The sequence below is a fragment of the Schistosoma mansoni genome, chromosome 3 (assembly GCF_000237925.1).
Source record: "Schistosoma mansoni strain Puerto Rico chromosome 3, complete genome".
Classification (NCBI taxonomy): Eukaryota; Metazoa; Platyhelminthes; class Trematoda; order Strigeidida; family Schistosomatidae; genus Schistosoma; species Schistosoma mansoni.
The window spans coordinates 20,567,828-20,634,904 of record NC_031497.1 but is presented as its reverse complement, the minus strand read 5'-3'; the positions used below and the strand labels follow the sequence as shown (position 1 = coordinate 20,634,904).

Sequence of the window (67,077 nt, the reverse complement as noted above, 5' to 3'; positions counted from 1 at the left end):
TATACATAGTACTCTGTTAGTACAGCAGATAATTTTCCATTCCTGTCGTTAGTTTTTAACTGTACACAATGAACATGATGTCGACTTCGCACGTTCACGATTGATGCCCCGACATTGCAATTCAACCAACTAATATGTTTTACTATCATGGTGCGTTCAGGAATGCAATACTGTTCTATCCTCAATTGACTCATGATCTTAACTACAAACTAACTAAATTGAGCATTGGGTAGAATGTTAATAAGAAATATATTTTTGTGATATACTAATAAGTAGGAAATCACTTCTTCAAAGTAAATAAATAAATAACTGAAATAAAATGGACACAAATTTTGATGGTACATAAGAAACACAGCAGAGGATTCTACTTCGTTTATAGACAGTTCATTAGTAAATTTCTTTCATGTAACACTGAGTAAACCAGATTTGAATTCACAGGAACTACGCTAAATACTACAACATAATGTAAGAATATAAATCTAAGTGAAACTATAATTTATGAACGAACCAATCAGATTTATGATAGCAGGTCCTGGCTAAATGCCATTTCAGCATTATAACTGATGTCAGTTCGTGATGACAACATTAAATCTAATTTCTAACCCTAACGTTCAACCGTAAATCCGAATCCTAATTCCTCGCACTAATTTATAACATTTAACCCTAGTAAGTAGGTAAGCATTTTCAAGGCTATTTTAGTGTTTCCCAAAGGTCGTCTATAAATTATAGTCTGGCTTAAATCCTTTTTTATTATATAACACCCAACAGCGATAATGATGTTAATAATATAGACATAAAAAAGCAAATGTAGACAAACTATTGTTGGAAAAAACTCAACGTTCAGTAAGCTTATTAGAAAATGAAGTGAAAGAGTAAAGCACCGGGCATCAAGTTTTAAATAAAATTACGTTTACTAGTAGACAAAAAGTTACTACACCTTACGAAATGTAAATTTGAGGTCGATAATGATTTATAATCCATCAATAAGAAACCGTGACCTTGACGGTTAACCATGTTGACAGTGCGACAATCATCAGCAATCACTTTGAACGATGGCGTAGTTATATTGAAAATTGATTTATTATAGGAATATGAACCGTTGTGTTTTCAGTAAGTGGTCTAAAGACATCATATTTTTCCCAATATTAGAAGTTATTCAGTCTGATTTTGTATTAAGTTATAGATGGGTACTACTGACGAGTGTGAAGTTATTATGATTTCGTAATATTACTCCAAACGACGTTAGTCCTCAGTAGAAACTATCTTAAAATCCATAATTTGTATTATGCTATATTTAGGACCCATTCACTTATGAAACTAAGAATGCTATATGAAATTTGTGGGAATTACAGTAAGATGACCTGATTTTTGAGTTGGAAGATAATTGAATAAATAATGTTAGTTCAATAATGTGACATAATACGAAAGGAAGTAATAAAAAAGCACGGTATACCTTACGTCAGAGAGGAGAATAATAAAAAATCAGATTAAATGTAACCATTCAAACTGTTAAAATGAGTGTCACAGACTTGAAATATATAGCAGGTTTTAGTTCCTTCGAGATTGTACGTACGACTTACTGATAAGTACCAACCTATATAAAATGTAGCTTATAGTAAGACTTCCTTTTGGTTGGTTTCAATAACCTTACGTGAAACATAGTGAACCTTGATATCGAGTAACTATGTCTAGTTCTGACGTTGCACTTTGATTGATAGAATTCAGTCAACACGAAAGACTAGAAAATTTGTCACTGGTTATTATTTAACTATCAGTTAACAAAACAACACTACCAGAAAGAGGTAGAAGACTGAATTGTAACTACAAAAAAAGTTAACCCAAAGGCAAATTAACATGTGAAACTCATTTATAAACATAAATTATATTCATCTAATCTTTGAATGCCTTAATTCTGATCTTATTAAGTAGTATATACATGAATATGTTCTAAATAAATAGATGTACATTTATTTATTTATTTAAACACAAGGCAGTGGAGCACCGTAAGGAGATGCAGTCTCATGGTAGACAGTGACCAACGATTGATTCATACGTCATTTGTTCCATCAGGATACTGGAGCCCATGTGCACCATTGGTTTGTAATCAGGGTTTTCCAACTACCGTAGGTTGACTCGCCGTGTCCACCAACCCGGTTAAAGCGTCGGATATTCGCTTTTCGTCCTCTCAATTTCGTAAACACAACCCGTGGTGCGAGAAGGCAGTGAGTAGGGCTTCCTTGACAGAGGCTATATACGCGTGGCCATGTGATAGCATTTGGAGAGAGAGAGCGGACTTTCCCCACTTTCGGCCGTACCAGGGCATTTGTGGGGGAAGACATACATTGGTTATATATGTTTTAACAGTCTGTTATATTATTAATTACATCCACGGGAAAATAATTGTCTGTCATGAGAAATATATAATTTATTTATATTTCCTATTACATATTTTTTAAAATGATTTTTCCCCATCAACATCACAAATACCACTGTTATTATTATTATTACGGTGTTCACAAGGGAAAAGGATCATTATTCCCATCATCATAATCATCATTAACGTGTACACAAAGAAAGAAACACTAATGACTTGAAAAAAAAATAAAAAAATAAAATGAAATTGGAAAAAAGAAAAAAAACTAATCAAGTATACAATTAATTAGTCCCGCTTCATTAATTATCTTAATAAATATAATAGAAGGAATATTTTTTTACTAATTACTAGCTTGTAATTTATATTGTCCTCAGTAATAATAATAAATACTACTATTATAAGTAATATATAGATGAAAGCACAACTGTCAACAGTCAATGAATAAGGGGGGGGGAAGGGGTTGTCCAGTGCTTCCAGGTTTTCCATAATGGTCAACCTTCAATAGACTTATGATTTCAACGATATATATAAGTCAACGAATAAGTCGATATAAACAAAATCACAAGGTTGAAAGTTAATCAACAAAATAAAGAAAAGTGTAAGCAGAATCATTACCAGAAGTAAAAACAAAAGCAAGCAAGATAAGAATGAGAAAAGAGAAAGAGAGGAAGGAAAGAATAATCAAATGTTATCTTATAAAGAGAAAACAGCCAAAAAAGGGATGGAAAAGTCAGAAAAAAAACACAACCTGTTATATATTATTTTAATGACATAAGAGTCAAATTTTGTCGAATATATAACCATCTCATGAGAATTAACTCTAAGAATTTCAAATTGCTTGTTGTGTGTGTGTGTGTATTTTGTTTTAAGAAATACAAATTTTTTGTTATTATTTTCATAAAATGTGGTTAGTTGGTTTATGCTTTCTGATAATTGAAAATTAATTTTTTTTTCTACAGAAAAACAATCATAATCAAATGTAAAATAGAACTAAACAGAATGTTAATGTGGGTGATAGTAATCAGACTTAATAGATTATTGGGTTACTGGGTTCGAGTCCCAGAGTGAATATCAACTCTCTGAGATGCAGGTACATCCAGCTGACGAGTCTCAAATGGGATGAAACGCACGTCAAACTGGATTCCACTGCTAGCCACTATCCACCCTTGCTCTTAATAGATTAGGTTTACTGATTTCTGTCTATATTACTGGTTAATCAGAAACACGTTTGATATTTGAGACCTTTAGCGAAAAAAACTATATATGCCAAGGGAAATCTAAGAAATAAAAGTTTAGATTTCATATGTAGTAATTGATCACTCAGTAGTAATGAATATCATACTATCTAGTCTTAAGTAATGCAGGAATTTAGTGACAGATTGAATAGCTCAGAGGTTACATTTCACAACGCACTTCAGCTTCATTAACATTGCAATGTTGTCTGCAGCAAATGCTAACTAGCACAAAAGTCATATGCAGTACTTATTGAAGGTAACATATAATGAGTTTTTTTGTGATCAGCATTAGTTTTATTTATCTTCAGTACGGTGGATATAAGAAGTAGTTTAACATGCAAGAAGATAATGTTTTCTACTAATAATTATCTGCTTTGTTCTGCAAAAAAATGGACAATACGACATCGGTACATCATAATAATACTGTTTTATACAGGGTAACTTATTGTTTTGGACTACAAATTTTCAAATGGATATTTTCGAATCATGTGATATGACAGTATAAAGTAAAATACGTTCAAGATTGTTTATAATTAATGTCTGGAGGAACGTGACGTTTAACCTACAACAATTTTCAGACAGACTGAAGAGTTTTAGTGAATCGAAAGCACGACGTTGGCAGAACACATTGACTAATTCAAATGGACGATTGAAGGCTATGTATATGTATTGTGTTAGTACTTTAAAACTTCTCTCAATAAATATATATATAAATATACCTCGCTCTTACTTATTGTCAATGGTGAATTTTCATACGTTCTTTTTTTATGATTTATGTACAGCATTTTATTAAAGTTGAAGAGTTTTAATGAAATGGAACTTTTGTCGACTTTTTAACAAACAATGTAATCATCAGAAGGGGGTTTTGTGGAGATTTTAGTAATTTTATATAGTTGCGATCATGAGTCAATTGAAGCTAAACCACAATAGGACGAAACGGCCGTTAAGCAGTGCTTCCAGGTTTTCGATGGTGGTCTAGCTTCAATTGACTCATGATCTCAACTATATAAGACAATGTAATCATTATATCATCTTAATAAATACAACGTTTAGGATATTTCTAAAGTTTATTCGACTTATTCCTTGACTGTCGTGAATCGGTAACATAGTGGGGTAACATTTTATTTTTAAAAGAACAAGTATTAGTTTTAAATTTCAGTATAGAAAAAAACAACACTATGATACAGTTGTATGTTTAGGTGATGGGTTTCAAACAGAATCAAATTCATTTTCTATGCTCCACTACTATCCAAAATTTTCTTTCTGCGATTATTTAACAGCTAAGGATTAGTTTTATTAACATTGTACTAAGTGACTGAAAATGCCTTTTAATTCCAAATGAACTGGTGAACATGAGTAGCGATTTAAAAAAAAAACATTAAGGCATGTATAGGTTAGCATGGATTTCATCTTATCAGCTAATAATATACATCATTGTTATATCCCGTGGAAAATTATGAATGGTAACTCCGAGGACTATTTATGGACAAATATGATACGTATATTTCCTATTGTATAATTGTTAAGTAACTAAACTATTCATATTCATGTTCCTCTTATTATAAGCTTTATTTTGACTTATAGACTATTACTATACGATTCACCATTCCTGAGTTATACCCAGTTCATTAATTACTGTTCCCCCTACTCACAGCTACATTTGGCCAAATCTTGTACAAATGTTATTTTCTATTTTATGGTACGACGTGGTCAGTTTGTTTGTTATATAAAGCTAGTATGTTTGAGAATAATGATTTATATTGCAGAGGTTGTTATTGGTGTCTGGACTTAACTGGCTAGGCTAGGCAGAAATCAGGACTGATAAGTACTCTACACTGCTCAATACGATTTTCGTGTATCATTGGGCGATCAATAAATTCATTCCTCTCTAATAAGCGGTCTTATAACGTCATAAATTTATCAAACAGGGCACTCACGCACTCAATCCATATAACAATCATGTGATTGAAATCTTTTTATTAAAATGTTGATTATTATTGATATTATCAGAAGGGGTTTTGTGGAGATTTAGTATTTCCATAGTTGAAGCAGTGACCAGTGGAGTTCAAACCACGTCTGTTGTGAGATATCAACTCACTGAAGACAATCGGTGAACGGCTGCTCAATTTCGTGGATTGGTTGAAGTTAGACATTAACACCTTTGGATGCCGGCCGGCTCGGTGGTCTATCGGTTAAGTGCTCTGGCGCGAGACTGATAGGTCTTAGGTTCGAATCTGGCGAGGCGAGGTCATGGATGTGCACTGTTGAGGAGTCCCATAATAGGATGAGTTGGCCGTCAAGCAGTGCGTTGAGGTTTTCCATGGTGGTCTAGCTTCAACTGACTCATGCTTTCAACTATGGATTATTATTGAGACTACAAATTATTGTATAAATGAATTCCCATGTGTATTATTTATTTCCCCTAGTTAGTTAATTACTTAATTAATTCAATTAAATATATATAATTGGTTGATTTGTTGTTTGACTGAATTCAAAATATAATTTATTCGAAAAGAATATGACAGCTGTTTGTCCTAATCTTTGTATTTTTCTATACAGATGACCTTGATACATGTTCAACTGTTAATACGATTACTTCTTTTTTGTGTGTGCTTTAATCACTAAGACTTTAAGTATCTAAAGAAACAATACAGAAACAATATTCATATATTTACATAAGTCAGTTGTTAGGTAATTTGACAATTAGTAAATAAAGAATCTTAGAGGAGATATTACTACCTACAAATGCATTCAATACATATATAGATAAGATGTATAATTTTAACCTTAGTGTATTTATCTCATCCTTTTGTTTATATTGTTTGATATCATTTAATTACAAAATAATGAGATAACAAGATGTACTTAGAATAGAAAGAGACAACCTATCTATGAGCTTACATACATAAAATGCTAAAAACAATCTATCTCCTCCCCTAATGGTTTCGTATATTTTCATAATTAACTACTATCGTTTATAGACAGACTATGACTGAAATATAAGATTTTTGTACTTTGATTGTAAGTTAATTGTATTGATAGTTAATAATCAAGTTAATAATGTCATTATACATAATATATCTGGTAGCTAAGGTGATTAAATTGTGTTTGTTCTGCTTCATATACATAGATGTCCTAGGACAAATGATAGATACCATTCATTACCTATCAACATGGTATTTTGTTTTGTAGATAATGAAATGACCTAATCGTTGGACAGAAAATTATTTGAATTTTTTGAACAATGCAATATGAATACTTGGAAATATTACGTACTGAAGGTTTAACAGATGTGTGTGTGTGAATTATTCATTAAGTGAATTAATATTTCGGACTTTTCTCAAATATATAAGATACATCCCATTGATAAGTAACCTTAAAAACCTCATCTTTTACATATTAACAGACTAGGTTTCGCCGTTTATGACACAAATGTATCCGTGTATACTAACTGAAGGCATACTTCTGATCCAAACTATCCTACCAGTCAGATAAATGTTACATAAATACTGTAGATTAAACGACGGAGGTGTTTCAAACAACTAAAAATTCTCAGTAACTGGTGAGCATTTCATATCGTGCCAAAAATATAGTACCGAACGAAGCGATTATTATTACTACATATCTTTTTAACGTGAGTAGTACAGCCAGTTGGTGTTCTTTATTTTATTTATTTACAAAGTTAAGTTCTATTTATTGATGAACTATGTAAACACTCAAAAATCCTTTAGATATGTGAGTTATTAAGTCCCGAATATTTTTGAATAACCATGTTGGTAATGTAGATTTTAAGAGGAACATTTCTACTGAAATAACTAGAAAACTAAACATAGGTTTCAGACAATCGTTTTTCATTTGTATCACAACTTTTATTTGTTTCGGATAATTGTGTCGGCCAACTACGCTGGTGACGTAAGTAACAGGAAGATTGTTTTGCACTTTTTGTCAGCGATTAGACAGTTAAAATAAGCTGAGGAACAGAAGTTTAAATATGGTATAATGTTAGATGAACAAATAGTCGTGCAAATTAGGAGATAATTACTATTATTATTATTATTATTATTATTATTAGCTTTATTCAATATTATATTTTTGGTACAATATAGAATTCTCAGCACAGTATTTTAACAAGTTTCCTCATCATGACTGAAACTAAGTTGATATAATTTTCAAGTAATCTGAATTATCTTTCTAGATTCATAACTAGCCGATGAAACTACCTTTATTCTGAACAAAATGGGTTTACTCTTAATTTAGCTACCAGTTGTGACCATGTAATTCTTTATTTTTATTATATTTATTAGTAGATATTTTCTGTTTTGTATAACAAACTGTTTTTGTTTTAATGAATAAATATGCATCGGTTGTAATTATGTTTACTACCATACCTTGTATCTTCTTTCTCTTGTTGTAATTTCAGCTCATTTTTTAACACCTAACTCAACTTGACGAAGTGTGGTAAATCGAGCAGTTGTTCAGAATCAAATCATTACTTTCACGATAATATTTGGCGTATCAAGTGAATACAATAAGAAAACGGAAGTATAGTTGAAGCAGTTTAAAGTAAAACTTTCAACTTTCAAAGATAATCGAAGTTAATAATTTCCATTTGTTGTCCACCATCAAACGTTTTATATATACAAGAATAAAACATAATCATCTAGATGATCATAGATCTTCTGTAAACGAATCCCTGTGTATTAGCATTTACATAAACCTCTGAAACTCGAAATCTAAAATGTTGTGCTATCATTTATTGACTACAACTAGAAAAATATTAAAAAAACAGGGAGCATCGGGATCTAACTTCAGTTTGATTTAGTTTGTAGTATTTCCTATGTTCGCCAACAACCCCTCCTGGACACTGCATCTGGTATCATTGAGGTCTGATAGTAACCATGATATTATTAGGCCACTAAAAAACTTAAGCCAACTAGCGGTATAGGTCAGCCGTCATCCAATGTCATCTAAGAGTTGATGACCTGGTTAACTTCGTGAATCACTTGACAATATAGTTTAAAAAAACCCAATTTCAGTGCTTATTATTAGTAAAACACTATTATTTTTTAGTTCGGTACTTTGTGGATAACTATTCACAGCTTATTTTTGCTGAACTAAGGTAAAAAATTGCTATCCAATTGAAAGTCTCAACAAATAACTTAAGCTAGGTGATACTGCAAACTTAACTACTTCATATTTAATCAGTAGTCTGAATTTAATTAAGATGTTTTCATGGAATAATGGAATAAATCTTTTAGTTCTTATACAAATGTCAGTTGACGTCATTATTCCCACTCTGCCAATAAAGGTTAAGTCAGTATAATCAATGGAGTGAATTGATGAATGCTAAAATTTCATATGTATCTAGTAATATATGTCGGACATTTTCAGGAGCTACAAATTACTTTAGGATGAGAGTAGTTCCTCACAGATAATGTTTTAAGCACTAGTATGATTGATATTTAGACCAACAAAGCAGTTATCGACACATTTCAGGTGAGCGATTGTCTGAAGACGAGTCAGGGAAAAGCGTTAGAGGTTTCTGGTCGGTGAACAAGGTGAATTCTCAGCCTTCAACAGTGTGAAAATTCCTGAGAAGCACAGTATATAGCTAGAATTTCCCTTCTGAAAATGTTATACCTCACTTCAATGTTCCCCAACCGTCTGGAGAAGAATATCAAGGGTTCCAAAGTATCTTTTATCTTTAATTGTAAGATTCCCCCTACTGACAAGTTGGATACATCTTTAGGCGATACTAATGAGTGTTTTGTTGCCGGGGTGTGTAAACATAGTCGCCTTTTTGATTCTCTTTTTCACAGCGGAAAATGCTTTCTTTGCATTTTCTTCCAAGTTGGTGATACTCGCGTTTTTACGAAGCTGGTCTGTTAGGAGTCTCGCGAGAGGCATCCAATTCACTGTGAATCGTCGGTAAAAACATGTCAGTCCGTCAAACGTGTGCAATTGTTCGACTGTAGTCGGTGCTGGGTAATCCAGAATAGCCTCTACTTTATCTTGCAGAGGGCGAATGTCTTAAGCGTCAATAGTATGTCTGATAAAATCGAGACGGATTTGATTGGACATTTCTGAATGTTTGCAGTAATTCCGTGTTTTTCTAATCGTTTGAAGGTAAGTTAGAGATGCTGGAGATAGAATTCTCTGTCCTGACTTGTTATCAGATATTCTTCCACATATGTGTTCAAAAAATCAATATCTCCGAATAGGTCATCAATCGATCAGTGGGAAGTTCAATCAGGATTTCTTCAGTTAAAAGGTATACTCAAAAGTTCGTAAAGTCTGGAGGGAGTAATAATGACATTTTTAAGAGTGTCGTCCTCAGCCACAGGTATTCGGTTAAACGCCTTAATAAAATTGATTTTCGAAGAGTAAATGATATTTTTCGGGGTAGCTATCGGGCCGTGGATGTGTTGTATTGTGTAACGATTGGGAGTGGTTTTCATATTAAGTCGCTGATAATCACCGGTTGACTCTCGATCAGTTCTATCCTTTTTAGAGACTGTATTCCGAGGAAATGCCTACGGACTGTTTGATGATCAGATAATTTCTAAATTCATTATACGATAGAATTCGTTGTTGACCATTCTTAGCTTCTCAGGAGATAGTTCATCCACTTTCAAGAACACAGTTCGTTCAGCAGTCATGATGTGGCGTGTAACATTATTAGTTGCACACAGTAATTGCAGTCATGTGTTGTACAATCCAGGATACTGGCGAACATTCGTTGAAGTACTGACTGGTTCTGCGTTTAATCGTGATCGGGGATGACATGCAACCTACAGACTGACAATTTAGTACTTATGTCTACTAACATTCGTTTGCCTAGGTTGGAAAATAGGTCACGGAGTTGTAACACAAATAAAAATTCAGTTGATGGGTTTGCATAAACACACGTTAAGGTGAGTGTACCTTTTACTCTAAGTAGCTTTCAGTTTTCAGTTTGCTGCCAGCTAATTGAAGACCAGATCTTGTAAACGCACATCGGTATTCATGGGAACTTTGACAACGTATGCTTCAGTGCCGACGAGATACAGAATCTCGTCACAACATCAATGATAAATAAGAGGCGGTTATATCCACCGGCTACGGTTTCTGCCAACGCGTATCAGTGAGGAAGGGTTTCTTGAAGGGATTTTGTACTGAAAGGTTTTATGTCTTTCGAATTGTAGGGTTTTCTGAGACTTTAGGGAGATTTATCATAAGTGTTGTGGTACAAACAACAATTAAGGTTATCTGTTTCTAGTGGTGCGGAGACAACTTTTTTGCGTAATGAGCTTCTTTGGGGGAGTTTCGGATCTTAGATCATGCTAGATGTTAAGAAAACGGATAATAGTATTACAGAGACCTGTAATTTTGCTTTGTGTTCATTGAAGCTTTTCTATGATACAATAATCCTTGGGTTCTATCGATCTCCATAATCTGATTGTCTGATTCATAGAGTTATTTCGGAATGAAACGAGAAGCGCTTAGATAGAAAAAGGTGCCTAAAAAGACCATTAAAAGTTTGTTGACCAGTGACCTGTCTTATGTTTAGTACCATTTTTGTTGCCGTGACGTGTTACGTTTCAATATTTTGGAATAGTTGGTCTATCGGTTAGGTCTATACGATTAAGGATGACCCTTTTCAAAGCATTGCAAGGTTCAGAAATTGTACTAGTAAACATACTAGATGTCACATACCTGTTGAATCCTCGCGGTAGTGCCTTTACTGCTAAGAACTGCTCATGTAGTTTTGTCACCCCGTATTCACGGGGTTAGATTCTTTATAGCAGAACCAGGCTTGTCCATTATCAGGCCATGATATTGGTCAGCTTAGGTGTATTCTGGCACAATAAAATCATTATTTATAGATATACCGAAAAATCCGAGAATATTATGATGTGTGAAAATATACTATAATATGCGGTGAGAACCAAGCTCACAGTTTCTCGTTTGGTGTACAAGATCACGTCAGGCTCACCACTCAAGATATCACGGAAACAGCGCTCGACAGTGTTATTGTTCATAAAATCCCGATAGTCGAGGATCCTAAGGCCAGCCATTTTAAAACTAAGGAGTGAAAGAGTTTGAAGGTATATTTGAAAGATGGTCACTTTGTTAACATGTATATGAACTAAGCTGAGGGAGGAGTAGTTTGGCGTGACCAACAGTGATATGGTGCACATGTTTGACTACGTGTGTTCAGCTGGGGTGTGTTTAGTAAAACCGATGAGGCTGTGATCTACGTCGAAAACGTATGGAATTATTTGGTTTGAGAGGTTGTTTGCTTCTACAGTCCATATAATTCAACACACTGTCCTCACGCCGGATGTACTGTACAGACACAAGTAGTAGCTAAAAATAAAACAGAAACAAAGGACGCAGAGTCCACTATCTGTGTGTTTTATAACTATGGAGTACAACGAATTCGCTTCTCGGACCATATTATTGGCTAGACGAAAGCTTTTTCTGTTCCGTCCAAAACTATTTGAACCATCTGAACTAAGAACCTTGCCGAAGTTTTGAATATTTAGACACGTGAAAGGTTTGAAATAGACAGCAAGCAGTCTTGGGGGTTTGTGTATAACTTGTCATTTTCGGAATCAAGGCTATTGCTTGCAGTGTTTTATCCGTATAATCGAGTGCTGTGCATGCGAAAAATAAATGACATATCTTTCTTATTAATACATTATATCCTGAAAAAAGGAAACACAGTAGTACTCCAAGTTATATATAGTTCTTCCTATGTACGTCATGTCTCACAAAGTGATTCGTCAATCGAAAAGTCACATATTACATACCCCTACTGACGGCGTCAGGGTACGTATATGGTGTCTACAAACAACACAATTGTGCTGTTATTGTGGGACATTACACTCTATACCCTTACTATCTTTCAGAAGGCAGTGTTTTTTCAGATATTAACGAATTTTCACAGTTTCTATCTCGACCTCGGATTACCTATACATGACTGCCGTCTTTCAGTATATATGCGTCATCGGTATTTCTCTGTTTGCTAAGTGACGGACCCGCCGAAATCAGTCTATCTTTAGCGGTTTCTTAATTTAGTTTTAAAGTGACTTAAGTCTTTTCTCCCCCTGTCATTAGTATTGATTTAGCGGCAGTGACTTCAATTAATGAAAAAACGTTTCCCCTGTATCCCTAATTTTAGAGAGGAAAACGTTTTCGTTACTAATTAGCTCTCGTTCCCACTGAAGTTGCCAACCTAAGAGACGTCTGTCTCAAAATACTTCATTTGGCCCGGGGTCGTCTCAAAAATGGCTGGAAATAGGGCTCTCAGTGTTACAATGTCAAGGTATAAGTAATACCAAAATAAAATTCAGCAATCACCTCTTATAGTGATGGCGATACGTTGGGGATTCTGACTTTCCTCAACACATGTTCTAGAAGTATATGGATATTATTGTCAACTTGAAATCATGTAGCTAATTCTGTTACGTGTTCTCTTGTATGGTAAGGCCAGCGCTTTACTCTTCTAAGGATTTGAAAATTTGACTGTCGTGGATTGTTGTACCTCAGTACAGCAAACTACAACCTTTAGATCCAGTCTTCAGTCTTCAGTAATAAGGATAGTAGGTTGATGAACCTGTGTTAATCCTGACAGATTTCCTTCCAGTGAAGGTCCAGCTTCTTTTTGAAAATGTTCACTGATGGTGCTGATACCACTTGTTCTGGTAAAGCGTTCCAGTCATTGACCACTCGATGAGAAAAACGGGACCCCACCTTTAATTTATTAGATCGCGGTTTCAGAACCTTCTTGCTATGACCCCGGAGATTATTAGTGCTGGAGGGAGCAAAAAGGTAAGACATATTAACACCCAGATCATAATTAAAGATACGAAATGCCAGTATAAGGTCACCTCGCGTCCTACGATAAGATAAGGGGAAAAGATTTAGACGTTTTAAACGCTCATCGTAAGGGAGTTTAGAAAGACCCTTTACTAATTTTGTCCCTACACGCTGGACACGCTCAAGCGATTTAGTATCCTTTATCAGACAAGGGCTAGCTGCTTGGATACAGTATTCTAAGTGTGGCCTTACATAGGTGGGATATAAAATTCGAAAAATATCCTCGTCAAAGCATTTAAATGCTCTGCGAAGCGACCATAGCGCGCGATAGCCTTTGGAAGCAACCGCACTGCAGTGCGTTGTAGTTTTTAAGTCGTGACTTATAATTACTCCTAAGTCTTTATGCGCATGAACGCGTGGCAGAGATGTACCATTAATGGTATAGTGGTAACTAATATCGTGCCCGATGTGCATGAACACGCTCTTCCTAGAATTAACTTCCAGGCCCCAATCATGAGCCCACCTAACTAATTCGTCTAAATCTGCTTGTAGATAACAACGATCAGTCTCATTTCTTATTGTTCTCCAGATTTTAACATCATCCGCAAACAATAACGTCGACGACTTAAGTAATAAAGGTAGTTCATTAATATACAGAAGGAAAAGTAAAGGGCCCAAGATGGTGCCTTGGGGTACACCACTTTTGACCGGTTTCCATTCGGATAGAGTTCCATTGACTCTCACTCTCTGTCTGCGGTCACATAAGAAGCTTCCTATCCATTCCTGTATAGCACCTGTTATACCAAAGCTCGAGAGCTTTTGCATAAGACCTAAGTGTGAAACCTTATCAAACGCTTTGCTAAAATCTATAAATATCACGTCGACAGACTGGCCGTTGTCTAGTGCAGCTGTCCAATCCTCTCTCGCAATGAGTAAGTTAGTCAAGCATGAATGCTTGTTACGAAACCCATGTTGCTCGGGAGTTAACAGATTGTACGAATCAATGTGGCTCAGTAGCTTAGCCCGAATTAATTTTTCAAGTAACTTAACTACTATACTGGTCAGGCTAACAGGCCGGTAGTTAGATACTATCCGTCTCTGACCATCCTTAAATATAGGACTAACTATGGCGTCTTTCCAGTCTCCAGGTAGTTGAGCCTGTGAAAGGGACATGTTGAAGAGCATCGTGAGCGGTCTTGAGATAATGTCCGCAAGCGACGACAGCAAACGTGGGTGTAACCCATCGGGGCCCGGTATCTTACAAGGTTTTAGGTTAGTTATCAAAGGAAGAACTATATCCTCTGTCACGTGTAAAGGTCCTATGGCTGGTATCTCATTGTCAACGGGACAAGTAGTTGTAACACTACACGTAGAGTAGACTTCACTGAAATAGTTAGCAAATAACTCCGCTTTCGCCAGATCAGATTCAGCCAATAAAGCTGAATTTTCGCTTAACAGTAATGAGGGGATACCATCACTACGTTTCGTCCGCCTTTTAACGTACGAAAACAGTCGCTTCGGACAGGTACGGCTATCGTATGCCAACTGTCGTTCGTAAGCCGTGCGGGATTTAGCTATGGTCTTTTTACATATATTCCGGATTTTTTTATATTCGCACTTAAATGATGCCTGATCTGTTGACAAGAATAAGTCCCAGAAGTGTTTCCTACGCTTCAACAGCTTCCGGGTTTCCTTATTAATCCATGGAGGGCAATATGATAACTTACGTGCTGACCATGGGATAAACGGTTGAGTTACGGATTCGAACGTAGACTTAAACCTATTCCATGCATCATCAATCGATCCATCAGCATCGACCGACCAGTCAATTGAGATAGCATAGTCCCTGATTGCCGGAATATTAGCTCTCCAGATATTAGGACGGGGTGGAGCTGATGCAAATTCTATACCATGTATCCGGAACTTAAAGGAAAGTACGACATGGTCACTATTCACCAGTGGGGGAAGATGTTGAATGTCAACGATATCTTCACAGTGGTGTGTGAGGACAAGGTCTATCAATGACGGATTATGTTCCAAGTCTATATGCGTCGGCTTAACGATACATTGTACAAGTGCACATTGAATAATTGATGACAGAAGGACGCTATCGAAACCCCCACATGGAGCTCTGAGCTCTATCCAGTTTATATGGGGTGCATTGAAATCTCCAACGATGAGACAACATTCTGCTTTACTCCAAGAACAGACGTGTTTTAGGATAAAGTCGTCAGCGAGACAACACGGACTACGATATATTCCTCCTATCGTCACTAACCCGTTTCTAGACCTAATTGTACAACATACTACCTCACACGTACCACTTACATGCGCCTCCGATACGATCGAGTTAATGCGGAAGTGGTCCCTAATATATAATATTATGCCTCCTCCCTTGCGACTTCTAACTCTATCACTTCTGACACAGATGTAGCCTGAAATGACTGGAGAACAGTCTATATCTACAGTGAGCCAAGTTTCGGTGATAACAATTATATCCGGATTTAAGTCGTCTACCATCAAACTTAGTTCAGACATCTTATTCCGAAGACTACGAGCATTCGTATAACACACATTTAGGGTGTTTTTGGAGACATGCGTTCTACCCACACAGGTCTCGGAAGCATTGGCTTCCAAGACCTGACTACCCGAAAACCCTTAATCGTAAGGTTCGCTTCACCGTTTAGCCTTCGAGTTTTTAACTCTGTTAGGGCATTCTTCCACTTGATCCGATCCTCAAGTGGCCAGTCAGGTCGAATACGAATGTTTGAGTCACGAGTTTTGCGTGAGTTATTTAGTAATACGTCCCGTTCCTCAAAATTACCGAGTACTAATTTGAGGATCCTTCTCTGTTGGGTTTCGCCTCCAACATACTTACCAAGTCTGATGACTTTCGAGATATGTACCCCTGGGACCTCCTCTGGCAGTATATTTCTGATGAGAGATCCCACTAACTGCAGGTCGTGGGCATGTCTCTTAGTGGGATCAGTGTCTTTCGATTCTGCCAAGTTCCAGATGATTACACTAGGCACCTGTTTAACTGCCTTAAACGTCGTGTTCACGGCCTTTGACCGTGATGTCAGATCCTGCCGGTTAGCTACCGGCTTCTTGCTATTAGCTTTCTTTATGACAGTGTCATGTGGGTCAAGCGAGTTACTCCCAACAACATTTGGTGAAGTTAGACTATTTCCATCCACAACAGTATTAATTATTTCCTTACATTTGGACTTGAGCGGAGTTGCCTGATGCTCAGGACGTGAGTCCAACGATGACTTACCGACTATACGCGCGCTTTCTTTGGATGTTTTTCCGTCTCTTTTGCGTTTCCGCGTAATCCATTTGCCACTATTCTCAGCATCCAGATTGGAACTATTCTGGACGATAGTGGTTCTAGCCGGGTCCTCAGTCGCTGCTAAAGCGACTGGTCCCTCAGTACTTAATGGCATGGCTTTCATTGGTTGTATCGGAGTACAAATTTTTGCTTCATGTTGCGAAATTGGGTGTCTGGTACCTGCCATGGCAGCATTTACGACACTGATACAATCTTCATTATCAGTATCTATGTTGCCTGCACGGCCTACTTCGACCTTTTTAGCTAACGCTAGAAGGCTGATGGCTTCCTGATGAGTAATGTCTTACTTGAGCAACAAAACATACAGAGCCAATGAGAATTTGGTTTCGAGCACCTTTTATAGGCAGCAGGGCTTAAGCGGGTGCACATTTTATGAAACCACTTTTTACAATCGTCACATTGCATCCCTTCTTCCACGGGGAATAAGCAATATGGCTGTCCACACTTGTGTACAGAGCCGACCATCTTAGAATAAAACAAAATGATAGGCAAGGTAGATATGTAGGATAAATCACAACCTTATCAAATAAACAAGCCTCAGTCGACCAAGAATGCTTTGATGCAGTAAATACACAAAAGCAGAATCAAAACACACAAATACAATGTCACGTTAACTGAAATAAATTCAATTAAAGTGTAAACGGTAGTTTTGATACGTAATTTACGATCAAAACAGTGAATTAAACTCAACGTGAAACAATACCACTGTCCTTTTAAATAGCGCGCGTCGTTGCTAAATAAACCTTTAGATCCAGTCTGAGAGACCTGTTTTTGCCTTTTAGTTGCAGACGCTGAAGTCGTGTTTCTATTCTAAGCGTCCTACATATCGAAGGTATCGTTCATCATTTAACAGTTCCTATTCGACAATGTTCTGTGGTCAATTCACTTCTGATGATAGCATTTGAGTTCTTACGACTATATGCAGTACGAATCATCATTTTTATTCATAGGTTGCATCTAGTGATGGAATCCTGACCGTATCGTCGTATTTACTCTTGTCAGCTCGGTGCATTTGCATCAGTGTTGATTTTCACGCTGGTATTCGGACACAGTACCCGTCACTTCAAACGTTAGTGCTTTTTCACTAAGTTACCAAGTCCAGGCAGCCACTATTTACCTCAATTATTATGAAGTTATTGGTAAGGGTTTATGCGTTCCCGTTGTTGATGTTGGTGACTAGCTAAAGCCGGTGACAAAGCAACTCGCTCACGATATCAATGTAGATTAATCAATTCCACTCCTTAATAATAACGGGATAATATTAAACCTTTATAAGGGGTTAAAATTATATGATAGCAAACATCTCGAATCGAAGTGCTACGTGTTCCAAAATTTACTGCTTCTTATCAAGTGTTGTAACTGAGTTATTTCATTTCAATTACAATATAGCCTTTTCTGGTCCTTTGTACTGTCCTTTTCATATGAGCATCACGTATACTTAGACTAACGTTTTCAATCCTTACTCTTGTCATAGGAAGTGAACCAACCAAGCTTTTTGATCACCTCATTTGTACTATAGATTTCTTCAAACCTTGTATCCTAGTAGGCGTCGAAATATCTATATCGACACACAGAAAGTTCATTCGGCTGTTATCGACCAGAGCCAAACAGGTATTGACATGAGTTTACAAAGTTGTCTGTTTGTATGGTGTTCTGACCACTGTATTTTCGTTAGTCGATTAATAAGACCACTTTACCATTATCTTATGTCAAGTTGATTACTTTGTACCTAATCCACTCTACATGACTTCATTTATTTAAACGCATAAACATTGGTGCAAGAGGGCACACAGTTATCGGTGATTTGTATGAGGGTTGTGATACTGCCCGGATGCTTTTACCGAAGCATGTGGTTTCCTTAGACGGCCACACCAGGAGCCTTTGACCTATATGCCTAATCCACAAGGCAGTGGAGCAACGTCAGGAGATGCGGTCCCTTGATAGCTGATGACCAACAATAGATTCATACGTCTTCTGTTCCCTCAGGATCCTGGAGCCCACGTGCACCATTGGTTTAGCATCAAGTTTTTCCAAATCCCCTAGGCAGACACTCCGTGTTTATGTGACTGACTAAGAAGTACAATGGTTGATCATTATGATAACTTCATTGACTGACATAATAATTGCGTTATAACTAACATAGGTCATTCCAAGATTTAATCACATTGTGAATTCGTAAAAATCGCTTCGCATTCATGACAGCGTCTCTATAATCAGAGATTTAAAAATTCCAAGTTGCTTAACTCTGGTGTTTACTGTTGGATTACGTTTTCAGCATATAATCGAAACTAATTTCAGTTACTATCTGAATTCTTCTTTAGAGTTCTACTCTAATTGACCATTGGGTGTAGATAGTTGAAGTCAACTATAACCTCTTGGTGTTGGAAAATGGAAGAAATAACAGAACCCTCATCTATACACATTACTGATGAAGATCAAAAAAGAGCTGGTGATGTTTTTCTAGATTATAACGAATTTACCAAACCCGTATATGAAACACCAAAGTAAGTTCGACAGGACAGTTTCAATTTAACTGTAACCTTTACGATTTTTCATTCATTTGTAGTGGTACTGTTTAATGACCACTTACTTTGGTTTCACTAAGGTTCTTACTGTTTTTTTTTCACTTGAAACTCCTAAGTTCATGATTTGACCCTGAAAAATATACTCAATAATATATATATATATATATATATATATATATCAAGACATCCTATTTTATCTTCCAAATGTCGATCTCACGATAAAAGAATAAGTATCATACAGAACCTTATAGTCACTCTTTAGTCAACAACAATAACAGATTTCTCTAAGAAATGAAAAGCTCCCCCAAAACAATGATTTTGCAAAGAAAAGCTCACAAGGTAATGATGTTTCAGTAAAAGTCCACTTACCATTTACATCTAGTAGTGATAAAGAGAATTCCATTAGATGATCGTCACATTTATTGTCTCTGTCCAGTTCTTGTTTAGTTTGATAAAAATGGCGTATTAAATAGCGTAATTTATTGTTAGTGGAACTGTAAAATTACCATCAATTCCGATTTTGCAACTAAAATTGCATACATTTGTACATTTCCGTTTGTTGTAAGGTTATAAATACAAGAATTACAGTCGTCTAATTCGTTAAACTTTGATTTTTAATGTCACAGTTGAAAAAATTACAATATATATCGGTTTACTTATAACATCTCTCATTGAAGAAGGGTGTGCCTGAGAAGTTCATTAACATCTTAAAGGCCCTGTATACGAACACCTCAGGCAGAGTGAGGGCATACAACCACCTTTCTCCCTTGTTCCATTCGAGCAGTGGCGTTAGGCAGGGTTGCCCGATCTCACCATTCCTCTTCAACTTTGCCATCGACGACATCCTGGAAACAGCTCTGATGGATGTAAGTAATGGCGGTGTGGATATGTTGCCTGGAGAACGACTTCTCGACCTCGAGTATGCGGATGATATTGTCTTACTGTGCGATAATGCCCAAGGCATGCAATCCGCACTTAATCAGTTGGCAATCAGTGTCCGCAGGTACGGCATGTGCTTTGCACCCTCCAAGTGCAAGGTACTCCTACAAGACTGGCAGGATTCTCATCCTGTACTCACCCTAGATGGTGAGCAGATTGAAGTAGTTGAGAAGTTCGTGTATCTAGGTAGCTATATAAGTGCTGGTGGTGGCGTGAGTGATGAGATTGATGCACGTATAATGAAAGCCAAAGCGGCTTATGCCAATCTGGGCCATCTTTGGCGCCTTCGTGATGTTAGTCTGGCTGTAAAAGGTCGGATCTACAACGCGTCGGTGAGAGCAGTTTTGCTCTATGCTTGTGAAACCTGGCCTCTCCGAGTTGAGGATTTTAGACGACTCTCTGTGTTCGATCATCGTTGTCTCCGAAGGATTGCTGACATACAGTGGTAACACCATGTTAGTAATGCAGAGGTTCGACATCGTGTGTTCGGGCGCAGAGACGATAATTCAATTGGTGTCACCATCTTAAAACACCGACTTCGGTGGCTTGGACATGTTTTACGAATGTCGTCCCAGAGACTTCCACGTCCTGCATTATTTGCCGACTCTGGGACTGGTTGGAAAAAGCGGAGAGGAGGTCAGTGTATGACATGGTGTCGTGGCATGAAAGAAAGCTGGAAAGGGCTAACTTCTGTTGGTCCTTCACGACTCCCTGGCTGGGGTCCGAGAGATGGTGCAACACAGTGGCTAGAGACGTTATCAGATATGGCTCAGAATAGAAGCCAGTGGCGATCCTGCTGTAACCTTCTACTTTCTTCATAAAGAGTGGTTCTAACTTTCTTAACTTAAAGAGTCTTCTGGTTGTACATTTCAGTTCGCCTTATCTTTTCATCCCTTCTCTTCCTACTTTCATTATTTTGTGTGGCGCATATGTATCTGGTGCCCTTTTGTACCAATATATATGTGTTTAAATAAATAAATAAAAAAATAACATCTCTCATTTGTCGTCAGACCATGGAGTAACGAGCACTGAGTTTAAGTTTGAAGCTTAAGGCGATATAAGTAGTTCAATCCCACACATTTTAGCCGTTCTACTTTCCTCACTTATGATTTTCTCTTGTCGGTTTTCTTTTCTTTACCTTGTTATAAAATGTGATAAATCAAGTATATAGAGTGGATTGCTAAGCTTCACACTTTTAGTCAAGTGGTAGTCATAGTTTTGTGATTCATTCTTTTATTTTAGAAAGCCACAACCTAAACATACTGGAATTAGAAATGTTATGATTACATCAGCATTGCCTTATGTAAACAATGTACCTCATCTGGGAAACATGATCGGATCGACTTTAAGTGCAAATGTATTCGCTTTGTATTGTGATTTGGCTGGATATAATGTGCTATCTATTTGTGGAACTGACGAATATGGAACTGCGACTGAAGCAAAAGCAGTCTCAGAGAATATGACTCCACGTCAGATCTGTGATAAGTTTCATAAGTTGCATTGCGATATATACAAATGGTTTCAAATTGAATTCGATTATTTTGGACGAACTACTACTGATCAACATACTGAGTAAGTTGTCCAAATGGTTTTTCAAGTGGAGTTAGTTATATTTGAACGGATCCTAATTACAGTTGGACTTTGTTATGGGTTTGGACGAACGAGTTTATTAATTTTTACTGTTGAAAGAATAGCTCTCATTATTATCTTGACGAACTAAAATATTTAGTTCTGACGGACGACCAGTTCTCTACTCCTGTGTCTGCCATATTGGATAATGTTTAAACTTTGATAGACAATACATCAATAAGATTTACACTCTTTGTTATGCCAGTTTAGGCGTAAAATTACTTCATTAGGTTGGTTTTTAAAATACTGCAAAATTTTTGTTCATTGTGTTTACCTTCAATCCCTTCCCAAACTGTCTCCCCAATTTATTATTGTTATTAGCATCAGAACTCCGCCTGTAGCTCCTCCAGGGGCTACTGCCGGTCCCAAGCCCGGGTAAAGGAGGAGGGTTGGGCATGGGGTTAGCGACCCCATCCCGTAGAAAATCAACTCACTAAAAAAACGCTAACCAGAAAAAATCATTCAAACCATTCAAACTCTGCCCTGGGAGTAGAAGGAAAAATGACGTCTCATGATGAAAGCCGAGTTCCTTCGGAAGTCATGAGGCCGATGCACCTTCTTACAACCAGAGCGACAATTTTTATAGGTACATGGAATGTCCGGACAATGTGGGAGACCGGCAGAGTCTTCCAAATTTCTGCGGAAATGAGGAAATACAACCTGGAAGTGCTTGGAATCAGTGAAACACATTGGACGCAGGTTGGACAACAACGACTGTCTTCAGGAGAACTTCTGTTATACTCCGGTCATGAAGAAGAAAATGCCCCACATACACAAGGAGTGGCACTGATGCTGTCTAGAAAAGCACAAAATGCACTTATAGGATGGGAATCTCATGGACCGAGGATCATCAAAGCCTCCTTGAAAACAAAGAGAGAGGGCATTACAATGAACATCATCCAATGCTATGCGCCGACCAACGACTACGATGAAGACGCTAAAAACCAATTCTACGATAGGCTGCAGTCAATCTTCGAGAAGTGCCCAACCAAGGACCTGACCATTCTAATGGGAGATTTCAATGCCAAGGTTGGAAAGGACAACACTGGATACGAAGACGTCATGGGACAACATGGACTGGGAGGAAGGAACGAAAACGGTGAGAGATTTGCAAACCTATGTGCCTTCAATAAACTGGTCATAGGTGGCACCATATTCCCACACAAAAACATACACAAAGCCACTTGGATTTCACCGGATCACACTACACAAAATCAAATCGACCATGTCTGCATCAACAAAAAGTTCAGGAGGACGATGGAGGATGTGAGAACCAGAAGAGGAGCTGATATAGCATCCGATCACCATTTGCTGGTCGCCAAGATGAAACTAAAACTCAAGAAGCACTGGACAATGGCGCGGACAACATCACAAAAGTTTAACACGGCCTTTCTTCGAGATGCTGACAAACTCAACGAATTTAACATAGCCCTCAGCAACAGGTTCGAGGCCTTTCATGACCTACTCAATGGAGAGGGAACCACCATAGAGAGCAGCTGGAAAGGTATCAAGGAGGCAATCGTTTCAACATGTCAGGAGGTTCTGGGCCAAAAGAAGCACCATCACAAGGAATGGATCACTGTTGGTACACTGGATAAAATTGAAGCAAGGAGGAACAAGAAGGTAGCAATCAATATCAGCCGAACAAGAGCGGAAAAAGCCAAGGCACAAGCCGAATACACAGAGGCAAACAAGCAAGTGAAGAGGAGCATCAGGACCGACAAACGTAAATATGTGGAAGATTTAGCGATGACAGCGGAAAAGGCTGCAAGAGAGGGAAACATGAGACAACTGTATGATACAACAAAGAAACTTGCTGGAAATTACCGTCAACCAGAAAGACCAGTGAAAAACAAGGAAGGCAAAGTAATCAACGATATTGAAGAACAACGAAACAGGTGGGTAGAACACTTCAAGGAACTCTTGAATCGACCAGCTCCACTGAACCCACCCAACATCGAAGCAGCACCCACAGACCTCCCAATCGATATTGGCCCACCAACAATTGAAGAGATCAGCATGGCCATTAGACAAATCAAGAGTGGCAAAGCAGCGGGACCAGACAACATCCCGGCAGAGGCACTGAAAGCAAATGTAACAGCAACTGCCAAGATACTCCACATCCTCTTCAGTAAGATTTGGGACGAAGAACATGTACCAACAGACTGGAAAGAAGGACTTCTCATCAAGATACCAAAGAAAGGCGATCTAAGCAAGTGCGACAACTACAGGGGCATCACTCTCCTCTCAATACCAGGAAAAGTCTTCAACAGAGTATTGTTAAACAGGATGAAGGATTCCGTGGACGCTCAACTTCGAGATCAACAAGCTGGATTTCGTAAGGATAGATCGTGCACAGATCAAATCGCAACTCTACGTATCATTGTGGAACAATCAATCGAATGGAATTCATCACTGTACATCAACTTCATCGACTACGAGAAGGCATTTGATAGCGTGGACAGGACGACACTATGGAAGCTTCTTCGACACTACGGCGTGCCTGAGAAGATAGTCAACATCATACGGAACTCCTATGATGGACTAAACTGCCAAATCGTCCACGGAGGACAACTCACCGACTCGTTCGAGGTAAAGACCGGTGTTAGGCAAGGTTGCCTACTCTCACCCTTTCTCTTTCTCCTGGTGATCGACTGGATTATGAAGACGTCAACATCTGGAGGAATGCACGGGATACAGTGGACAGGCAGGATGCAGCTTGACGATTTAGACTTCGCGGATGATCTGGCTCTTCTATCACAAACGCAACAACAAATGCAGGAGAAAACGACCAGTGTAGCAGCAGCCTCAGCAACAGTAGGTCTCAATATAAACAAAGGGAAAAGCAAGACTCTCCGATACAATACAATATGCACCAATCCAATTACACTTGACGGAGAAGCTTTGGAGGATGTGGAAATCTTTACATATCTGGGCAGCATCATTGATGAACCCAGTGGATCAGATGCAGATGTGAGGGCGCGGATCGGCAAAGCAAGAGCAGCATACCTACAACTGAAAAACATCTGGAGCTCAAAACAATTGTCAACCAACACCAAGGTTAGAATTTTCAATACAAATGTCAAGACAGTTCTTCTGTATGGGGCGGAGACGTGGAGAACTACGAAAGCCATTATCCAGAAGATACAAGTGTTTATTAACAGCTGTCTACGCAAGATACTTCGGATCCGATGGCCAGACACTATCAGCAACAAGTTACTGTGGGAGACAACAAACCAGATTCCAGCGGAGGAAGAAATCAGGAAGAAGCGCTGGAAGTGGATTGGGCACACTTTGAGGAAATCACCCAATTGTGTCACAAGACAAGCCCTCGCATGGAATCCTGAAGGTCGAAGGAGAAGAGGAAGACCAAAGAACACATTACGCCGAGAAATAGAGACAGACATGAGAAGAATGAACAAGAACTGGAAAGAACTAGAAAAGAAGGCCCAGGACAGAGTGGGTTGGAGAAAGCTGGTCGGCGGCCTATGCTCCATTGGGAGTAACAGGCGTAAGTAAGTAAGTAAGTATTAGCATCAGCCTTTCCAAACTAATCTTAGTTTTTCCAGCATATAGGGTCAATCTTGATTGTCTAAAATCGCTGAAATTAATTCAACTCTTGCAATGTCAGTGCTTCGAACCTTCTGGCTTTGTACCAATACTGAGAACAGACATCGCTAGCGAAACGCCTCGCCCCCAAATGCCAAAAAGCGAATGTCCGGCGCTTTAACCGGGTTGGTGGATGTGGAGGATCCACCTAGATGAGTTGGAAAACCCTCATTCCAAACCAATGGTGCACATGGGCTCCAGGATCCTGAAGGAACGAATGGCGTATGAACCTATTGTCGGTCACCGGCTACCATGGGACTGCATCTCCTCACGATGCTCCACTGCCTTGTGGACTAGACTTTTAGGTTAAAGGCTCCGGGTGTGGCCCCCTAAGAAAACCACCTGCTTCAGTCTGGGCACCTCAGTAGTATCACAGCCCTCACACAAATCTCATTTGATTTGTGAGGCGCATATTTTTCTGGTGCTTCCTTGTACCAATATTTATGTGTTTAAATAAATAAATAAATAAATAAGCGAAACACCTCGAATTCATTTCTAGGGATGCAGATTGTGCTTTTCAACCCCACACAAGGACCTAAGTGTAAATACACATTTGATCGAAACCTGAGTAATATGGTGGTACGACGTGGTTCACTCTTCATACATTGGGATATTCGTATCGATTTCTTGAGGTCATACAGGAGGGGGTAAACATTGATTTTGGAAACAGAAAATGTACTTTAAGTCTAGTTATCGATTCTCACTTCCAAATTAAATGGCGTTGTAAAAACTGAAAATGATTGGTATACACTGATGCCTGGTTTGTATCTTCTGCTTGCTTACTCATATTGCAATTTAAATGAAGTAGACGGCAAATTCTTACAAAAGGATAGACAATTAAGTGTTCAGTCACTAAGCTAGTCGAACTTTATGTCCAAATAAGTAGATTAGACTAAATGAGAGTGCCATGTTATCAGATGGAATAACTACAGTGGCCAATTTTTCAGGACAATCCATTCTCAATTCTGATAAATAATGTGAAAATATATGCATATTCATGACCACACTATAGTCTTCGTCAACCTAGTGAATAAAAATAGTGGATATTAAATATGTGACCAAAAAACTTGATGTTAAATAAATGAGCCTATGGTTCAGTACTAAAATTACAGTGCTTTGACTACCACTACTAGCTTTACTGTGCTTTTTTCAAGTTTCCACACTCATTATAAGTCACATACAGTTCTCCTTATATTTAATCTCTTCATGTTACTTTAATTTCACCGTAAAATACCTGCAACTAAAGGTATTATGTTTTTTTTCCAGGATAGTTCAAGAAGTATTTAAACGCCTGTGGGATAAGGGTTTTATTACTGAAGATTCTGTTGAACAGTTGTATTGCGAAAAATGCTCCAAGTAAGATTTTTATTCTAGGTTTCCATCTATTATATTTCAAAAAGTAGTTGTTATAGACAATAAATCGAATAATGAACAAATTTAAATAACTCAACTATTGGGTCACGTTTGTAAACCTACTGGTTATTGTCAATAGGAAACTCAAGTTGCCCCCGTACTATGGGTTTGGAACGGAAGAAAGGTGCACCATATTATTGAGTCACTTGAAATAACATCAATATTTCAGATTAACCGACAGAACTCACTCATCTCCAAAAGCTAGACATAGTCTTAGTGATGAACTGTTCTAATTCATTTTTCTCAACTAAAGGTTACCTTGTTTTTATTTTTAAGCTTAAACTGGAATCGTCTTTCGGTTGAGTCATAATAACTTGTTTTAATTGCATCGTTTAACCTTCTTGAAAAAGTGACCTATCAGTACGAATTTACGTTAATACTAATATTTAACTGTTGTCAACATTAAATGTAACTCTGGATAAATTCCAGTAAGCGTTGAATACCGCCGTTTTGTCGACAATGAGGAACCGCCAAAGATGAGAACCAGTTAACCATTTACTTCAGTGTTTTGTGGCTAGCCAGAGTATGGATCGTTAATCTTCCACTAATCTTCAAAATCTCTGTTGGTGACATTGGTTTGAATTTCTAATCTAGTGGATAGAAAAGTTTGTTTATATTTGTGTGACAATCACTTTGAATACGGGGATTTTTTTCAGCATCTGATTCTTATTATCAATCATTCACCCGTCCTATCTAATTCAACTCTCTCTAAACCGATTACTTAGTAATCAGCCAACTATTTTTTGTACTTGTGTCATACTGTGTGTGGGCTACAGATGTGAAGTTTGTGTTTTGTAACTGTACTACTCATAAGTAGTCAGTTTGTTATGATATAATTTGTATGTTGTATTCCATTGTTTTAACTGTTTTCTCATTAGTTCATACATTTTGCATCTGTCTGACCAAAATGGTCATTTTTGAGCTTGTATGTGCTGAGAGTTGACTGTTGTCCCTGAGTTTATCTCATTAAATATGACATTTAATCGAAGTTAATTGATATTTACTATGAAACTTACCTGTAGTCCTTCTAGGGCTACTGCCGGTCTCAAGCCCGCGTAAAGGAGGAGGATTAGACATAGGGTCAACAACCTCATCCCTTAGAAAACAACCTTGCCAAATATAACTTACGGGTAGGAACACTTTAGACCATGTAAAGTCCATCTTGCTAGTTGAAGGATCTTCATTTATTTATTTATTTATTTAATCACATATATATTGGTACAAAGGGCACCGGAAACATATGCGCCACACAAAATAATGAGAATGGGAGGAGAAGGAAGAAGATGCGTATATTTAAAGGAAGGAAAAAAAGAAAAGAAGAAGAGTAATGATGGGGGGAACTGAAATGTACAACCAGAAGAGCACTCTCAGGAAAGTTATAGCCGCTCTTTATGAAGAAAGTAGAAGGTTACAGCAGGATCGCCACTGGCTTCTATTCTGAGCCATATCTGATAACGTCTCTAGCCACTGTGTTGCACCATCTCTCGGACCCCAGCCAGGGAGTCGTGAAGGACCAACAGAAGCTAGCCCTTTCCAGCTTTCTTTCATGCCACGACACCATGTCATACACTGACCTCCTCTCCGCTTTTTCCAACCAGTCCCAGAGTCGGCAAATAATGCAGGACGTGGAAGTCTCTGGGACGACATTCGTAAAACATGTCCAAGCCACCGAAGTCGGTGTTTTAAGATGGTGACACCAATTGAATTATCGTCTCTGCGCCCGAACACACGATGTCGAACCTCTGCATTACTAACATGGTGTTACCACTGTATGTCAGCAATCCTTCGGAGACAACGATGATCGAACACAGAGAGTCGTCTAAAATCCTCAACTCGGAGAGGCCAGGTTTCACAAGCATAGAGCAAAACTGCTCTCACCGACGCGTTGTAGATCCGACCTTTTACAGCCAGACTAACATCACGAAGGCGCCAAAGATGGCCCAGATTGTCATAAGCCGCTCTGGCTTTCATTATACGTGCATCAATCTCATCACTCATGCCACCACCAGCACTTATATAGCTACCTAGATACACGAACTTCTCAACTACTTCAATCTGCTCACCATCTAGGGTGAGTACAGGATGAGAATCCTGCCAGTCTTGTAGGAGTACCTTGCACTTGGAGGGTGCAAAGCACATGCCGTACCTGCGGACACTGATTGCCAACTGATTAAGTGCGGATTGCATGCCTTGGGCATTATCGCACAGTAAGACAATATCATCCGCATACTCGAGGTCGAGAAGTCGTTCTCCAGGCAACATATCCACACCGCCATTACTTACATCCATCAGAGCTGTTTCCAGGATGTCGTCGATGGCAAAGTTGAAGAGGAATGGTGAGATCGGGCAACCCTGCCTAACGCCACTGCTCGAATGGAACAAGGGAGAAAGGTGGTTGTATGCCCTCACTCTGCCTGAGGTGTTCGTATACAGGGCCTTTAAGATGTTAATGAACTTCTCAGGCACACCCTTCTTCAATAGACAATCCGAGAGAACAGTCCTGTCCAACGAATCGAAGGCAACCCTGATATCAAGAAACACTACGATTGTTGGCCTGCGATAAGTATGACGGTGTTCTAACATTTGGCGGAGGGTGATGATGTGATCATTGCATCTCCGACCAGAACGAAAACCAGACTGCTCCTCGCGAGTCAATCGTTCTCGGGTTTTAAACAACCTACGAAGAATGATAGAAGCCAATAGTAAGGAGCCAGAAGAAACCCAGTGCTTGTAAGCGGGACGTTTCGCGAAGCCGCAAGCGGCTTTACTCGCCATTTTCATGGCGTCGTGAAGATGCAACCAATGCTCATCTATACTTTTCGTTGGGATGGTAGCTAGCCTAGAAGCTAGCTCCGCTCGATACTTACTTGCAACAGAAGTTGCAGCCAGTTTACTAACATCGATCCGTTGATGGCGGTCAATCCTTCGGCCACTGAAAAGTAAGGTGAGATTGGCGCAGACCAGGGCATGATCAGACTCCAGATAGGTACTCCAAAAGGAGCGGCAGTCTTGTACATAACCACGCCAGCGGTAGCTGATCGCGATGTGATCAATCTGAGTCCAGGCTTGGGATGCAGAGGGAGGACGCCAGGTGGCACACCGGCGATGACTGTGCCGGAAGTTAGTGCTGGCCAGAAACAGGTTGTGGTCTGTGCACAGTTGCAGCAAACGGTCCCCGTTATCTGTCCTGCGACCAACAAGTCCCCATCGGCCACCTAAACGACTCTCTTCTGTGCCTAGACGCCCAACCTGTGCATTCAAGTCTCCGTCTAGTACTACAATATCTGTCGAACGCGCCTTCTGGAGAAGAACTGTTTACTGATGGTAAAACTCATCCTTGATTGCATCCGGGCTGCAATCTGTCGGGGCATAGGCGGAGATGACAAAAAGACACCGTTTCTCACGCCGGTTTCTTCTCACTTTGATGGAACTTTCTAATCTAACAGCACATAACCGACTGTTAATGGGGATCCAATCGATTAGTGCTGCCTCAGCTCTAGCGCTTGGTGCGACACCAACGCCAGCAAGACCAGACGAAGATGCCACAGAGTCCCCGGATAAGCGCACGTGAAACAAGCTTTTCGAGGCGACAGATGGAGAACGAATTTGTAGTACTTCACTAGAGTCTTGAATATGGGTCTCAGATAGACAACAAACATCAACATTAAGACCTTCCAAAGACATAGCCAGCCCTATCTGTTGCCTGATCTGCATTAGTGTGCGAACGTTGAAGGAAGCCAGCTTGAACGGCGTACGTGGTTTCAGAAAGACTGCTTCAGTATTCATAATCGGTGGAAGCGTTCACTTTCAACCAGACAGTGACTGGAGATCGTTTAGATAGGACAGATTTTCCACCAAGAGCGAGCTGCTGCATAAGTTGAAAAGTAAGGTTACACAAATTGGGGATAAAAGGGGGTGAATTAGCGATATGGTAAATAATAACAATAACAATAACAATAATAATAATGATAATAATAGTAATAATGCAAGTTGATTTTTTTCTAGTATGAACAAGAATATAATTGTCAGTTGAATGTTCCATTTCATTTGTTTGCGAGAGGGCTGTGATACTGCCCGGGTGCCCAAACCGAAGCAGGTGGTTTTCTTAGGGGGCCACACCCGGAGCCTTTAACCTAAAAGTCTAGTCCACAAGGCAGTGGAGCATCGTGAGGAGATGCAGTCCCATGGTAGCCGGTGACCAATAACTGGTTCATTCACCATTTGTTCCTTCAGGATCCTGGAGCCCATGTGCACCATTGGTTTGGAATGAGGGTTTTCCAACTCATCTAGGTGGATCCTTCATATCCACCAACCCGGTTATAGCGCCGGACATTCGCTTTTCGTCCTCTCACTTTTGTGAACAACACCCGTGGTGCGAGAAGGCAGTGAGTAGGACTTCCCTGGCAGGGGCTATATACGCGCGGCCATGTGAGAGCATTTCGAGAGGGAGAGCGAACTCTGCCCACTCTCGGCCGTACCAGGGCATTTGGGGGCGAAGGATCTTCATATCTTCATATAGAAGAATCATGATGCCTCATGTTGAAGGCCAAGATTCTGCGGAAGTCACGAAACCTATCCCCCTTCTAATAACCAGGGCAACAATTACATAATTACTTGGGGTGTCCTGAAAATTCGCGAGACCAGGAGGATCGATCAAATAGCTACAGAAATGAGGAGATACAACTTGACGGTTCTGGAAATCAGTGAAACCCATTGGACCCAAACTGGATATAAAAGGATGGATTCAGGAGAGATGCTATTGTACTCTAGTCATGAGGAAGAAAGTGCTTCGTACACTCAGAGAGTTGCACTAATTCTGTCCAAATAATCACATAAATCACTTATAGGATGGGAATCTCACGAATAGAAAATCATCAAAGCATTCTTCAAAACAAAGAAGGGAATTATAATGAATGTTATCCAGTGTTAAACGCCTACCAATCCTAGCAACGAAGACGATAAAGATCAATATTATGAGAGGCTGCAGTTGGTCGTAGAGAAGTGTCCGGAAAAGGACCTGACCATTCTGATAGGAGACAACACTGGGTATGAAGATATCATGGGACAACATAGACTGACTAGAAGAACGAGAATGGTGAGAGATCTGCAAATTTATGTGCGTTCAACAAAAAGGTTATAAGTGGTACTATATTCGCCCACAAACACATACACAAAGCTATATAGGTCTCATCGGATCACACTATAGAGAATCAGATCGATCACATTTGAATCACTAAAATACTCAGAAAATCCATGGAGGACGTAAGAACAAAGAGAGGAGCAGACATAGCTTCAGATCACCACGTGGTCGTTGCCAAGATGGAATTGAAGCTAAGGAAGCACTAGACAACTGGAAAAACAGCATTACAAAGGTTTAATACAGCCTTCCTTCGAGACACTGACACTCAACGAATTCAAAATAACTCTCAACAACAGGTTCCAGGCCTTACTAGATCTACTCAAAGAAGAACAAACTGCTATGGAGGACAATTGGAAAGGGACCAAAGAAGCATTAGCTTCAATGTGTCAGGAGGTTCTGGGCCGCAACAAACATCGTCATAAGGAATGGATCTCTATGGAAACCCTGGACAAGATTGAAGAGAGTTAGAACAAGAAGACAGCAATTAATAACACCCGAACGAAAACAGAGGAAGTCAAGGCACAAGCTGAATACACAGAAGCAAACAAGCAAGTGAAGAAGAGCATTAGAGCCGACAAGCAGAAATACATGGAAGAGCTAGCAACGACAGTGTAAAAATCAGGATGGCCATCAGACAAATCAAGAGTGGGAAAGCAGCAGCGCCTGACAATATACTAGTCGAAGCACTGAGGTTAGACATAGCACTAACTACAAACATGCTCCACATCCTTCATAGGAAGATTTGAGAGGACGAACAAGTGCCGACAAGCAGACTGGAAAGAAGGACATCTCATCAAGATACGAAAGAAAGGAGATCTGAGCAAATGTGAGAATTACAGAGGCATCACACTATTTTCAGTTCCAGGAAAAGTTTTCAACAGAGTGTTGCTGAACAGGATGAAAGACGCAGTAGACGCTCGACTTCGAGATCAACAAGCTGGATTCCGTAAGGATCGGTCGTTCACAGACCAAATTGAGATACTACGGGTCATCGTTGAACAATCAGTTGAGTGGAATTCGCCACTATATATCAAGTACGTTGACTATGAGAAGGCGTTTGACAGTGTGGACCGGAGAGCATTATGGAAACTTCTTCGACACTATGGAGTTCCTGAGAAGATCGTCAATTTTTTCGTACGGAATTCATACGACGGACTACAGTGCAAAGTGGTGGATGGAGGACAGCTGACAAACACATTCCAAGTAAGGAGCGGAGTCAGACAAGGTTGTCTACTCTCCCCCTTCCTCTTTCTTCCGGTGGTCGACTGGATTATGAAGACTTCTACATCTGAGGAGAGGCACGAAATACAATGAAAAGCTCGGAATCAATTAAAAAAGATTTGGACTTCGCAGATGACCTGGCCCTTCAATCCCATTCATATCAACCAATGCGGGTGAAGACAACTAGTGTAGCAGCAGCCTCTGCATCCGTAGGCCTCAATATACACAAGTGAAGAAGCACGATCCTCAAATACAACACGGAGAACACCAACCCAACCACACTTAATGGAGAAACTCTGGAAGAGGTGGATAGTTTCACGTATCTGGATCATAGAAGCACTAACTTCAACGTGTTGGGAGATTTCTGTGGAAACCCTGGATAGGATTCAAGAAAGGGAGAACAAGAATACAGCCACTAACAACAGTCGAACAAGATCACAGACCGAATACACAGAAGAAAACAAACAAGTGAAGACGGGCATTAGAGCCGACAAGCAAAACTATGTTGAAGACCTAGCAATGGCAGCAGAAAAAGATGCAAGAAAAGGAAATATGAGATAAGTATGTGATACAACGAAGAAACTTGCAGGGAAGTCTGGTGAACCAAAGCGACCAGTCAAATACAAAGAATACAAGCGGTTTTGTCAAGCCATTCAATTAACTTATTTAACAGAGAGTTGTTCGAACAGTAACAATTTGTCTATTTCGTTGTATTATTATGATCACTATCATGCCTGTATAAACATATATCCTTGAATCTTATTCATTGCCTTCGATTCGCCTTGCCTTGCATTACCTTATTTCGCTTCGACTCGTTTGGTCTTTGTCGTGCCTCGCTTCGATTTGACTATAAATTACGCCTCTGTATTCTCTCGCACACACACATTAGCCTCTCTGCTCCAATTCTCTCCATGTGCTTGTAACTTTGTTATCTTTGATATCCAATAATAAACTGTAGTCACCACTTCTTGTTACCTTCTGAATTCATACACCGTTGGGATTTATATAATAACGGTTATCAGGGTGATTAACAAACAAAGTTAAGCCATTACACTCTTCGACGAGGGGTAACTGGTGTAAGTAATTATAATAATTTATTGCTTAAATGTATTCCTACATTAATATTTTGGAAAGCAAAGTCTTCTGTTTTTATTTTATTTATTTATTTATTTATTCCAATGAATCTCATAAGTGATACCACACATTTCCCAAAACTGAAGTAGGTGGTGTGGGTTTTTGAACTTGTGCAACTCGGTAATTGGAATTAAGTGCTTCACGACCATTAAGCTACCTCTTCACTGCATTATAACTCGGGAGCTAGTATACTATCGAATGCGGTTAGTTATGCAAAACACCAAATGGTTGAATCTCAATTCTAACCTGGTTAACAGTTAAATCCCATACCTCACTTATTAGAGTACCGATCCGGTAAGATATGGGTGACTGATTGAAAACCAGTCAATCCATTTTTTTCTCAATAACAGCAAGTCTATCAACCAAGGTTTTTTCCGATCTATATAATTAACCGCAAATATGTATTCTTGAATTACTGTTAGATTAATCCATTATACAGTAAACTGTTAACATAATAATTTTAATTTTACTCTAAAGATTTCTTGCAGATCGTTTTGTTGAAGGAGTTTGCCCTTTGTGTAAATACCATGACGCACGAGGTGATCAATGTGATAAATGTGGGCGTCTTATGAATGCTGTCGAATTAATCGAACCACGTTGTAAGATGTGTTCTCAAAAACCTGTGGTGCGTTCTTCACGCCATTTGTTTCTTGATCTTCCAAAGGTAACGTTATTACTTCTGATTTAAAAAAGGCGTTTATTTTAGATGCTAACGTTCATATAGTTTACACTAATCTTATATAATAATTTCTAATCGCTTATGTTATATATCCTAATATTCTGCGTGTGGTTGTTTAGCAGTGCTGAAAGCATTCAATAGAACTCTACTCCTCGTAATTCGGGGCTTACTTTCATTTACAGACTAATTGGTTAGGGTTCGTGCTATTAGCGTAACCAATCGTTGGAGACGTTAGGTGATGTGGTCCAGAATCGTTTCCAGTGGCGCAGATCAATTTATCCCTTTTCTTTATTTAAAATTGTCTTATACTTTTGACCCGTGGAATTCATTCTTAAATCATGTTGTCTCTACTTGATCTTTTCTACCACCACTTATACTGTTACTATTTCTACTATGTTATATGTGTTAATAATATTATCTTGCTGTGCTGATTTGATGTAACAACTTGAACCGGTGCACATAGGTGTCACATTTTTACGTTGCTTATAAGTAGTGAATTAGAGAATAACTTTGTTAGCTCTTTACCTCTCTACTTACTGAGTTATATTAATTAACTGGCCAATTACTATTTTAGATTGAAAACAAGTTGAACACATTCGTTGAACAACGTATTAACGATTCCTCTTGTGTGTGGACCTCAAATGCTTGTACTATATCAAGTTCATGGTTGAGAGATGGTTTAAAGCCAAGGTGTATTACACGTGATTTGCATTGGGGTGTACCGGTTCCATTGGAAGCTTATAAAGATAAGGTAACTAACTGTTTGTATATACGTACATACTGTTACCTTTTTTGATGATTACGCAATATTATTTTCATTAACGTTGTTTTTTTGTTGTTGTCAATATGTTACTATCTCATTCTTTGTTATCATCCAGTTAACTTATGAAAGAGAAAATATTTTAAAGTTTAATATTATATGCCCTAAATTGAGGAGAGATTTCGGTATGAAACTGCAAGAGTTTAAATTGTAGAATTCAAAGGTCATGTGGTTCATGCATTCCCTACAGTGCTTTAAAGATTGTTTAAGCGGTGAATAATATAAAGTTATGGTATAACTATCATCTACTAGCTGGTTATGGTAGGTTTCTAAAATTAAAAATTTTCTTAAAATTCATGACTTGTGATATCACTGTTTTTTTTTCAACATACGACTTGTGATATTTGTCATTAGTTTTAGTGATAATAATCATCATAAATATATAAGTAGTAATTGTTGAACAAGTTACCAATTCAGTCTTTTGGGCATCCAACTTTAAATCATTGTGTTACAGCTTAACGACAACTTCATATGTTTCCTTCCAACAAGAAAAAGTAAAGAGTGGGTAACTTGATGATTAAGTCAGTTGACTTACAACCATTTAGTCGAAAGCTTAAACTTCTTTCTACTTACTTCAGTTCTAGGAGCCGTATAATATTGCCTCAGAGTGAAATACATATACATTTACTTGGTACATGAATTACTCAGTAGTAATGATTAGCAGGATGTGAGGGTGCGGACCAGCAAAGCAAGAGCAGCATATTTACAACTGAAGAACATATGGAACTCAAAACAATTGTCAGCCAACACCAAGATCAGAATTTTCAATACAAATATCAAGACAGTTCTACTGTATGGGGCGGAGACGTGGAGAACTACGAAAGCCATCATCCAGAAGATAAAGGTGTTTATCAACAGTTGCCTACGCAAGATACTTCAGATCCGTTGGCCAAACACTATCAGCAACAAGCTACTGTGGGAGAGAACAAACCAGATTCCATCCAGTGGAAGAAGAAATCAGGAAGAAGCGCTGGAAGTGGATAGGATACACATTGAGGAAAGCATGCAACTGCATCACAAGGCAAGCCCTCACATGGAGTCCTGAAGGCGAAAGGAGAAGAGGAAGACCAAAGAACACACTACGCCGAGAAATAGAGACAGACATGAGAAGAATGAACAAAAAATGAATAGAACTAGAAAAGAAGGCCCAGGACAGAGTGGGTTGGAGAAAGCTGGTCGGCGGCCTATGCTCCATTGGGAGTAACAGGCGTAAGTAAGTAAGTAAGTAATGATTAGCAGAAGACAGATTATATTGTATAATGTTTGCAACAACTCTAAACTTTTTCAAATACCAAAACATTCTGATGAAAATAAATTATTTAGGCTTGCCACTTAAAAAACAATTCTGACTTATCGTTACTAATTATTAAGAAAAGTCTAATTTATCATAGTTTATCATATTATTCCATTTATTACAAGTCTTCATTACACTTCACTATTGATATCTTCTATTAAATTTATAAACATTTCGGCTCATTTCCAGTCACTTTTATTTATCTTAATTATTCTTAAATGTGTTTTATGAATTGTTCACCTCATCTTGAATTTATAAATCCTTCATTATGTTCAAGGTGTTTTATGTTTGGTTCGATGCAACTATTGGTTATATGTCGATTACGGCAAATTACACAAAACACTGGAAACAATGGTGGCAACCATCTGATAATAATGAAATTGAATTATTCCAATTTATGGCAAAAGATAATGTTCCATTTCATGCTATTGTATTCCCTGCATGTTTATTAGCAGCTGATGCTGGTTATACTCTTGTAAAACATCTACTTTCTACTGGTAAAACTCATTATTATTCCATTTTTAATCATCTGTTTTTGATTGATACTTATCTGGTCCCGATTAAACTCAGTACTTTAGTGGCTTTTAAGTATACAACCAGTATTCTAAAATTGTCATAACTTTGAGTTGATTTGCACCTATGCTGACTAAGGCGTATTAGTGACATGATAGTTATGTCTGATGACTATTTTCTCTCTCCCTGATTGATGTATTCTAGTATTCATCTTATCAAAATGATTCCTGTCTATTTCAAAAAGAAAGACGAATATCTGTATATCATTCTCGTTGCCTTAATAAAAGCTTTAAATGTTATTTGTAAACAGCTTGGGAATGGAATTATTTTTCAGTTAAAACGTAGTATCTAGCACAAATGTTCATGAGATCAAGTTGCTACAATTCACATATCCACACAGTAAAATGGAATTAATATGTAAGATAAAAGATGAAATAATTGAAATAATGATTGTATTAGTGACAGTGGAAATTAAACATGGAAAATCTAGTGGTTGAAACGTAATAATTAGAGATTTCAATATTAGACAGTACGCAAAACAATTGCACTCAAAAGTTAACTAGATACTTGACCACGTAACTCAGACCAATGATTGAGGATCAGATTAGACCAGTCAATAGTTTATTGACATAAAGGTACAAGCAATCAACACAGGTTGAATCAAAGTTACAGTATCTCTTTTATTTAGTATAGTTAAGATATATCTGTCTGTGATCATTGACCAATCACACCATACTTCCATTGACACATCACTAGTTAATAAGGAGCATATATAATCGAAAGATGAAATGTTTGAAATAGTAAAATATCTGAATTGAACATATTTAAAGATTCGATAGCATAAATGCATCTGTACAAGTGTCATATCACCTGAAGTAATATAAATCACTATAGCTAGGCATTAAAAGCAACACTATACAGTCAGTTTTTGATTGTTTATATAAATTCATTGAAACTTTTACAGAATTTCATAACTGATATTTACAACTTTTTTCTTGGTTGAAAGGGTGAGTTAACTGAAGCTAGACCACCAGGAAAAACCTGGAAGCACTGGACGGCCATTTCGTCCTATTGTGGTACTCCTCAATTGACTCATGCTTTCAACTATGCAAATACTACATTTCCACAAAAAACTATTCTGATAATAATAATCATATGCTCACTAGTGACTGACTTCGAGAGGTAAATCCAGGAGTTCTCGTGAGAAGCAGTGACCAGTGGAGTTCAAACACGTCTGTTGTGAGATAGGAACTCACTGAAGACAATTGGTGAACGGTTACTCAACTTCATGGATTGGTTGATGTTAGACATAAACACCATCGGATGCCGGCTCAATGGTCTGTCAGTTAAGTGCTCTGACGCGCGACTGGTAGGTCCTGGGTTCGAATCTCGCGAGACGAGGTCGTGGATGCGCACTGCTGAGGAGTCCCACAATAGGACGAGTTGGCCGTCCAGTGCTTCCAGGTTTTCCTTGATGGTCTAGATTCCATTGACTCATGCTTTCAACTATGCAAATACTAAATCTCCACAAAAACCCTTTCTGAGAATATAAGACATAAGTAAAGGGGAATGCAGTAATAATAATAGCAATAATAATATTAAGGCCATGGTAACAGCTTGATAATAAATTCATTGAAAAGAGATCCTTTCGCTGAACTTCATGTTTTTAATTACTAGTTTTCTCACATAACACTAAAACTCGAAATCAACTACGTAAACCTATACTCCTTGATAATCTGTATTATATTAAAACTAATTAAATTGGGTTACATTAATGATGACTGTTTTATTGACAAATAACTCATTATAACTTATTGTACTACTATTTTTTCGTTGTTTTTTCACTCAGAGTATATGAACTATGAAAATACCAAATTTTCAAAAAGTCGTGGAATTGGTGTATTTGGTGATGATGCAATGAAATCAGGTGTTATATCAGATGTTTGGCGATTTTATTTACTGTATCGGAGACCTGAATCACAAGTTAGTTATATTTTATATATTTTTATTTCAGAAGGGGTTTTTATGGAGATTTCAGTATTTTCATAGTTGAAATCATGAGTCAATTGAAGATAGACCACCATGGAAAACCTGGAAGCACTGGAAGGCTGTTTCGTCCTATTATTGGACTCCTCAGCAGTGCGCATTCACACCGTTGAATCCTGGCTCAGTGGTCTATCGGTTAAGTGCTCTGGCGCGAGACTGGTATGTCCCGGGTTGGAATCTCGCGAGTGCGGGATCGTGGGGTGCGCACTGCTGAGGAGTCCCATAATGGGACGAAACGGCCGTTCAGTGCTTCCAGGTTTTCCCTGGTGGTCTAGCTTCAATTGACTCATAATTTCAACTATAAAAATATTTTTATTGGTTGAATTAGTGGGTTTGTGAAAATAGTCCAACTTGAGAATAGTTTTTATCCAAGATCAATTATTAAATATATTGAAGGATCTGAATGAACAAATAGGTTACGCGAGAATCTTCGGGATTCGAAAGAAAAGAATTTATCCATAATGTGGTTCTAAGTTTTAGATGTGTATATAGAGTTTGTACGCATCAATGTATGTAATATAAAGTATAATACTTCTGTAATCTAAGTAAAAGCTCGTATCTGTATCAAAATCCACAATTACTGTCATTAGTCGAAACGGTAACGAAGAATACAAAAATTGGAAACTTGTATACTTAAACAAAGATTCAAGAATTTTGTCACTATGTGATGATAAATAAATAGAATATGACGAGTTCATGTAAACGGTCAGTAATAAAACTCAACAACCAAACTGAAATTTAGTTCCTGAATTTTAACAAGGGGTATAATGTAATGTAACATACAAAAATAACCCACTAGCAAAGAAATTAAGATGAGAAATATAAAGATTTAACATTAATATTAACTGGGCGAATTAGTTACCTAGTGCTTCCTTACTTTTTTCGCAGTTCTCTTTACTTAAGGCCAGTGCTTGATGAAAAAGTCGCTCTAACTTTAGTAACTGATATCGTTCTTCTACATTTTGAATAAAAATGCACAGACCTGATTGCATAATGGTCGTAACATTTTTCTGTCGTTCTGAAGAATATGAGATTCTGTGTAAATGACGACACTATTGGTAACCACATAGTTAAATATCTGACTTTCGATTCTGTCACGCTTGTTCACATGACAAAACCAAGCGTACAAATGTTCTGGGTATGGTGGATCAAAAATAGTAGACTGGCACCTTGTTCATTATCACGCTCGCAGTACAAATCAATAAATACTTACTTCCCTTTCGTTACTTATTCATTGTTTGTTTATTAATTTAATCATATCTTATAAATTCCAGTACAATAGGATACCAAAAATGCACAATATAAATGAAGTAGTAATAGATGAGTGGAGAGCAGCACAATTTATGAATAGGTAAACCAGAATATTATTTGGAAAAATAGCTAGTTCAGTTGAAAAAAGAGCCAATAAAAACTTTTTTTCAGTCAAGAGGGGTAGTCTCAATTTTGTAAAGAATGGAATAGAAAATTGCACCGTGATCGCTATTGGCTTATATTCTGAGTCATATCTGATAACGTTTCTAGCCACCGACTGAGTTGTTCAATCTCTAGAACCGTAACCAAATAGTCATGATGAACCGATCCATCCCAATGGCATATAGCCTATTGTCATAAACTAATCACTACTCATTCTCCACATAGTCTCAGCGTCGACAAATAATGTTCATTATAGATACTGTTGAGATATGACATTCGAAAGGCATATCCAAGCTACTAAAGCTAGTGTTCTCAGATGATGCTACGAATCATATTATCGTCACCGTGTTCCCAAACACTTATTGTCAAACGCTTGTATTAATAAAAAGTTTTTTTTAATAAAAGTCAGAATAATTTTTGTATTTATAAAAACTTTCGTCTAAATTAGAGCGAGTAGTTTCACAGTATTTGGGCGCCGAGTTGATGTAAGAAATTGAATAGGAATAATATATTTGTAAAATCTCAGAGAATGAATTTTAAGTAAATCCAACGTTTCTCCTGGCAATCTGGTCCAAGCTTTTTCAGGGAAATTTTCGTATTTATTTATTTTATTCCTTATCTCAGTATAAGCGCACGTTTAAGGATTCCGGTTAGCCTTTATTAGCAACCTAATTTACCAAACATTCTGACGTTTTTGCTTAAAATTTAAAGTATATCAGTTCCTGGCTTTTATATTGAAGTGACCATTTTGTAGTGGTACTGATTCACTGAAAATTGTTATTGTAAGTATTATAAAAATATATATTTACTGTAAAGATAGTAAGAAATTAAGGACAATAACCTGTCTAATGTATCACAGTTGTTATGATAGTTTTTTAATAAAAACACGAGCTATTTGTTAAATCGCCCCCAAATGCCTTGGTACGGCCGAGAGTGGGGAGAGTCCTCTCTCTCTCTGCAAATGCTTCCATATGGCCACGCGAATGTATAGCCTCTGCCAGCAAAGTCCTACTCACTGCCTTCTCGCACCACGGGTGTTGTTTACGAAATTGAGAGGACGAAAAGCGAATGTCCGGCGCTTTAAGTGGGTTGGTGGACACGGAAAGTTCACCTAGGAGAGTCGGAAAACCCTCATTCCAAACCAATGGTGCACATGGGCTCCAGGATCCCGAAGGAACAAATGGCGTATAAATCAATCGTTGATCACCGACTACCATGTGACTTCATCTCATCACGATGCTCCACTGCCTTGTGGATCAGATCTTCAGGTCAAAGGCTCTGGGTGTGGTCCCCTAAGAAAACCATCTGCTTCAGTCTGGGCACCTGGGCAGTATCACAGCCCTCACACAAATCAAATCAGATTTGTGAGGCGCATATTTATCTGGTGCTTTTTTGTACCAATATTTATGTATTTAAATAAATAATAAATAAAACTTGTGAAACCATGACGATTTACTATAGTAGTTTAGAATAATTCAAATCTCGTGGAATTCTAACAGATTATTAATTTTATTTTGTATGAGTCACTCAGTCAGCTACAACGTAGGACCAGGCACATATATGCATCGGTCCAAGTCGCAATATCTCGTTAGCACAACAAGATGAACACCTAATTCATAAAAGTAGTTAATTTAGTGGTGTTAATATATAAAAGAAAGGTTGTATATCAGAATATATTACAGGAAGGAAGACAGATATGAAGCAATTTTAATCTCAAGGTTTAAGGGAAGATAAAGAGTGTATACACCTACGCCATTGTGATCGATTCTGAGCCATGTCACCTAGAATCTCCGACCATTGGTTACGATAGTCACGCGGACCCCAACCAAGTAGTCTGCATCTACCAACATGGCTAAGACTAGAAGTTAGTGACTTCAAGCACTAATGCCACGTTTTGGTTTGGCCACCCCTAACTCTCTCCCAACCATCTCCAATACTAGTCAGCATAGCCCGTTGTGGTAATCGGTGTTCAGGCATACGTAACACGTGGCCTAACCATCTCAGTCGATGAAGATTAACAACCTCATCAACTGATTTACCACCATTCCCTAATACCCTGTGTCTGACCTCACTATTACGTAGCCAGTGATCCCAGCAGATGCGAGCAATAATTCTAAGGCATCTATGGTCAAATACTAGAAGCTTACGAGTATCTTCTACTCTTAATGGCCACGTTTCGCAGCCGTAAAGTAAAACAGAGCGAACTGCTGAGCAGTGTACTCGTCCCTTAATTGATAGACGGATATCTCGTCTTCACCATAGGTGACGTAAGTTGCTGTATAGCATCAAATAAATAACTCATCTCAACTGGAATGATGATAATATTCATATTACATTTTAAATGAAATAAAGTTGTCAAATATTATTCATCTTAATTCATCTTTGTAGTTTTATTGTACTTCATTCTTCAAAGGTATCTAATCTAGCTTATTTTAAGAGTTGGCATCATATTTTATTGGGTAGTTGGATAATAACAAACTCTAGATTTTTTAAAACAAATTCATATCATGATGAAATTGTTGTTTGCATTAATCCATATTCAAAAAGCTATCCAGTTTTGTGACTGAGTCGTTTGTCAGCTTAGTATTTATTTACTGGACTTAAATCTATGGTAGTTAGTGTATTTTTTTGTTAGGGGCGGCCAAACCAAAACGTGGCATTAGTGCTTGAAGTCACTAACTTCTAGTCTTAGCCATGTTGGTAGATGCAGACTACTTGGTTGGGGTCCGCGTGACTATCGTAACCAATGGTCGGAGATTCTAGGTGACATGGCTCAGAATCGATCACAATGGCGTAGGTGTATACACTCTTTATCTTCCCTTAAACCTTGAGATTAAAATTGCTTCATATCTGTCTTCCTTCCTGTAATATATTCTGATATACAACCTTTCTTTTATATATTAACACCACTAAATTAACTACTTTTATGAATTAGGTGTTCATCTTGTTGTGCTAACGAGATATTGCGACTTGGACCGATGCATATATGTGCCTGTGCATGTAATCAATTTAAGGCTCTAAAATTTTCTAACATATTCCATCTTTATGTCTCTGAATATCGTCGTTTTCTCTAATTTTATAAATCATCTTTTTACAGGATAGTGCCTTTATCTGGGATGATTTCATTTGTAAATATAATATTAGCATCATTTGTTTATAATTTAATGATATTTCTACCAAGCGTACTACGTACATTATCTGAATCAAGATTTATTCCTCTTATTATTTATTTATTTAAACACATAAATATTGGTACAAAAAAGCACCAGATAAATATGCGCCTCACAAATCTGATTTGATTTGTGTGAGGGCTGTGATACTGCCCAGGTGCCCAGACTGAAGCAGATGGTTTTCTTAGGGGACCACACCCAGAGCCTTTGACCTGAAGATCTGATCCACAAGGCAGTGGAGCATCGTGATGAGATGAAGTCACATGGTAGTCGGTGATCAACGATTGATTTATACGCCATTTGTTCCTTCGGGATCCTGGAGCCCATGTGCACCATTGGTTTGGAATGAGGGTTTTCCGACTCTCCTAGGTGAACTTTCCGTGTCCACCAACCCACTTAAAGCGCCGGACATTCGCTTTTCGTCCTCTCAATTTCGTAAACAACACCCGTGGTGCGAGAAGGCAGTGAGTAGGACTTTGCTGGCAGAGGCTATACATTCGCGTGGCCATATGAAAGCATTTGCAGAGAGAGAGAGGACTCTCCCTATTCTCGGCCGTACCAGGGCATTTGGGGGCTTAGAAATAGTTTAGTTGTGTTTCGATCTGTCCGTCGTAGAATATGTGAAAACGTCTTATTATTCAGTATTACATTTCATTTGTTAAATGATAATCGTCTGCTTATTAGTTTATTTACCTACTGTACATTTTGATGCAGTATTATTGTATAATTACATATATATACCAAGTCGATCTATCTTATATTCGGTAGGCAGTTAGCAGTCGAATTCAGAACGCATGTTCCATCCTACTTTAAACTCGTTAGCTGGATTCATTTGTATCATAGTTGTAGTGGCTAACACAATGAATCGAACCTAGTACCTTTCATCTCAAAAGCCTAACTCCATTATATTCTGTGCTACTCAGTCCAGATAGCCACTAACTTGTTCAACGATTATAAAAGTATTAGTAAGCGTTTTTTTAGTTCGCCGTTGCTGATATTGACGACAGCAAATTATTAATAGTCATGTGTTGATAGAATTTTAAAAAAATCTTTAAGTAGAAATAGTGTCCAGCGATGGAATCCAGGACGCTCTCAAGATGGTTATATGTCATAAGAGATTGATCGATTCCAGTTCTTAACACCAACAGCGAAAGTATTCCAACCCTTACAGACAAATCTATTCTGTTTGGATATGCCTAGAAGTCGAACCCACGAAGTGCGTTTTGTTCTATCGGCGATACTTCAGCTGGATTCCACATACTAAATATATTGTAATTTGTTATGATGCTGTTTAGCGGCAACCTACTCATGATCCACATATGATGATAGTGACTAATCAATTACAGTTATGAATATCAATAATGCGAAATTCCAAATGCATACTAGTACCATATCGATGTACTTTACTCCAGATAACCAGAGAGTATGATTGTTTCATAGTATTGATTTGTTTAATAGTCTGATCAGTATGAATTCTCATGTGAGTAATGAAACCACTTTGAAATAAAATTAATGTTTCCTATCACTTATTACTGATTAGTTAAGTCGATATGTTTTTTCCCTCTAATTCTGATCTTGCCAGATCTCTTTCTTTTGTGTCACGATTTTTCAATTCGATTATTCCGTCAATAACAAAATTAGAACCAGTTGATACCGAATTCTTGGCCAGAATTAATAAACTCTTCGCTACTTATATACACAATATGGAGTCATGTCATCTTCGAGATGCTATTCGAAATGTATTGACAATTGCTCGTCTTGGTAATGGTTACTTTCAGGCCAATCAACCGTGGGTCGCTGTTAAGAAACCGGAAACAAAGTTGGTTCCTATCTTTTATTAAACTAAATTATTTTGATATTACCTTCCCTTGTAGTGTAATTTTTATTTAGTTATTTGAGAGGAATTAGCTTTTACCAGTAATTAAACAATTTGGAATCTAAGATGTTTATGTCTTTACTGAACTGAGTACTTCATATTTACTTTAGTATTAACATGTTGACCAGTTGTGATATTAAAAGTAAAAAAGATTTTCTCCGATATTCTGAAAGTTTTCACGAGGAAATCCTTATCATATACATACCTATTAGTCTACTTAACGTGTTCCACCATGGTTTTATCATTCAAAGCCTTAAGTTAACAACAGTCAAAACCACTTGTATGACCAACGATTTTCTGTGCATTTCCAAAATCTCATCTCTTTGTTACCTTAAACTTGTTTATATGATTGTTAGCCTGGAACTTACGTTAAAATTATTATCTGTAAAATGGTATGTTTATTCATTACAATAAATGCAAGCGAATCTATGATATAGTATCTGTATATTTTTATTGCATATTACTCTAGTGACATTTATATTTGTCAGTAAACCGATTATTACTTGTTTAATTCAGGAATATACCTAGGAAACTCACTCATAATGTAATCAATAGTCAGTCAGTCACAACATAGAACTTCTTACGTACGTACATCAGTTCGAGTTGCCATACCACATTAACACAGAGATGTAGTTGTCGATTCAAATCCCATAGTGGTAGAGGAAGAGTATAAGCATTATGTGAAAGATTAGGGTTTGAAGATGTTATTGGAGTATAATCCAGTGAAATAAATTTGGAAAGAGAAAAAAGATAGAGACATAAAGAATTCAGAAAATTAGAATTTGGGAGAATACAAAGAATAGATGCACCTTCGCCATTGCAAACGATTTTGAGCCATGTCATTCAAGGTCTCTAACCATCGATTGCTATCATCTCGCGAATCCCAACCAGGTAGTCTACACCTACCAGCATAGTTCAGTCCAATTGTCAGTGACTTCATGGATTTGTACCACGTTTTGGTCTGGCCGCCCCTATCTTTCTTCCAACTTAATGTACTCAATAACAAAACGGAGAATAGTGTCCATAACGTTTTTATGCTGTATGTCTTCTTTTACATATGTAGTAGTACGTTAGATTTTTTTTTAAAAAAAACGACTATGTCAATGAGTTTCCCGTTTTTATAGTCATAAAGTATTTATTGTGTATATTATCATCAAAAATTCCAACCTTAAGGAAACTCCCGGTCATTTGATTTATTGGTAAGTGTTTTCGCACTATCCATCTCTCAATGATGCTATATTCTATTGGTTTTACTACGATATATTTCAATTGGCTATGTCAATTGGTGGTGTGTAGACACTCGATTTTTAACTTTAACATCACGGCGGCCTGTTTAAACATCTGGGCTACCTGTTACTGTCATCTAGATATTTCAACAAGTTATCTAATTTTGTTTGTTTTAATAAATCACTATGGCTATTAATCGCACAACCTATTCAGGTGGGTTTCCGAAAAGTGTACAACCTTTCGCTGTAAAGGTTACAAAAGGCCCAATCAGAGATATCGTGGTTTCTGGCAATATGCAGCGAGAAGAATGTACATTATTCAGATGTCAATTGACTGGGCTGCTAACTTCTAACTGGCGATCACTCAATATTTATCGTCAGGAAGGACGAAGAAGTAAGAAACGGAAACTTGTTGAAGTACTTTGTGCTGGGAATTCTATATTGTACCAAAAATTTAATGTGAAATAAAGCTAATAATAATAATAACAATAAATTCTTAGATGAGATTTGCAAATTTAATCAAGTTCTGAATTTTTTTCTATTCTTGGACAATTTTTCACATACACACGTTAACACTTGAGTAGTTAGTATTCGTCATATGAACTGTAATAAATCCTCAAGTATTTCTATTGTTTGAGGTAGTTATTTAAAGGGTTTAGTAGAATCTTTCTAATTATAATCAACGTTTACCTTCTGTATATACGTTTTTGGATTATTTTCAAATTATGTCACATATGAAAACATTTCAGAGAACGTTCTGGTGTTGTGATAAGCGTTGCTGCTAATATTGCTTGTCTTCTTGGTGCTATGATTTATCCATTCATGCCTACAATTGGAAAACAGATCTGGATTGAACAGTGCGATCTTCCAATATCCCAAATGAGTTTCGTGCAAATTATTAAAAACGAGTTTACAGTGACGAGGTTGTTACCTGATGGTCATCATATTGGAAAGGTTAGTCATATTTGTATAATATATATTTTCAGAGTTGTAAAAAGATATAAGTAGTATATGATCAACCGCAAATACCCGTCAGCTAGAGGAAGAGGAAAAGCTGTAGGAGTAAGATTGAACCGAATGAGAAAAGGCGAAATATACAATTCAGAATAAAGATTGGAATGTGTAGAGTGTTATAAAACCTCAGATTTATAAGATAAATATTAGGTAAATGTATATCGGTTCAACAGATTTTACATCGTAGCAACATTTTTCAGCTATATTACTAGCTATATATTTGGTTTGCGTTGGCGGAAGTCGAGATTTTGTCAATCATCAGATGCCTATCTATCTTGGCTGACTGCACTTCTAAGACAACTGATATTCATTTCTTTATACTATTACATGAAGTATTTTTGATGTATCTAATTATTTATTTTGAATTTTTAAATTACTAAGGGAAATTGAACTGAAAAAAAGTTACTTTTCTTCTCGTTTTCTAGCCAGTCCCTCTTTTCCGGAAAATAGATACTGATGAAATTAAACGTTTGTCTCAAGTTTATAGTGGTTCATCTGGTGCGTCTGTGACTAATGGAAACGATACAAAGTAAAAAAAATCACTAATGTATGTGTGACTTTTCTGAAAAATCATTTCTTATGACAATTCATTTATCCAAAGTACTTATTCCAAGTGTTGCTTCCCCACTATGTACTTTATAGAATATATATCTTTTAAAGTTACTTTCTATATCCTACTACTTTTTGGCTATTAAATTAAATTGTGATCCTAGTTTTATAGATAACTCAATTTAAAATTTGATTTACGTTACTGTAAGATTCGGCATTTCGCACAGACAAAATGGTCTAACAGTTTAAATATAAGTTATGTAGGAACCAGTGTATAAAACTAGTGAAAACAAAAGACAGAACCATTCGGGTTTATACATGAATATGATAAAGTATAGACGTCTCGGTCGCTAAATCTTGTAATCTGCAACAGATTGTATTTGTGTATAAATTGTAGTGTTTGTAAGAAATGGTAATTCTTTTGTTATTCCGAAGTTTTATCGGGATTGCAGTACATCACTTTCACATGTGTAAATATCAATTTGGAAAATAGCTGGATATTCAACTCCGTGGTCGTTCAACTGGTAGAATAAATACATGGAATCTCAGATGAAAGCTTGAGCAATATCTAATTGATCATTCCGAAGAGTTAAAGTTGGTTGCATTAATTAAGAGGTACTGAATGAGCTTGACTTGTAATCAGTGAAAACTTATGATACATTTTCTAGTTTTCGTAATTAGCTTCAATCTCAAGGTGGTAAAAATCTGCCTCAAACTGATTATGAAACTCTTCTAAAACGACAATATTCATCTAATGCTTCGTTTCATTGTTGACACAGGTATCAGATACATCATTTCGGTTCACTATTGAGTCCATCATAATTTTCAGTTGTAGAATTACCATACATAAGTTTCGTCTCTGTGGATATTGTGGCTCGTACCTCAAAGACAGTAACCCTTCACCTATAAATCATCGATTTCTTGTCAGTAAGAGTTTACTGCCCACACGAGTTAGTTCAGTAAACAATTGAAACTGCTGCTGTAGAATTAAATGTTTTAATTCATGTTTGATCCTTTTACAGTAATACAATATCCCATTTTTTAAATTCAACTTCTTGATTGGGTCCTGATCAATTAACAGCGATTCGTAGGACTATTATAGCGAGAGAATTCGGGAATGAACCAAACGCAACTCATTGACTACGGATTATAATACTGAATAATTACTTAAGAACTTGAGCCAATTTCAAAGTAACTGCTTCATCAAGTTTTGCATAGTGAATTTTCAAAACGGGAAGAAGAAACACCACAACACTAGGAAAGGTTGAGGATAAAACTGAACGGGCAAGTCTTTAGGACCAGATGGAGGTTGTTTCTGTCAGAGTTTGACTTAATTTTACCAAGAAGTAACACAGTAGTGTCAATTAGTGATTCACGTTAGTCTCTAGAAAGTCAGTAGGGACAAAGGAAAACGAAACTGAAACAATTACTGACCAGATAATCACCACTGATAGAAAAACGATCAACGGAGTAATTCTAGACCACACTATGTCGAATATGTCGGGAAGACCGATCACCTTAAACTAAAAGAGTCTCCGTGTTAGCACCGAAAAACTAGGTTTAAAATGGACCCAGGTCACTTACAATTTTCTCCTAGAAGCAAAAAATAGCACCCATAAAATTCACTGGATAAGAAACAGATGGGACTCAGAAGGTGTGTATTCACAATGTCTTCTAAAGGCAACTTATGGTTTTGATCAGAGGCATACTTTACTTTTAAATAATTCCACATGGATATGTAATCGGTCATAATTCGTCCTAAACCATAGGCTCCCTCTAAAAGGAGCATTAGCTCTGTAGTCAATGTCACGAAAATTGGTTGCCCACTCCGCCTGTTGCCCTTCTAGGGTTACTGCTAATCCCAACCCGAGTAAAGGGGGGGTAAAGCATGGGGTCAACAACCTCAACCCTTTAAAAAACAATCTTGTCAAATATAGCTTACAAGTGAGAACACTTTAATTTATGTACAGTTCATCCTGCTAGTAGAAGGATCTTCATTTTGTATGAAGGATGGGAATCTCATGAATACAGAATCATCAAAGCATTCGGCTAGACAACGAAGGAAACGATCACAATTCAATGCAACCATATGACACAACAACAAAACTAGCAGGGAAATACAGAGAGACCAGTCAAGGATAAAGAAAGCAAACAAATCACTGAAATTCAAGGACAGAGGAACAGAGGGGTGCAACACTTCGAGGAACTCTTGAATAGACCAGCTCCATTGGATCCACCGGACATTGAAGCAGCACCTACAGACTTTCTTATAGTTGTCACTCCGCCAACGATTGAGGGAGTCAACATAGCTATTAGACAAATTAAGGGTGGGAAAGTAGCAGGACCTGACAATATACCAGTCGAAGCACTGAAGCCAGACATAGGAGTAATTGCGAACATGCCCCACTTTCTATTCAAGAAGATTTGTGAAGACAATTGCCAACAGTTAGGAAAAAAAATATCTTATCAAGATGCCTGTAAGGACGGCCTCCGGCGAACTCAAGGAAGTTTTAAGAAGTTCTGAAGGAGCAGAAGACATTCTATTCATTCATCTTTGGAAAGAACATTCCAAAATCTAGATGTGTAGCTTCCCGATCGGACGGATCATAAGAACCACTCCATGAGAGTTGGATGACTGTAATAATGAGTTAATTTTTACTAAAAACTATATATATCTGAGTGCTTAGTACCACATTCGACACTGTTTGGAATAAGATTCTTTCATACTTGTCTTCTGTCTTCTAACTTGGGACTGGAGGGTTTTGGCGTCCAAGTGCTCAAGTTGTACGTGGTATGTGAAGAAGTACTAGTTCTAGATATAACACTATCAAAGAAAGGAGAGCTGAGCAAGTATGAGAACTACAGAGGCATCACACTACTATCAGTACCAGGAAAAACGTTTCAACAGTGTTGCTGATCCGAGTTATAGATTCAGTAGACGCTAAACATGGAGATCAACAGACCAGATTCAGTAAAGATTAGTTGTGTACTGATGAAGTTGCGACATTATGGGTCATTGTTGAGCATTCAATTGAATGGTACTCGTCACCATACATCAACTTCCTTGACTATGAGAAAACATTTGACGGTGTGGATAGGAGGACTTTATGGAAATTTCTTTGACACAATGTTGTCGTCAAAATCATATGGAATTCATACGATGGACTACAATACAAATTGGTGCATGAAGGACAACTGAAAGGTGCATTTAAGGTGAATACCGGCTTTCACGAAAAGTATATTTCATCCCATCTTTTTTCTCTCTTCTGATGACTGACGGGATTAGAAAGATCTGCACATCTGAAGGGAAACACAGAATACAATGGACAGTTTGCTGGGTGATGTACCACGTTTTTTATGCTTCTTAACATGTACATAGTTCCACTTAGACCAGCTATATCTATATTTCATATGAATCACTCCTAGAACCGTTTTTCGTGTAAGATATGTTTAATAGCTTCAAATTACAACATGCTATTATGAGAAAGAACTTTTTGCTTTCAGGAGAGCCATACTAAATTCATCATTGGTTCGACACTTTCTAGTTCCGATTATCATTACAACACATTCATGAATGTCACTAGGACAACTACAGCAACCATCTATGAAAATTCCATTATACTCAACTTGTTCTTAACCGTAGTTCCGTAAGTCATGTCCCGAATTTAATATTGTTTCTGCCAAGTTTTTATACCACTATTTCTCATAAACACACATTTTAACCTGGTTTATACAAGTGTTGCATCTTATCGCCTTGATGTCATTTGAATTTAGCAATTATTTGAACCGCCTTTAACATTCCCACTGAACCCACTATAGTCGTGATTGCTAAGCCCATTTGTGTTTATAATTTGGGCTATCATATTAGCTGTCTAAAAAGACGTTTAACATAGTTAATATAATGAAGTCACCGCAATGAGATATCATCATACTGCACTGGTTGAATAACTAAACCATCACGTAGTTGTTAATCAAGCAAACGTTCAAAATGAAAACTCTGGAGCTTACTAGCAAAGTGAACAAACAATTGTAGAGCGCAATTTGTAATATAATCAGGCAGCTCGGATCCATTAGTGGCACAAAATTCTGATATTTTCGAATCACCTAAAACAAGAACGCCTATTTCCCACTAGTTAATCTCAAATCAACACTGTAACTAGTTATTCATAATGGTTTCCGGATGTCGTCATAAAGCATTTTCATGACTTGACAGCCAGGTAATAAAATTGATGAAACCATTCGCACAAGCCCGTCCGAGAAATAGATTTATAATTATCATTAAATATTGCTGTTTGCCCGTGGTTATCTTTGTCTATTATAGATGATTTCGGTGTGTTTCTCTAGCAGTTGCTCAGTTAGTGAACATTTGAAAACCTTATCAGTCTAAGTGGAGGTTTAGTGACATAATCATTCATACAGTTCATCAGTATAAGCAGTCGAGCCAATCTCCTGTAAACTGAAAACATCACTGTCGAACTCACCCCAGCACTTACAAAGGTTCGCGCCATTATCATAGACATGAGTTGGGAGTTGTACTCCCCTTGACTACAACATATGCTCTTCCTGATAATCACATGAGCAGCACTCAATGTATATAATCTTGATTAGGCCGAGAGCATTGTACAATACTATGTCACTTACGTTTGTGGCACATATGCTTGGCGATTTCGACAACATATCATCACTCTATTCAAATAAGCCGATTTTACCTTATGCCAAACTCTATTCTCGCAACTGACTTGTGTGCACCATCAGCTGGTAAATATGAATATAAATTATTGGTTTGTTGCTCGTGGGGTTTCCCACGGATCCACTTAATTTAGCTATCTGCCCGAAATCCACATATTTATCACTATTTCCACGTATTAAAAGTATTTTTGACAACAATTTATGTGTATCAGTAATGTTATCCACTTCTATTACGATTAAACAATAAAAAGGTCAAGAAAATCACCCTGCAACTAAATAACGTTTATTAAATTTAACGAACTAACTGAAACATTATTTGGAACTCTTCTCGTTCATACTATGAGTACTTCAGTTGGTCTACTAATACGATTGCAACTAGAAGTCAACTCATACATATAGCATACCGGCTTAAACGTTAACTGACTTTCTAAATTAAATCAAAGATAATACCAGTATCAACATTTATAAAATATTGATTGTTTTTCTATTATTAAGCACGAAATGCTTATAATGCTCACAAGTAAAGCTATTAACCAATGATCGTTACTATGTGTTTTAATGTGACTATTGAAAATATCTCTACACTAAATCATTCTTCACTATCATAATCCCACTTTGTTTAATTCTTAAATGAAATTCACGTGGATTTTCATTTTCAGTGTGTAGTGACCTACTTTTGTGATGAGAACGCGATTGGTATAATTGTTTCACTGTGTTTGTTTGTTAAAGTGCACCAAACACACACTTTCTTCCGTTGCCTGTGGCTTTGCACGAACTCGAGCACGCTTGGTAGTTCCACTTGTAAACTTTAGCGCGATCTCGGTATTTTTTCGATACCACGAGATCGCCGACCAATATATCTTGTTGCAACCTTCAACTGCCTTCTGGTTTTTGGCTAACGGAGGGGTCGAACTCGATATCTGGCAGTTAATGTTCCTGAAGTGGTGACCATAGTCAATCGCGACTCCACTCCATCTACAAGTGTGTTCAGAATTGGACCAAACATTTTGAGATGGCTACACGTATTTACCGATCACTAGCTTCCCCTTCTTTTTGATTTATCCTCTGCTTTATCATTACTCGAAGGATTTTTATTGTTCTTTTGGTAACCTTTGGCCCGAGATAATCAAACCCGGTTTAGTATCAAACCAATGTCATGTTGGTTCTGGTTGGAGAGTAGTGTAGTGTTATTGGTTTTAACCACATGATACTCGAGACTGAACATAAGATGACTGAGAAAATTGATATTCATCACTTAAAATGGGGAGAAAATCAGTGATGATGGACGCGGCGACAACTAATCGAAATCGCATGACTTTGTCATGCAGGCATAGTCACATAATCTCCAGCCTATTGGATCAAATATACTATTCTCTTACCACTCCACATGTGTTCGTCAAAAGTGCTAGATATTATATTGCTGATTGTAACGATAGGACGAGTCAGTGTGGACAATGATGTCACTTACATGTAAGATCTAAATGATCAGGTAATCACATGACATATCTACGGATTTACTATTAGATGTATTATTATAGTGGTGCTGATACGGAAGTAAACCAAATTTCTACATATGCACGTAGACGATTTGTAATTCTCAAATGATCTAGCTCTTCAATCTCACGCAAACCAAAAAATTAGGTGAAGAGTAGAAAATATTCGTAGGTTACTGGTATTCGGTCACAGGTGTTTTCGAAGCATTGCCTGTGTATTCTGGGACCACGGACTAAACAATGCCTATGTTAGGAGTATAGTACTAGGTAAGGAGGGAAAATCGATTGATGAGGCATTCAACCTCCCACAGCTGAGGTGGTTGGGATATGTGTTACGTATGACCAACCATCGCATACTTCAACGGACTATAATGTTTGGTGTATGAGAAGGGAGGGTAAAGCTAGGAGATGGCATCAGTCTACGAAGCCATTACCAACTGTCATGAGTCGTGGCAATGGGCAGGCCTCAACACACATAAGGGTAAAAGCAAGGTCCTGAAATGCAACAGAGATCAGCAATCACGTCACACTTGATGGAGAAGCTCTGGACGAGGTGAAAACGTTCACGTATCCAGACAGCATCATCGATAAACAAGGAAGATCTGATGCATATGTGAAGGCACGGATTGGCAAAACAAGAGCAGCATTCATAAAATTGAAGGACAAGTGTAACTGTTATATCTAGCGCTTTTACTCTTGCTATGCCGCGTACTACTAGACTACTTGAACGATCGAACCCGCAACGTCGCAAAAGAGAAGACAGAAAACTAGTAAGTAGGAATTTTATTACCCAAAACAGTGTCAAATATAGTAAAAAGATCTCATATATTTATAGTTTTTGGCTGAAAGTAAATCATCATTTCGGACAGCCAATAGGCACATAGGGCATCATTCTTATTCATCCAATAGGGAAGCTACATGTCGAGATTCTAGAATGTTGTCCCAGTGGTGATTGGATGGAATGTCTTCGGCTCTTTCTGGGCTTCTCGAGGCCTCCTAGATTTTGCCAACGAGCCATCCTCACAGTAACTAAAAACAGCTGTCAGCCAACATCAAAGTCAGGATCTTCAGTACAAATATCAAGACGGTTCTATTATGCTGAGCTGAAAGTTGGTGAACCTCTATAACCCTGATCGAAAAGGTACGAGCATTTGTAAACAGCTGTCTATATAAAATAGTGCATGTCCGTTGGCAGAATACTTTCACCAACAACCTACTGTGGGAAAGAAGAAGCCGGATTCCAGCTGAAGAGTATTATTAGGAAAAGACGTTAGGGGTGGATAGAACATAAATTTTGTGAACCATCAAAATGTGTCATGAGGCAAGCGCTAACTTGGAATCCTTGAGGGAAAAGTAAGAAAGGCAGACCAAGGAACACATTGCGTCGGCAGTTGGAAGCGGACATCAAAAGAACGAATAGCAAGTGGAGACAGCTAGAAAGGATCGCTAAGGCCAGGGCCTCACGTAGAATCCCATTGCGTTGTGCCCGATGCTCCTCCATGAGTGGTGAGTCTTAGGCAAGTAGTAAGATAAAGTGATAACGACTATATGATAGTCGACATAACCAAATATCAACTAAAACAACACGTATGTAGCTCAGAAAAAAAGAAAATTCAGTGAAGGCATAATTAGAACAAGAACCACGATGAAATGCAGATAGTACCATTTCAAATGGAATTAAAAGATAAACAAAATCTAGATCTTAAAAAGTCAAAAACGATATAACGCAGGTGTGTATGTGGAAGGATTTTTATACCCATGACTTCCGAATAGAATACTACAATTGAAGACAACTAGAAAGGATCCCTCAGGCAGGATCCAGCTAGCAAATCCTGATCAGCAGCCGATGCTTCTTAGTGAGGGCTGACAGGCATAAGTAAGTAAGTACTATATTTATCAACCATGATGTCATACCGAAGTCAGTGAAATATTACTGAGTCCCAGCTCAATCATTCGTGAAGTCTTACAGGTGTCCAGACTGGGAGCCTGATCATTCAACATGGAGTCGTTGGTGAAATTTTGCCTTCACCTAGGCTAATCAATGTGGACTGATCAAATGGATGACATAGACAGCCCCTCGTGGGCTGTCACCTTAACTTCCACACTGATGTGGCATAAATTCTGAATAGCCTTCAGCGAAATGTTAGATATTTGTTGTTCGCCTACGAGTTAGACACATACCTCATCATAAAAACTATCTATAAGAGCTAGTTAAAATTACTCGGACGAAAATCAGTACCAGGCTACATGGTTTGCAGCACTGTACGACACGATCTAATAATCACTCCAAAATAAATCGAGTCAATACATTTTTAAAGGACACAAACTGTTTGCTTATCAAAATTTACTCAGACTAAGCTTCACAACCTATAGCTTCGTAAGCTTGATGTGAGCCATTACCAAAATCGTCGATGAAACAACCAAAAAAACCATTGTCGACGAAGTCACAGCGTAATAATTCTGATTTTGTTTGTCCTCAGTCGGAATCGACTCTCTAAAACACACAAATCCTTCTTCGTTGGATCTGGTCACGTCAATAACTCGGCTTGGCGTCACAGTGGAGGTAGGATTTCGAGGGAATATCAGGCACAGGTGCCGGCGTTTCTTCTTATTTTTCGCTGATACCAGGCTACTGTGTCCAATCGTAACTACAAGCGACTGAACTTCACAATTTAGGTCACTAATAATTTTTAATCTTTTAGTATCAGAAGTTAGAGGATTATTGACTGCAATTACTAATGTCAATTATATTATTCACCAAGGCTCATATATTAATGACAGAACTTGTCTTAACTTCGGTACCTCTGGAAGCTATGGCTAAAGCAGCAATTCGTTGGGCTTGGGTTCATCTAGTTTATGGTTTCATTGTCACTTATGGTGTTTCAAAGATCACGAGAACACAAACAATCAGCTGTTACGAAAGTATTAAACACCGATCTATACACATCCCAAAAGAATCACTAACTCAATAAAACAGTTTTTCAAGTACCACAAACTTGAAATAAACCGTTCGTTACATCATTACGGCTTTACCTTCGAATTGACACCTAGGTTAAAAGGTTTAAAACCGCATACAATTCAAGATGGAATAATTTGTAGGGAACTCCATGTTTGCGTGATCTAATCTCATACCTAAAAAATACCGTACCATATGTTTCGAGGTGATTTTATAATGCTGTAAATGATCCTGATAAATTATTCCGGTACTGTTACATCCCTCTTTTTCCCCCCATCTAGGTTCGTAGTTCGTAAGCCATGAGCAAACAGATAACCTGAGACCCATAGATTTTTTCCACTAAAATTAGTATGGACGAGACTAATGTCTAGAACGTGGGAAAAATATTTGTTTGGGGACTTCCTTACCATCTTCTCCTGGAAGAAATGCGCAAGTTTCAGTTTCAGTTCGCAAAGGACAGGAAGCTCGATGGCTTGTGTTAGTCCTGGCAATGATGATCTCTCAGTTGATCCAACTTTCTTTTGGAAGAGTCGACGGATGGAGCCTCAACCACTTGCTGAAGAAATGAATTCCACTTGTTGATGATTCGATGGGAAAGTCGATAGTCAGTTGACAGGTAATTCGTTCTGGGCTTGTGAACTTTTTTGGAGTGTCCTTGTAAATTTTCTGTTTTGGAAGACAGGAAAATTAGGGCATATTAGGTGCAAATTTATCACTAAGCAATTTGAAAGCTGTAATCGAGTCGCCTCTGATTCTTCGATATGACAGCGGGAATAGGTTTAGCCTGGTCAGTCTAGTACCATACGGGAGCTTCGCCATTCCGGGAACTAGTTGAGTTGCTGTTCTCTGAACCCTTTCCAAGAGCTCACTGTCTTTTTTTAGACAGAGGCTAGCTGCTCGTATGCAGTACTCAAGTTTAGGACGAACGAACACTGAATACAAAGTCAGAAACGTTTCATCGTCGTGATGACTAAAAGCCCCACGTATGGACCATAAAGTTCCAAATCCTTTGGCGGCTATTGCACGGCAGTGTGCAGTAGTTTTTGAGTCTTGGCTAACGATGACTCCTAAGTAATTGTGTGTCTGGACAATAGGTAGCTCAATGTTATTCATCGCGTATGTATCTGTAACTTGATGGCTAATATGCATCACAATACTCTTGGAAGTATTTATCGGCAACTGTCAGGTTTGGGACCATTCAGATAACTTCCCCAGGTCGTTTTGGAGTTCTAAGCTATCACCCTTACTTTGTATCGCTCTTCATATCTTGACATCGTCAGCATAGTGCAAGACTGATGACGATAGTAGACGAGGGAGATCATTTACGCACAGGAGGAATAACACTAGCCCCAAAGCTGTACCCTGGAGGACTCCACTAAGCACAATTTCCCAGCTAGACAACTAGGAGTTCACCCATACTCTTTGTTGACACCCAACTAGGAAGTCTTTTATCCACATCAATAGATTGCCTCCAATCCCGACATTCCTTAGCTTATGCGGAACTTTGTCGAAAGCCTTGCTGAAGTCGATGTAGGCTACGTCTGCAGGTGACTTTTGGTCCTTAAGAGCGCACCGACTAATAAGTTAGTGAGACAAGAATCATCTGTTCTAAAGCCATGCTGCTTCTCCGAGAGGATCCGGTTTTCATCGAGGTACTTAAATAACTCTTTCCGAATAATGTTTTCTAAGATTTTAACAACCACACTAGTTAGGCTAATGGTTTGGTAATTCTCAGGCTTATGTTTTGTACCTGTTTTTGAAGACAGGACTTACTATGGCGTTCTTACAGTCTTTTGGTAGACGACCCTGGGTTACGGATAAACTAAAACATATACTTAAAGGGTTGGCAACAAAGTTAGTTAATCCCTTTAGTAACCTAGGATGCAGTTCATAGGGTCCAGTGGATTTGCCTATGTCCAGCTTATTTAGTAGACCAAAGACATCGGGTTCTTTAATGGTCACGCTGTCCAGTGCCTGTGTGGGGGGATTTTCATGGACTGGTGAGGAGGATGTTTCTATGGTGTATACATTGCTAAAGCAGTTTGAGAATGCTTGAGCTTTACCAAAGTCGTACTCCACTAGTGATAAGGCAGTACTGTCTCCCCATAGTGAAGGGACATTTCTTCTTCTTTCTGTCTTTTGGTTTCTATACGAATACAAGCGTTTAAGACATTCTATGGATCCCTTAACGGTTTTCTCTTCTCACAGCCTTCTGAACTTACGAAGAGTCGAGGCACAGGTATTCCGAGCTTTTTGATACTGAGATTTGGCCTAATTAGTCCCCAGTAACCTAAATCTATCCCACGTTTTCCTCCTTTTACGGATAAGGATGCGAACCTCCCTACTGAACAATGGTTAGGAGGCTCTCGGCCCCCTAGGTGTAGTCCTACGGACGTGGGGGCGGTAACTTTTAAGTATAAATTTCGAAATACGTCCCAAGCCGTTTCGATTGAGGACTCTGGGTCTATTGTCCAATCTACCGATGATACTGAATGCGTGATGTCTTGTATGTTTGCTTCCCAAATGTTAAGTCTAGATTGAGCTGATGTGTGCTCGTGATCGACAGTTATATGGAAATCAAAGGTTAAATCTGCATGATCACTTTTGCCTAGGGGTGGCATGTAATCCAGGTTCGCAACGTCATCCTCATAGTGAATCAACATAAGATCTAGCAAGGATGATGCAGAACCCGGGTCGTACCTAGTTGCTTCCTTCACGTGTTGCACTGGAGCACATGTGATAGCCGCATCAACTAGTTCTTGTTCGAAGGAATTAACTGACGATTCAGTTTGCAGATTTCCGCAGTCTACCATGGATGCATTAAAGTCCCCTAGAATTAGACATCGACTACTTCGTGATCAAGTGTTGAGACTGCTTAGCAGGACGTCCATCGTCCCACTCTCATGGGATACACTGTCGATAATGGCGAATGGAACAACATTCCTAATGAGTAGAGCTACCCCTCCTCCTTTGCGCTTTGGTATTCTGTCGGCCCTTACTAATATAAAACCATTGAGATCAAGTTCCCTACTATCTATGGGCTGTGTCAGCCAAGTTTCTGTGGCTGCGATTATGTCTGGCTTAGTAGCGTCAGTCTGCACACCTAGTTCCGATCGCTTATTGAGCAAGCTCCGGGCATTGGTGTAACAGATCCGAAGCCTTTTTAAGTGGTCTCGTGCTTCACCCAGAGTAGCTTCGGCATCATCTTCTGTCGAAGCTTCACAACCCGAAAATTTACAATTTTTAAGTCTTTTTCGCCAGAGTCTAGTCTGAGTTGCAGTTCTTTTTCGGCTTCCCGTCTTTTTACACGGTCCGCCAGCGGTAAGTTTTACGGAGAAAAACTCCCGAATCCTTTAATTTATGTCCATTTTGCAAAGTTAGGTCGCCTTCACTTGAGGATTTTATAACTACTTTAAGCATCTGGACTGATTAGGAATCAAATTCGCCAGGCTAACTAGTCTATTCACCTCTAACAAGGTGACTCCGGAGAATTTCGGGGCATAACTTGATTGAGTATCTGTTTTATCAACACAATGTCATGCTCAAAACGAGCTTTCGGTTCAGAGCTTTCACTCTCCCTGAATCTGTGAAAAATGACTGATCTGTCTCTGTGATCAGTCTTCGATTTCTCGACTACTTTGATGAAGGCACGTCGTTTTGTCGTTTTTTGCTTACCACCTGTACCCAATCATTGACGTTGTTTGGATTAGTGACCAAAGTCGCGTCAGGCATACTATGAGATTCCGGATGGTTGTCAACGACTTGGGAGGACGGGTCATGTTTGGCGCTGGAAACTGACCGAGCCTTGCGATTTCGGATTCTGAAAGTTTCCTATTGGAGACCATTTCGAATACAGGAGAAACTTCTTTTTTCGAGTATTTGGTTGGGACAAACCTCTTTGGAGGGTATCCTTCCTCATTTGGAAGATGTGAGTCAGCACTTTTTGAACTCACTTGTGCTTGCGTCACATCAATCTGCCTGTCGACAGATCGAGTTCTGACCGACGTGTCCCGACCGCGTTTGCCGAGACACTTTTTCGCAGCTTTGACCATTGAAATGACCTCGGTTAACAGGCTATTCTCATCCAGACGGCACTGTTGACAAAGACATATGCAAACAAAGACATACGCAAAGACATACTGAACCTTTTAAAAGCCGCAGGCGTTAGATTTGTGCAGACTTCGTGGTACCAGCCATTGCACTTTTCGCACTGCACGCCGCTGTCAACGAGACATCGACAGCCTGGACGCTGGCAATTGCTTTTAATTCACTTTCCAGTCATTTGAGGTCATTTTTTAAGAAAAAAGAATTGTACACAATAATACCTGGAGAAAATGTGATCTTTGACCAAAAAAGTGGAAAACTGTAAATGGTAAGAACCAGAGTACTAACAGACACTATAGAAAAAACAAAGTATGTAGTGGATGTCGAGTCGTGGACGGACTATGATCACCACTACTATTCGATTACGCGTACAAATATGACTTGGTTCCCTTGATAGCCCGTAAACCAGAAGGCTTTACTAGTCCAGATCAAGTATATTTATTGGCGATCTCGTGGTATCGAAATAATACCGAGACGTGCCAAAGAGTACAAGCGAACAAGCAGTGCGTGAGCAAGCTCGAACCAAACCAGGCGGTATATGGAACAAGAAGTGAAACGGATACAGTTAAACAAATACAGTAAAACAATCTCTGGTACAATTGGTTACAATAATAATAATTGTTTCTATTATTCCAATCGTGTTCTTATCGAGACTGGCCGGTCACTACAGGAGTCCCCCGCTAGAAAGGATTTACACTTTCGATACGTAGCGGTTTCATTCGTGGGACTGATCGCGAAACGTGCAATTGTAGGACGAAAACGTTGGCAGAACAGGGAGTGATCGTTGATCCTCGAGTTGCCACCAAAAGTCTTTGACGTAGAACGGTACCAGAAGGAACGTGCTGTATTGATTGCTTGGATTAGCATGCTACACCAGAGTGGTTTGTATCCAGAATCTGAAGGTTGCGTTCGTAGAGGTCCGGACCAGAAACGCTGCAGACGTAGGACGAAACCAGATTGAGCCAAGGAACCAGATGCGACCAGGATAACCATGTTCGGGACCAAATGTATATCATACGTATTTGGAGCCAGAGAGATCGACTGAGTGCGTTGACTAGAGCGTGGGTGATCAGGCCAGCTTTCGCGAAAGTTGACTGAAGTCGACGATACCGTAACAGCGATGGTCGGAGGCGTAGGCTCGGGGTAAACAAAAAAAATGATAGAAAAAGAGAAAAGTGTAGCTTTCTTGTAGTATAGGGGTAGATTCCTATACTGTATCCGTAGTTGGTTATGAGGTTAGTCGAGAAAGCGTACGGGTAAGCGTACTCGGCGACCAGAACGTGAGACGGTAGTCTCGTTCGAACCTCGTGAGCCTGCAATCTCATCCGCAGTCAAGGGCGGTGTGGTCTGCAGGTCTGGACGTGAGACGGAAGTCTCGTCCGTAGACGGGGCAGATGACACGTGCTGTTGACTGGGACGTGAGAATGAGGTCTCAGGTGCATCTAGCGTGGGATCCGAAGTAGATGTAGAAATCCCGCTAGAAGCTCTGATGGGTCTAACATTGGGTCTCGGCTTATCAGGTATAGCACTGTCATCGACGTGTGCTGGCTTGAGACGATCAATGCTGACTGTTTCGATGCGGCCACGTCGATCAACCTTGAAGGTCTTTTCGTGACGGGAAATCACGTGAAAAGGTCCTTCGTAAGGCTGTTGTAGAGGTTTGCGTACCGAATCTACTCGTATGAAAACATGTGAACAGGTAGATAACTCTCGAGGGAGAGCGACCTGTCGATGTTGTATACGAGTTGACACCAGAGTCAGTGTTCGCATGAATGCAGACAGTCGTTGGACGTAGTCTGATTCGCCGAACTTAGTGCTGCTCCGTGGTGTGAAAAATTCCCCAGGCAGACGCAATGTCGTGCCGTAAACAAGTTCAGCGGCGGAACATTGAATATCTGCCTTTAGACTCGTTCTGATTCCCAGGAGGACGAGCGGAAGGGTTTCGTACCAATTGTTGTTTTCGTGTGCTCGAAGAGCACTTTTAAGTTGGCGATGAAACCGTTCAACTAAACCGTTTGATGCTGGATGGTAGGCGGTAGTGCGTATGCGTTCCGTACCAAGCAGCCGTGTTAGTGAGGAGAATAATGCGGACTCAAATTGTTGTCCTCGGTCAGTCGTGACAGTCGAGGGTCAACCGTACATAGCTATCCATCGTTCTACGAAGCGGTGAGCAACTGTCTCCGCCGTAATAGACGTGATGGGAATAGCTTCGGGCCATCTTGTGAAACGATCAATGCATGTGAGTATGTGATCATACCCGTGCGATGGTGTTAATGGTCCTACAATGTCTATGTGAACGTGATCGAAGCGAGCATCAGGCGTAGCGAAAGTGCCAATAGGGGCAGCTACGTGCCTGTGCACTTTTGATCGTTGACATTGTAAACATTGGTTTTACCCACATACGGACATCTTTATTCATTGACGGCCAGACGTATCGTGCAGCGATGAGGCGTAGGGTGGCTGCGATACCAGGATGAGATAGACCATGAAGGGCATCAAAGACGAGACGGCGATAAGCGGAGGGTACGATGGGTCGAGGGAGGCCCGTAGAAGTATCGCATAGGATAGTACCTGAGCTAGTAGCTAGGGGTACTTCCCGGCACTGAAGGGACGTAGACTGTTGTGCTTCCGTGCATGAAGTATCGTTTGCTTGGGCGGCGGCTATAGCAGGTAGGTCAAGCATTGGCAAAGTAACTGCATTAAGTTGGATACGTGATAAAGCATCAGCAACACAGTTCGACTCGCCTTTGACGTGACGAAGGTCTGTCGTGAACTGGGAGATATAGTCCAAATGTCTGCACTCTCGTGGTGAGTAGCGGTCAGACTTGGTATGCAGAGCATACGTTAAGGGCTTATGGTCGGTGAATAAGATGAACATACGACCTTCTACAGCGTGCCGGAAATGTTTGATGGCGCAGTAGGCTGCTAGCAGTTCGCGACCAAAAGCGCTATATCTCGTCTCCGTGGGAGTGAGGCGTCGTGAGAAAAATTCGAGGGGCTGCCAACTACCGGAGATATTCTGTTGCATAACGGCTCCTATGGCGAAATCCGATGCATCAACCGCTATACTAAGCGTGGCTGATGGGTCAGGATGCACGAGAAGTGTGGCTTGAGCTAGGGCCGTTTTGATATCTGAAAATGCAGTACGTGCGGCGTCGTTCCATTCCAGTTTGCGTGGATTACCGCGAAGTAAATCGGTTAACGGTCGTAACTGTTCTGCCGCGTGCGAAATGAAGCGTCGGTAGAAGTTGACCAAACCGAGAAATGCCTTCAGTTCCTTGAGTGTGGACGGTACAGTGTACTCCATTATAGTACGTACTTTATCCTCGCAAGGTAGAATACCCTCATGCTTAATAACATGACCTAAGAATTTCATTTCCTTCTTCCCGAGTTCACACTTATCGGGGTTGACTATTATTCCATTATCCGAAAGGCGCTGGAATAGTAGCGTCAGGTGTTGATAATGTTCATCTACGTTTGATGATGCGATTAGCAGGTCATCAATATAGACGTGAACAAAATCTAGGTCTCGTACAATGCTATCGATAAACCTTTGGAAAGTTTGAGCAGCATTCCGTAATCCAAATGGCATTCGTAGGAACTCAAATAAACCGAAAGGAGTCGTGATGGCAGTTTTCTCTATATCTTCAAGAGCGACTGGGATCTGATGATATGCTCGTATCAGATCGATCTTGGAAAAAATTGTCGTGCCCTTGAGTGATGCCGTGATGTCATGTATGTGGGGGATGGGATAGCTATCGAAACGTGTAGCTGTGTTTAACGCTCGGTAGTCTCCGCATGGTCTCCAACTAACCCCATCCTTCTTTCGAACCATGTGGAGAGGTGAGGCCCAAGGACTGTGAGAAGGACGAATAATACCAGTAGCTAGTAAATTGTCAAACTCACGTTTAGCGAAAGCTAATTTGTCCGGTGCCAGTCGGCGAGGTCTTGCCGTGACTGGTGGTCCGCGGGTGACTATGTGGTGTACCACACGATTGGTCACCGATGGAGTCTCCTCGAGAGGTTTAGTTAATTTGGGGAATTTCTGAAATAAAACGTGGAATAAATCGTCACGCGAATGAAATACACCTGTGATTCGGTACGCGTTTGTGTGGGCTTTAGAGCCCATAAAGTTGCTGTTCGACGAAGTATCAATTAGCTGCAGCCTACGTGAATCGACTAGCAATTCATAGTGCTGTAGGAAATCGATACCGAGTATAGCTGTAGGAACATCGGCAATGATGAACGTCCACAGATACTGTCGTCGGTTGCTCAGGTTGACTGTAAGTTGTCGTGTACCATAGGTGGGAATGACTGAGCCATTCGCAGCGCGTAATCGAAGCATAGTGGCTTGAGACTTACTGTTACCGATAGGTACGACAGAAACTTGGGCACCCGTATCCACAAGGTACCTAGCGTTGGTGCGATAATCGTGCACGTAAAATAAACGGCCAACCTGAGGTGAAGTGCCGGCGAGTACGGCCGCATTTACTCGCCGGCTGAGAAGTTTCCCGTCTTGTATGAGCAGGGAGCTCGACAATGACGGGCACCGGCTCCGAAAGCACGGTGGAACCAGCACCAACCTGGACTCGCTTCCGAAACCGCCTTCTGGCGTGGCTTGGAAGATGCCCGCTTGGGGCGAGTCGTTACGGCTTTTCGAGATTGTGACCTGGGTCGGGGGACGTAGGGGGCTGGCACATTTGCGCGGTCTCGGAAACTGAGACGAGTATGGATACATCTGTCCCTATCCCCATGAGCCGGAGGTCGTCTAGCATCGAGATCAACGTTAGAACGGGAAAAACTAGCAACTAAATGGTCGCCTTTGGTGTTAACTCGTGCCAGAATCTTATCTGCTATGAG

The 67,077-nt window shown here is 38.9% G+C and overlaps 2 protein-coding genes across 2 annotated transcripts in view; one reads left to right on the top strand and one right to left on the bottom strand.

Moving 5' to 3' along the window:
- Positions 1-19,153: 19,153 nt before the first annotated feature.
- Smp_040770 (putative methionine-tRNA synthetase) lies at positions 19,154-49,095 on the top strand (the record flags this gene model as incomplete). The annotated part of the gene is made up of 10 exons (XM_018799595.1): positions 19,154-19,269; positions 21,472-21,801; positions 26,734-26,823; positions 34,853-35,039; positions 35,629-35,805; positions 37,446-37,665; positions 39,531-39,642; positions 45,893-46,129; positions 48,162-48,366; positions 48,852-49,095. 10 exons carry the CDS (start codon positions 19,154-19,156, stop codon positions 48,957-48,959), a joined length of 1,782 nt encoding a protein of 593 aa, XP_018651369.1. The 3' UTR covers positions 48,960-49,095.
- Positions 49,096-66,561: 17,466 nt separating this feature from the next.
- The window catches only part of Smp_190740 (hypothetical protein), a gene marked incomplete at its 5' end in the record, with an annotated part of 1,011 nt that continues 495 nt past the window's right edge, over positions 66,562-67,077 (bottom strand). Inside the window, one exon of the mRNA XM_018799594.1 lies at positions 66,562-67,077. This exon is cut by the window's right edge and continues 495 nt beyond it. Coding sequence (XP_018651368.1) covers positions 66,706-67,077 — 372 coding nt within the window. The 3' untranslated portion in view covers positions 66,562-66,705.